This window comes from Lynx rufus, unplaced genomic scaffold (genome assembly GCF_022079265.1).
Source record: "Lynx rufus isolate CCGP_SWC_20201006 ecotype Redwood Valley unplaced genomic scaffold, mLynRuf1.p SCAF_3, whole genome shotgun sequence".
Lineage (NCBI taxonomy): Eukaryota > Metazoa > Chordata > Mammalia > Carnivora > Felidae > Lynx > Lynx rufus.
In genome coordinates, this window is record NW_025814845.1 from 132,985,027 (window position 1) to 133,057,115 (window position 72,089).

At 38.5% G+C, this 72,089-nt stretch overlaps 1 protein-coding gene across 1 annotated transcript; it reads right to left on the reverse strand.

Moving 5' to 3' along the window:
• Positions 1–8,495: 8,495 nt before the first annotated feature.
• On the reverse strand, positions 8,496–53,062 carry GASK1B (golgi associated kinase 1B). The gene is made up of 4 exons (XM_047090716.1): positions 52,165–53,062; positions 35,532–35,746; positions 11,563–11,789; positions 8,496–8,703 (listed from the first exon to the last, which is right to left on the reverse strand). Exons 1-4 carry the CDS (start codon positions 53,060–53,062, stop codon positions 8,496–8,498), a joined length of 1,548 nt encoding a protein of 515 aa, XP_046946672.1.
• Positions 53,063–72,089: the final 19,027 nt, after the last annotated feature.

The window sequence follows — 72,089 nt, forward strand, 5'->3', positions numbered from 1 at the left end:
TGGACTTACTTGGGACCTGTCACCCCTTTCTTCTTTTCTATTTGTCTCTTCTGTAATGGGAATGTTTCTCCCATGCCTGTCCCACCTCTGTATTATGGAAGCACATAACTTGTCTGGTTTCACACGTTCACAACTGGAGAAGAATTTTGCTTTAGGACAAACCATAGCTCAAGTCTCCCCTCTATGTGATTTAGATGATATTGAGATGAGACTTTGGATTTTAGATTTTAGAGTTGATGCTGGAAAAAGTTAAGACACTTTGTCCTCTTTGGTATAGAATTAATGTATTTTGTGTATGAGAAGGACATGAATTTGGAAGGGCTAGTCCTATGGACTGAAATGTGTCACCCTGAAATTCATACATTGAAGCCCTCGGTGTGATGGTATTTGGAAATGGGGCCTTTTGAAGGTTCAGATGAGGTCATGAAGGTGGAACACTCATTGTGGGTTTAGTACTCATATAAGCAGAGACACCCAAGAATTTGCATTCTCTCTACCACCATACACCAAGGAAAGGCCATGTGAAGACACTATAAAAAGGTGGCCATCTACAATGTAAGCAGAGAGCCCTTTCCAGACACTGGCCCTGCTGGCATCTGGATCTTGAACTTCCACCATCCAGTATTGTGAAAAATATATTCCTGTTATTAAAGCCACCTAGTCTGTGGTGTTTTGTTAAGGCAACCCAAGATAACTAAGACAGAGACCAAAACCCTAACCTAGATATGCTGCCTGGCAGATAAGGTAAGGGAGAAGATGGGGGGACCAAGCAACTCCTGCTGAAGACAGAAAATACAAACCCCACCACACAAGAAAACATACAGAGACCTGTGTTCTACAGCAACACCAGCCAACACACTTTTCTACAAAGTTGGAAATGTTCTACATCTGTGCTATCTGATAATATGGTAACCACAAAGCACACATGGTTCCTGAACATCTGACATGTTGCTAGGATGACTGAGGGAATGAACTTTTTAGTTTAATTTAATTTTAATTTTAATAGTTTCAAAATCTATTCCCTACAGTCTCAAAGAATATTTTTAAAAGTTCTTTGAAAAACGAGTTCAAATAAAAAACATGAAAAATGAAAAGTCAATAAAGAGTTAATAAAGCAGCAAAAGATCAAAGCTGAGCTCTCCAAAAAGAAATTTGAAGATAATAAAATCATTAGGAGAAATTAAGACTAATGGGAAGCAGGAAGAAGTAGAACAGATGGGGCTGAAATAAAGTCAGAGATAGAAAGGAAACACTTGAGAAAATAGTACATTTTGTTCAAAAAAATACAGAGACAAGCAAAAAAGGAAAATACAGTTGATTCAGAGGCAGAGTCCATACACACATAATAAATCTCTTTACCTGAACACAGAACAAATAGAATAGAACCAAAAAATATTCAAATATATGTTGTAAAAATCATCCTAAAAGAATATATAAATATGTTGATTCTGTGTTATGTTCCAGAAAAATGTGATGAAGAACCACCAACTTTAAGACACATTCTGAGAATTTATTAAAATTAAAGTTTAAAAAAAAAAGAATTCAACATACATCAAAACCAGAAAAGCAAATCACCTACTAGTTAGAGGAAAACACACACACGCACACACACACACACACACAGTCTGGACTCTGAAATCTTATCTGCAATGTTTAATGCCAAGTGACAGTATTATAATGTCTATAGACTTCCAAGGGTATTTTGTTTTGAAAAAAATAAAAAAAAATAAGTGTGGAATCCAAAATTTAAATCACCAGGCTGTTGTTTACCTACATAAACAAAACAGAATGCTATACACAAAAATAAGCAAGGCTCACTGAATATGGAACTCAGGGGTAAGTCTGTAAAAATCATTTGATGACAAAGCCAGTCAGCAAAGAGATGAATGAAGAAACCAAACAAAAACCTCAAGAATGAAGAAGCTGTAATTGATGGTGGGCAGGAAATCCATTCAAAAATAGAATTAATTCAGCTGTGACAAAGTGAAAACCAGAAAGTAAATATTAAGAAAATTAACATGTAAGCATGATAAATATTTTAGAAGTTTTTTTGCAAAGGAAAGAAGTTGGTGGGGGAGAGTCAGCGAAATTAAGAGCATGAACATCTTTATCTGTCATAGGAAGAACTCATGATATAATTTCTGAAATTGATAAGTTAGAAAAAGACCTAATTACGTTAGAAACTAATTACAGATTTGCCATGCATTGCAATGATCACAAAAGCTATCCACCTAGATTAAGTTGAAACAAAAAGGTGAATTAAGAAAGAACTTCAAGGAAACCAAAAATTGGAAGGGACCTCCAGAGCAACTAACACAAAGGATTAAAAAGGCACCAGACCTTCCCATCTCATCTACCAGCCCCTCTGAGGGTTTCACTTGATCTGTCCTTTTCCTCTACAATTAATTTTCTCCACTCACATAGAGGAAAGTCTAAGATCTCCAGAACATGACCCATAATTGCTTTAGTCCTGGGTCTTGGTTTCTTTTTATCTTTTTCCATTCTAAAATTCTGAGGCAAGTTTTCTGATTGACCTACTTAGGTCAGGTGTTCAATTTTGAACCAATCGTGACAGAAAACAGAGTTGAACAGAGGGAGTGTGACTGGCCCAGCATTAAGTCACATGTACATCATTGAACTTATCAACTATGGCCTAAAAGCCCAAGCAGAGGTGAAGTTGGAGGGGGAAGGAAACAGGAGTATCCCCAAAGAAGAGGGTTATTTGATAGACAATAATAGATTTAGGATATGTTTGCCTCAAATATAATCAGAACCACCACTGGAAGTTTTCACCATCCTCTGTAGTTACCAATGTTACTTATCAGACAGTTCAAATTTCCCTGCTCTCCAGACTGTTTTTGTCCAGTTAGCTGTGGCAATGTGTAAAGCCCTTCAGAACTTTCTTTCACTCTGGTACAGAAGTGGAAACATCCAGCCTGCCTCATCAGGTTGGGTCTCTAGGTGTTTATGCAAAGCAAAGTTTCCTGCCAAGTTGTGGTGGACATAGGCTGTGAGAAATCCACACTTACTGCTTTAAGCCACTGAGATTTGATGGCATTTTGTTACTACAGCATTACTTAGTCTACCCTGTTGATATTCCATTCTCCTACTTCCCACTGTGATTCTTCACCATCCATTGTCTACTGACTGTATCACAGTGGAACAATTCCACTCCAATGCACTTTGCTACTCCTTTTCCCATCCTGCTAATAAGGAAACACCCTCCATTTCCTTTGACACTGTCAGAGGAGGCTCCCACACAGCTGTCTGGGTCCTGATGAGAGTATGGCTTCTTTATATTCCAGGCAACTTCTCCAAGACTATAGATATGGGCCTCTGGAACAGAGGAAGGTAGAGCAGATTTTCAAGCACTTCTGCCTCAACTACCATCCATTCCAAAAATTAAACCCCGATACTTAATTATATTCTCCTAGATTTATTCTTCACCTAAAAATTTTATTTCAGAGCCCAATATGTCCCTTCCTCCTATTATACGGCTTCTTTTATTGATCTCTTTCTCCAAACCATAGGACCTCTTAGGTCTCTGAGTGATGCCATGCAATGTGGCAATACAGTCTAATACAAGGAATTCGACAGAGAAAACCTTCATTAGCTGAATGCAAAAGGACAAAAAAATTAAAAGGTTTACCATTTGTGGAAGACTTTCTGTCAACGAATGTGCTAAAGCACGAAGAACAAATGGTTCTCAACCGCGGAATGGCGTTGCCTCCTAAGGGGACATTTTGCCATATCAGGAGATATTTTTGGTTGTCACCACTTGGAGGGCGTTACTGCCCAGGCTAATGTGAAGATTTAATTAGCAATTTATGTCTTTAATTAGGAATTTGCTACACCAGCCACTGCCATGTCACTCGTCTTTAAACACAACATGCTATCTCCACTTGCAACCAATAATAAATAAGACAAAGGAAATGATACAATATGAGCAGCAAATAGTATTGTCACAATAGTCACCAAAACTCACGTCCTATATTGTAACTGGCACTTATTACCTGATTAAGAGTGGAAAACTGACACTTACGAGAGGCTATACATTATTTCATCATTCTCTTAAGAAAGGCCCAAATCTTGCAAGCTTAATGATAATGTATTTCACAAAGTTGGAGAGGATATCTAAATCAAAGTTTTTGTTTTATACAAAGTTACTACGAGGAAAAAAAATAAATGTTGACCTCAATTTTAACACCCCTGAGGGCCTGAAACAAGGATACAGAACAAGATCTCTTGTTCTAAACAGAAGTTGAGCCAATAAAATAGGGTACTTTATGAGCCAAATAATGTCTGGTGTCCTGGAGCTAAAGAAAATGTTGGCACATCTTGCAAAATCACAGCTGTTTCGGTCTCATTTAGTGACTGGTCCCACTCTTTGCAGCCCAGTTTGCCTTTTGAAATATAGCCCAGCTAGCTATTCTGCAGCATGTGATTAAAGCCACTGACAAGGGAGGTTTTATTTTTTAGCTCTTTGTCTCAAAAGCTTTAGAAATCTTGACAAGTACTGCTAAGAAATACAGATTACTTTTTTTAGAAAGGAGATGCATAGAGATTTCTTAATGTGCACATAATTGTGCATTTTTTTATCAGTAAACTAAATGCACGTTGGAATCACAACGGTAAAAAGGTAACTTTCTAAGATGGAAAAAAAATGGTTGAACTAAGTTAACCATACGCAATGTTGTTGTAAGAAAAGACTTCTGTGACTTCATTCACTTGCCATGTGCATTTTTAGGTTGCAAAACAGTCTGCCAGCAACCCCTCTGAGTCAGACCTTGAACTAGATTATCAGCTGATAATCTTTAAAAAATTAAAAGATTAAAGGAAAATAAGCTCAAAACGCTAATCACGTGGTACCCTTCAGTTCTTAAAGTATATAACAACGTTTTGAAAGATTATTAAAATAACATTTTCAAAAATTTAGAATCATGACTATCAAGCAAACAGAATAGGACTCTGTAGTCAAAAGTTTATAGAAGGCAAAATTTTCAAAAGAATGAAACTCCAATCCTTATGCAAATATAAAATGAACATATGTCAAGGATTTTATTTAAACAATTAAATTAATGAGAAAACCAGTAAGATGGTAAAACCATTTCAAAGAGTATTTCAAAAGCCAAGTATCTACAGGCAATGTTAGGATAAGATTGTTGGACTAGATATAAAACTGGTCAATGTCCAACAGGGTAATAAACTGCAAAACCGTTAGGGTTGTCTTTTCCACCAGGCAGAAATTATTTGCATCTCTATGGGATAAAAATCTACAAGTTGACCTCTGCCCTGCAACATTGTTAAATAGACAATTCAATACAAAAGCAAACCCAGCATTGCACTGAAAGAACACTCAAAAATCTCTTCTGGCTATTTCAAAGTGTCAGATAACTTTTCTAAGAAGTCAAATTGTCTTTCATGAATAAAAGTTCTTAATTCTTGATGATACTAGTTTTTAGAGGAGGGTCTTTATCGTCTTTATTTGACCCATGTGCAATTTCCATATCTTATTTTCAGACTAGTGCTCTAAATGTGCCCTACCTTGTTCTGCGCTGAGATAAACATTAGAATGTCATAACACACTGTAGATAAATCTATATCCAGGTTATTTTAGTCATTAGATATAATGTAATGTATACATTGTTAAAAAGCAAAGGTGACTAAAATAAACATGTGTTCCTGGACCTTTAATATTAAGCATGTCAGAATAAACAGGCTATTATACAGGCTCAGAGATCATAAATGTTTTGAACATAAGTCTAAGACATTTTATATTTCAATAAATTCCCTGGGTACCTAATAAACTTAATAAATAAGAATGCTCTATGGAAAACCTTAACTCTAATTCTAAGACTCACCCCCAGCAAACAGAAACAAAAACTAACCTCTCACAGTTTGTGACATCTGGTAACTAATTTGCATACCACCTAAAACAATGTTGTATATGCGCCAAGAGAAAGCATGATATCACTAGTAACAATACCAAATATGCATACATAAACACAATCCAATAAAACTCTTAATGGTTCAATTGTTTCTTTCACCATGGGCAACGGTAGCAGTCTTCTATACAGTCTTCTATATTTAACTTCTGAAGAAGAGTAATCTATCAAAAGAAAACCCATTTACAAAATAAAAGGCACACATCTTTAATTTCTAATATTTTTATTATAGATTTTTCAGATATGCATTTATTTGCATATTATCAGCTTAAAGAAAATAAATCACACAACAATCAGCTTTTGTATGTCTGCCAAGGTAAATTGTTTCATTTTAAATTTATCAAGTTATAAATAAACCACATAATATGCTTACGTGAACCAAACCGGGGCATAATCTGAGTGCATTTGAAAGGCTCCGAGTACTCTCATTGTTTCAGTAAGAGAAAAGAGCATTACTTAAAATTAAAAGCCTGGCGCTGCAGCTATCCATTATTCAAAAATAATGCAGCATGAATTATTCACTGATTATAACACAAAATACATTGTTAAAAAGCAAAGGTGACTAAAATAAACATGTGTTCCCGGACCTTTCATTTAAAATTAAGCATGTCAGAATAACTGGAGGGAAATAAGGAAGGCTAGATCCACGTAAGAGTGAACCCGGCTGCCCAAAAGCAGTGTAGCTTGAGACACAAAATTAAAGCTCCTTTCTGAGGAGATGGGAATTCCCGCCATTAATTTCCCAAATTTAGATAAAGATGATATATTCCATAAAAAGCATATTAAAATGCAAACATGCCAGCTTGATAAGGCAAGGTATAAGGCAACCTCACAAAGAGTTATTTCAAGTCAATGGCTCAATATAAAACCTGGGTCGCCAAACTTTTGTTAGGCCAATTTTTTTAGTAATATACTGATTAATGAGGGAAAGGGGGACTTAAAAAGCCCAAATACATCAGGTAAAAGAGGAGACTCAGGAGAGTCAGAGTTTGCTGGGTGTGTAGAATCAGAGGGAGGAACTCAGAGCTGTAGAGGGATAATGGAAGAAAAGAATGGTCTGAAGACCACTTCTCCAAAGGTCAGCCCAGCAAATAAGGATGCTAGAAAACAGTACATGAATGTGAGCCTAGAAAAGTTATAATTAGATAATCAAATGACCCCTCTCTCCTTGGCCTTACCAAGGTAACTACCTCTTGTAGTTACCATGTTGTTTTGACATTTTGCCTCGACACATTTGTATAAATTGGAATACATAGTTATTTAAAAAAAAAGTCTTCATTTTAATGCCTTTAATAGTTCTAATTTATGGTGATATTAATTTGCCCTTGATTAGGACACAGAAAATGCAATGGTATCTTGCCAAAACACAAAGACCCAACACATGAAAACTATATGTCCACGTCCCTATGCCAAATTAAAATGAAGGCAGAGGGAGTTTGGGGAGAATTATTTGAGCCTGTATCCAAATTCACTGTTAGTTCTAGTCATTGAGGAGAATTGAAAAGAGTCAGGTTTTAATTTATTTTGTTCATATTTCTCATATTAGAATAAGCCAAACAATATATTTAAATACATTCGCTATCTGGTTCTATTGTCAATATCTGAGCAAGATCAATTAAATCAGTCTAAGTGTAATTAGAACAAATCTGAAGAAATCCACTATTATTAATAAAATATACAAAAACTACAGTGTATCCACTGTAAAAATGACAAAATTTTTCAAAAGAGCATCCATTAAAAAAGGCATTCTAAAATTATATTTTCAAATAGGTAACTTGTGCCTTAAAATTATTTAATTTCTAAGCCACTAGACATAAACTGGACTCAAACTGAGAAAGCAAAACTACCTACTATATAAACCGTCAGATTTGGATGATTTCTATAGTGAAAACAAAATAAATTTATTTAAAAAATGGAAAATGTGATTCTTGCTGCTCAGAATCAGAGATGGCTGATCATTTATAGATAAAATAAAATAAAATATATACTGGTGCTTTTGCAAATAACCCACCATTTCTATGTAGAATTATCGCATACCCTGATGTTTTTTGCAGATCGCAGCCTCAGGTTTCCAATGTAGAATCGCCTCTGGGTCATATTGAGGCTGCCCAGTTTTAACAATCAGCAACCAAATAATATCAAGAGCCATTCCTATCAGTACTCAGTCAGACCAGTCAATATGGCATAAAATATGCCTTGTTAAAGGAGTCCGCACCTCTGGTTTACGCTGTTCCGTTAAATGGCATGACAAAGCTAACTGGAATAATAATTGCAGCCACCTGTAACCAGATGTTGAGACTCCTATGATGTGATGTTAGAGAAAAATATAAACAAATATTTTTTGAATAGTATGTTTTTTAAAAGGTTTTAAGCCTGCTTATAGACCTCAGATCCATCATATACACTTGGTCAAATTCATTTCTTTTATGTATTCCTCCACGCTGCCTCATTCCTAAAAGGACTTGAGGTTTGTGTACCTGATTTCAAAACAAAACAAAACAAAACCAAATGCATAAATATATCTAGTATTCTAGCCAGAAGATCCTTTCATTATTCATTCATAGGTAATACTTTGGCCCCATGTGCGTTGATGTAGGTGAGAAGGATTTTGGCTCTCTGTTCTATTACATCAATAAGCTTTTCAATTCCTTGTCTACCTCCTTGACTTTCCCAATAAACTTTATCAAGAAACAGGGACTGAAGGAGTTTCTGCCGCAAGTGCTGGCTCTTCAAAACAGAAACTGCAGATTCGGGAAACCTGAGAAGATAAAATGATATTTCATTCTTAGTAATTGCTTAGAAATATTATGCCTTACCCAATTGCTTTGCCCTTCATTAATCTGGCATAAATCACACTATCAAATGGTACCTGGAGAATGAAAACATTTTTGTCACTGTCAAACTGACATACTTCTCTTAATAATAATATACTAGAAGAATATGTTTCAAGGGAACTGAATTTTCTATGCTGAATTTTCCATTGAGAACTTGACATACTAATGTCTTACTTAAGGTCATTATCTGTAGGCAAAGAGAGGCACAGAATTAAAGAGTTCTGTTAGCTGGGCAAAAATACTTTCCTCCGTCTTAAGCTCCATTTCACCCATGGAAGCCTCTCCAATCTGTCAAGTAGAATAGTATCCTCATAAGTGTCAATGTGGGGTTTTATGCAAGAAAATGTGAGAAGCAAAATGCTGACAAATGCATGCCTGAATTTAATGTGAAATAATCCAAAATGTAGGTAGTAAAAAAAGAAAGAAATCATTACATAATGCCCAATTAAATGAAGAATTGCTTCTGATTCAGATTATACTTCAGGAATTCTGAGAATCTGGGAGCATGTCACTAAACTGGAATATTAAATTGTTTTCAAATAAATTTAGCAAAACTCAAGTTTTAGAGCCAAGGCATACTACAATGAACCATCCCTGGAAAACCTGAGGCCAATCCAGAAGGGTCCTTGCTGAACTATGTTAAGAGGGGCAATATGTCCTGCTCTTCTTTTAGAAAGTAAAAACAGAGGGTCTAGCACATACATTATCGCAAGAACTTTGTCAAGTTTCTGGTTCAAAATCTTAAGGAATGTTTGAATCTCCCATTGGCCCCATCCAGCTTTCATTCAAATACTGATGAACGCACAATAAAATCATGGGGGTTTAATAGTAATTTTCAAGTAAACTTAGTTGCTCCTTAAAAACGAAAACAAGAATATACGCTTGTTTGAGATGTACAAATAGCCCAAAGTTTCAGGCCTCTGAAACACCTTTTCCAAATTTCAGTGGAGTGAGTTAGGGGTGGCATTCAAGGGGCATGAGTGCTGCAGAAAGACCAAAGGCCACAATGCTGGACGTGCTTAATGAATCTGAGTAAGAATGGAATTAAATAATGCTGATAAGATGCTCTTAGCTCCCTAGAGACATGTACAATATAATTTAGTGGCCACAGTATTAATTAAGTAAGCATTTTCCTCTATGAAATATTAATAATCCATGATATATAAGTTCTATGACCCTTCAACTAATTTAGCTGTGTCAGAGTGTATGAGATGAAACTGTTAAACTCATGGATCTCGTTAGTGACTAATCCTTTTCATAAAGGAAAATCAAAAAAATTACCTGTCTGTGCGTTATATTGATTAATAGGAATAGTCTATGCATAAATCTGGGCTAGCAAAGTCCTCATTTTTGCTTTGCAAAGTGTGATTTACCTATTCAAAGAAAATTTAACTTTAAACTCATTGCTCCTCATATTGCATTTAATGTTAAATCTTCTTTGAAAGCATAAATAAAACAGTATTCACATTAATATGAATGTATAGAATGGATGGACCATATTCTCCAGCACTCCTAATTCCTAAAGAAAATTTAGAGATTTAAGAAGATTCCATGACATCAACTCAGTAAGTGATGCATTTTGTAAATTTTTCTACATATAAAATTTCCTTAGTTTAACACTTTAAAGAAAGAATCTGCTATATATTCACCTAAAATCTACAAAGAGATGTGATAACGAGTATTAACAGGGCAAGACATGGCAAAAACTCATGAAATTGGGGCTCGTGAAACTCTCATAGGAACAGTATTACCTTTAGTCTTGAAAGTACATAAAATACACGTTAGCTGATTCGGAGTGCTAGGAAGAACTAAAGAAATAGGCCTCAGTGTTATTAACAAGAATAAAAATAACAGCATGAACCACACAAGTTACTGCATGAAAATTATTGGACTTGGATTTGGAAAACTGGAGTTCTACCCTCAGTTTTAGACTCATCCATGTGCTCTCTAGAAGTCACTTAGCTTCACACAGCTGGCTCAGTCTTTCACCAATGCACCCCCTTATTTTCAAGTCTCAAACATACCCCAGTGTTCCGGACACTGATTTCTGACTAAGGTAGGAAGACCAAGAAGAGTGGCTATGAGCTGGGGCCTGAAATTCAGCCTCAGTGGCTGCCGCCAAGGTTGAATAGCCCAGACTCTATAGGAGGGTTCCCATTAGTTTCTTTTATTTCCAAATAGGTAAGCTTAAGATACTTTTCCCCATAGTCTATGTCTACTGGAAAGATTTCTAAATGTTCCAAAACCTTTCTACCTGAATTAAATGGCCGCTGTCCTTTAATACTGTGTCCTAGTCAGCAGATTAGCTCTAATTTCCTACTGCATCCAGAAGTCTCTTGAGTTTATTGTGCCTTTGGACATCCCGCCGTGTCAATATCTGCATGCCTGTTAGTTTCCCTGCCCCATGGCCTGATAATGGAGCTTCTGCCACATGCTCATCCATGCTCTGTCAATTCCTATTACAGAGGTCCCTGCATGCTTCCACCCTTACCCACATGGATTTCCACTGAGGGACAAGCAACACGATAGATGTGAAATGTAGCAAGAGTTTTCTAGGTTGCATGGGTTGGTGATAGTGACGCCATGACTGTGATCTTGTTCGTTTTGGCTTAGGTCTGTTTCCCATTACGGGACCTCCATTCCCAGATTCCAGATCCACAATGCCATTCAAGGGTTAAATCAGGATGAAATAGGTTAAATAGGATTTAAGTTTTCTCAAAACCGTACTACTTATGTAACAGAAATGTGATGTCCTTCAGATGTTACTATAGCGTAAAACTTACTCTTTGATGCCTTCTAACAATTTGAAGTTTAAGTTATCTTCGCTTCTGTCAAAGAAACCCTTGTTGTCTATAAAGACCAAATGCCTTGGGTCATGCTTTCGCTGGATAACGTGTGCTAGAGCCACAGAATCTTGGTTGTCACACTTTGGCCTCAGTCCATTCTGTACACAGGCATCTTCCTTTCGAGGTCTGAATCCACAGCAATTTATATCTAAGCGATTATAAATCTGAAAATGGAAAACGAAAACAATATCCAAGATGCTGAGCAAAAACAAAACTTGGAAAAGCTAGATTTCCAAAGAATTAGTGTTTTCTAAATAGCTGCCTTGCCAGAATCTAATAAGGTCAGGCTCACTTAATTAAAGGCAACTGTCAGAATAAGTCCAGGGTTCATATCCTTCTGACTCAGCCATGGTTAAAAGCATTTCCAGCTTCTAACAGTTCCAAAGTCAGATCATCCAAGTTAGACATCTCCACCCTTAGTATTAAAAATTCCCACTGACATCATATGTAGACACATGGCCAGAAGAATCTCTGACTGTATTCATGACAAAAGATGGAAACCACTGCACTTTCACATAGCTAAAGGCTGTATCTTGTTTTCTTCCTTGGGTTGGGTTATAGAAAACCTGAGTTATCTCAGTGGCTCTAAAAGTTTACTGCATCCCCTAGTTTCTCTGGGCTTTAGTATTACACTATCTAACCTGAAATAACCTAGAACAAATCTTTGGAAAAGATGTGACATTCAATAATGATAACAAAAAAACACTACCTGCGTGGACCCCACAGTTAGATTCTAAATAAGTGAGCAGAATGAACAAAGCTATTGGGCCCAGTGGGGTTTATTACAGGGATAGGGATTCTACCCTACAGAAGAGGTAAATAGATTAATTAGAAAGGGAAAATTGTGTTATTTGCATTTCTTTGGGGCAGGAAAGAAATAATATTTATTAATCAGGGTAAATTAAAGCCTCAGCTTAGGGGCACCTGGGTGGCTCAATCAGTTAAGCGTCTGACTCTTGATCTTGACTCAGGTCTTGATCTCACAGGTCATGAGTTCGAGCCCCACACTGGGCTCTGCACTGGGAGTGAAGTCTACTTAAAAAAAAAAAAAAGCCTCAGCTTAGGAATTAGATAAATTTCAAGTCAAATCTCTGTTCTCACACTTAGCTATGCAATCTTGTGTAGATTCCTTTACGTCACTGACTCTCAACTTAATTACCTGTATAATGGGAATGATACTATTGTACTATACCTTTTACAGTCAGTAAGAAGATTAATTAAAATATGTATACACCCTCCAGCCCTGACGCAGGCACCCAGAAGATATTCAAAAAAAACCTGAAAACAGTTATAATTGTTGAGACACACACACACACTATATGATGTGATTTACCTCAAAACAAGCTTCGAAGACAAAAGGCAATTTCTCCACGCTAATGAAGAAAAACTGAGCCTCAGAGAGGTTAAATAATCTGCTCTTGGTAGAATATATGTAAGTAGCAAAGATTGACACACAACTATATTTGTCTCCAAAATTCCATGATTTCCCCCCTAACACATCATGGTGAACAGTTTAAGGCTAGCCAAAGAAAGTACATATGCTCATGACTCAAAAAACAGCTGGACTGAACGCTGTCACTTTTATTCCTTTGGCAGTCATTCCCATCCTTTCTCTTCCCTTGTGTTTTTGCAGATCCTGTGGGGCTAGCCACTCGAGGAGGCCAATTGCTCAGGAAGGAATGCAGAGAGAGTAGTGCCAAAATTTAGCCTACTTTGAAATGGTCCCCACTCATTCACTCATTCATCCAACAAATGTTTATTGAACATCTTCTACCACCTATCAGTGGGCTGGGCACCAAGGAAAAGAGTCGCCCATGGTCAGTACCTCCCCACCACCACTACTCCCAGATGGAAATGAAGTGGTCATTTAATTGTGTCTCACTACCACAGCAAACTTTAAGAACTGGACGAATGACCTTCCTCTGTTTTCCCCACATAAGTGGACTTTGTATCAAATAGCAATATTTTGAGAAACAAGGATTATAAAGGAGGTCAGCCTAAGCCAATTTTCTATGACATTTGCATAAAACCAGTCACATGGGACAGGGGTGGTCAGTGAGCCAAGAGGCATGTGGATAGCTCAGGGGGTATACTGCTGATCCACAAGCAACCTACAGATAAAGGGAGGCCTCTGTCAGGATTGGCTCCAGGCAGCTGATCCATGGGGCTATAAGTCTCAGCAATGATTTCTCCAAAAGGTCACAGAGGCCGACTGCAGAGAACAGTAAGTTCCCACTTCTGGTTAAAGTGTATTTGCCTGACATGAGGACAGGGGTTCCCCAAAGGTGAGCAAGAGTGCCCCAAGGAAATCACTATAGGTTAGATGAAAAAAGCATAGATCAGAAACTATTAGAAAAATTTATTGTGCCCTTTTTCTTCAAACAGTCTGATTAATTTTGTGTAGTCACTTGACTGCCTTTGAATATAAGAGAAACCAAGTGACATAAAGAGATTGTATCTGATTGGCAATTATTTAAGATCAGGGAATCAGGGGGAACATGAAAAATAGGCTTTCTAGAAGCTGCTTCTCATCTAATCTCCCCTTTTTTTGCTACATTAACTATTAATTCTCCAAAACTCTCTATACCATTGTCCCCTCATCATCATATGTTTATAATGCAGTTATAATGGCATACACGGGGAAAAATATAATACATGGGAAAAAAAAATAAATCCTATTTACTTTTGACTACAACATCAAGGTCTGTTATGTTGGATAAATGGTTTAGAACTTAAGTTATAAGGACCAATCTATCAAACTCTTCACAAATGGTGTCTTGAACCCTGAGCTCTCTTCGTTTTTGATTTCACACCAGTGAAGAAAGGACTAAGACCTATAGCTACATTTCTGTCATTTCTACAACAAAGCCATGAGTATCAAATATATTAGTGTTAAACGATAAGCACTTTAGAGTTTAGACCCCAACTTTCGGTACTTCTATAAATATTATACTTTTCTATTTTTAAACTACAAGGAAGCATTAAAAGTTAGAGGTGGAAAAGACCAAGTTAGGTCATTTTTTTATTGCCTTCCCAGCATGAGATTGTTTCCTACAGTGTATTTTTAAAGTGCTTTATCTGATCTAATTTTGAATCACTCAACAGTCTGTGATGATTTCACCGCTTCCCCGACAGACTGTTGTGCCATTCAAGTCTAACAGACCTTATTATTAAAAACGGGTGTGTGTGTTCAACTCAACTCCTCTTCCATGAGATGTTTACCCCTCCTTTTATTCAGATTTACACTTGAAGTCGGTGGGTACAGTAACACGTGTCGAGTGTGTGTATGTGTGTATGTGTTTGTGTGTACACCTACAGATACAGAACCAGTCTGTAAGGCCTAAATAATCTGGGTTTTACTTTGTCTTTCTTATCCTCTAACTATAGTAAATTATGTCTTTGTATTATTGCCCTTGTCTAGCAAGGGCTTACGTAGCTCTTAAATCTTGTTCCCTAGCTCTTCTCAGAATTTTGTTTATAGTCTTCCTTTTGAATTCACATTCAATATACCCAAAATAATTTGACCACAAAACCGTCATCCACTCCCTTAAATTCAGTGCCATGTGCCTGGCATTTAATTTAGTTATATATTGAATATATATCTGCTTACTGCCGAGAGAGTGTACCTATTTTTAAAGTCTGATAAAGCATATCCTAGATAGCTACGAATCCATAATATGGTGCTAATATACTTTTTAGTGCACACATTAAAACAATCATTTCATTTAACTATCGCATAATTAAGCACTGTAGTTCACATGAACATGTCTGCATCCTTAGATAATTATCCTACAAAGAAGGCTCACTGGGGGTAAATTGTATCAGGTAAGTGACTATGAGTATTGATCATCATCTCTGCAACTTGTTCAAATTCACAACCTCTCACCCTTTAAACAAGGAAAATCTTTTACAAAATTGAACTTCTGAATCAGAAGATTACTGCCAACCATCATTTTCCATAAAATTACTCTGTCCTCTTTTAGGAAAATATATCTTTTCAATGTTTACCTAACTAAAATTATACTCAGAAAAATCCAGGTGTTCCAGCCAAATTTTTTTTGGTTGGTCGTGGCAATATTTTTAGATATACTGCCTTCTCCTACAGTTTCTTTTTTTAATTCCATTTTCCTTTTGGTGGTGTTACTTTTGCCTGCATGAAAACATCTCCTGAGTGACTCAGTTATGTTTACAGAGCCTAAAGAAGGATGCCTGCACTGCACTGACTAGCTCTCCAGAGCCCCTTAGGAATCTACAGAAATCCAATGACTTTCCACCCTTTTGCACACCACCCATTCTAGCTGTGCCTTCAAAATGTGGGTCTACCAAAGCACTTGAGGTACTTTCTTCACATATTCTTTTTCCTCAAAATAATGGGATTAAGTGACTAATTTCAGGCAATGCCTGAACAAAAGCAAGAAAAAATATTCTAAAAGTGCTCCTAATATTAATGAAAAACATAACAGCAGTCATTTACTGAGTATTTACTCTGTGCCAGGAACTGTGCGCTGAATGCTTTACACATGTTGCTTCATTTAATCCTCAGAGCAACCTGAAGATATGGGTGCTACCCACAGTCTCATCTGATAAGCAAAGACAGAGAGGCACAAGGAGGCTGGTTGACTGACCCAAGGTCCCTGTGTTCATAAATGACAGAACTCAGGATTCTAACCCAGATGTCTATGATCTCAAAGTCCATGCTCCTTCCCATCCTGGTTGTATCTCTCAGGTGTAGCCAAGGTGGCAGGCACTGCAAAAAAGCCAAGTGCCTTTGTATAGAATAGTAAATGTTACTGCATTCAGCAAACGCTGGTTATAAGCTTTCAGCAGAAGTACGAAGAACTGCAGTGTAGGAGTTTAGGTAAAAACAGCATGAAGGAGAAGATATTACAGTTGTGTTTTGAGAGACAGGAAGTCTTAGCTAAAAAAATAAGCGAAGGCGTGAAAGTAGGAAATCAAAAGACACCTTTAGAAAAACTGAGAGTACATTAGACCAGCGCTTCTCGGACTGTCTGTAGTGAAAGACGAAGCGGTTTTTATTTTTCTTTCCCTCAGCCCCACAATTCATGTGGGTTGTCGTTTGTTAAATAATAATAATAGGGGCACCTGGGTGGCTCAGTTGGTTAAGCACATCTGATTCTGGGTTTGGGCTCAGGTCGTGATCTCATGGTTGGTGGGATTGAGCTCCGAGCCCCACATCAGGACCTCGCTGACAGCATAAAGCCTGCCTGGGATTCTCTCTCTTTCCTTCTCTCTCTGCCCCTCCCCTGCTTGTGCTTGTGCTCTCCCTCTCTCTCAAAATAAATAAATAAACTTAAAAATAATAATTTATTACTAGAGAAAATTTTAGTTTATTTATTTTGAGGGAGAGTGAGCGTGAGTGGGGTAGGGGCAGAGAGAGACGGAGAAACAGAGAGAGAGAGAGAGAGAGAGAGAGAGAGAGAGTGAGAGAGAATCCCAAGCAGGCTCCATGCTCATGGCACAGGGCTGGATGGGCCTCAATCCCACACAAGATCATGTCCTGAGCTCAAGCCAAGAGTCAGATGCTTAACCGACTGTGCCACCCAGGCACCCTCAGAGAAATAAAATTTTTAAAAGTACAAAATACCAGCCAAATAGTTTGTTAGAATCAACAGATGAAATTACTTTACCAAACTGCTACCAAAGTTTCTCAGTGTTCACTTGCAATTTTTGTACTTGTCACAGACTAGTCAATCAGCAGGGTCCTTGAATCACACTTTGAGCGGCACAGTGCAAGACCACACTGTCGCTAAGGTGAAGGTGAAGGCAGGTAGCAGAGGAAAAGCTGAGGGAGAGGACTGTACCTATAAGGGAAGCCAAAAAATCTGATGTGTCTTCACGTTTCACTATCATTTTCTCATGTAGAGCTGGAAGAAAGGTAAAAGGCAAGGGAACAGGGCATCGAGGGAAATGTTAAAAGAACAAAAACTAAAGGGAACCCAGGCAAGCTGAAGAGAATAAAATGAAGATGTTCTTCCTAATCTAGATGAGAAATTCCTCTGATCCAGATATTTTCCTCACTCAACTTTTTTAGTTAAATTACATAACCCTGTAAAATTTTTCCACCTCAGTTTTCGCATACCTCTTAAAGGGTCTCAGTGAGCATACGTGTGTATGTATGTGTGTTTCTGATTGGGAAGTCAATACCACCATCTCTTTTCAAGCTGTTTGCTTTTTTAACCACTTAAAAACAGAACCTTTATAAAGAAAACTGCATTTTTAGAGAAAGAGTTTAAGAAATACAATAAGACATGGAATAGATGGAATTTCACAATTTACCATAGTAACTCATCCAAGGCCTGGCACCTAGTAGGCACTGGATAAATGCCTATTATGAAAAGAACTATTGAAAGTTGGCATTCACTTTGTTTTTGTTTTTGTTTTTGATGTTTATTTATCTGTTTTGAGAGAGAGAGAGAAAGAGAGTGTGTGCATATATGGGCGGGGAAGGGCAGAGAGAGGAGAGATAGACTCACAAGCAGTCTCCACACTGTCAGTATGGAGCCCAATGTGGGGACAAGAACCATGAGTCATGACCTGAGCTGAGATCAAGAGTCAAACACTTAACCGACTGAGCCACCCAGGTGCTCCTGAAATGCAAAAAGACAGTGAGAATTGCTACCATTAACAGCCCCACCCTAGGTACAGAGAAACACAAAAACATATAGACTTACTTATAAGCTATTAACTCACATTGGAAAATCCTTATATATGAATTTGTCTTGATGTGAACCAGGGTATGATTGCCATGCTATCAGTGAAAAACTAGATGGATCCCCATAGTGTAATGAATGTGTGAAGGTAGACCAGATCATAAAGAGGAACTTCAAACAAATCCTACAGTCCCCGTGGTAGGATAATACAGTCTTGTTAATACAGACTTAGTGTCTTACCTTGGGAACTACACACAAGCAAAATCAAAAGTGGTCTCACCAACCTACACCGGTATCACTTGGGAACTCTCACCTCATAAAATAATAGATTTCATTTTTGTTCTGTGTTGCCATGGCAACAGGTGCCTGTTAAATTACTACGCATGTAAACGTGACTAGCAGAACATCTGATGAACAATGAGAAAAGTAAAATGAGTTTGCAATACATACATCTAACAGTGGCCACAGGCTCTCTTTTGCCTCTGCCTCTGTAAATAGCAGCCATTGCTCTATACTACCTAATCTTAGAATTCCATAAAGATATCTATCAATATGAACCAAGTGAATGCAGAATCTCTAGTTTCGTCCATGTTACTGAATCATAAGTAAAGAAATAACAGTATTTACACACAAAAGCATTTTTTAAGGCTGCAATATATTTGGATCTATTTCTATGGATGCAATGTTTAGAATCCATATACTGTACCTCAGAAAAAGTACCTGAAGTCAAACATCATTCTGCCACATTAAGACTCTGGAGAGAGTCACCAAACAAGTGATAATCTCTTTTTAGACAAAGAAAATTCCCTTTCTGTAATCTGCACAAGCAGGGCTGCAAGGAAGCAGCCTCTGCCAAAGACACACCCACTTTCCTGTAAAGATTTATAAAGAACATTCAGACTAAGGAAAACAATAATTTTTATGTTTCATGAAGTTCTGATTTATGGAATGAGTTTATATTAAACAAAGAAATGTAAACCAAAAACAAAGTAACCTTGGTATAAGTAAAATGTTTAAAAAGTGCTTTCTTTTGAGGAAATGAAACACCATTTTTAACAATTTCATGTTAAATAGAGTTGTAAACAAGCTTAAGATTACGAACATTTACATCTGAGGAAACACTGTTACTGAAAACTTTTTGCTTGACTTGACTGTACTAGCTTTTAGTATTTTTATGGAAATTATATCAATTTTAGTTTCCCCAATAATGTGGTATTTTATTATAAGGAGATTGGCAAAAACAAGATCATCTAAATGACTACGCGAAAACACAATTCTGATTACAGTGACAAAGATTCTTTGCTTGATGTAACTTTAGTCAGGCTCCTGAAACTTTCTCCCTGGCCTTCCATATCAAATCTAGTTTTAGCAAAACCCTGTAAATCAGTTTAACCAGAACCCCCCCACCACTGATACCTGATAACTCTCAATATCTCATCTTCCTCATCTTCCACTGACCCCAGGGCGATGTCTGATCACCCTGGTCTGTCTTCAGCAAGAATATGGTTAGGCCATTTAAACTAGAACTCCTCTTACCCCTGGTGTTTCCTCTTCATAATTTGCCATCCACTGACCCCTATCCTGCTCCTTGGCTACACATTCACACTTGACTATGCTGTATTCAGATTGGAGCCTTATCTGTCTCCCCCACTAGAAAATCCCATTGCAATGATTCCTATCCCTACAAGGATCATCTTGAATAGTCTTCCTTACTACCTTTAACAAGTGTCACTGACTCTTTCTTTAACCATGATTAACACAAGCTAATATAGCATATCCCAAAGCTATTTAAACTCATATCTTTCAATGGAAATTGGTTCTTTTTATAAAAAGCTAATTAATTCTGACAGATGGATTATTCTCTGGTTATTGAAAACTAAGTACTGCTTGAATGTAGAGTGGTGGTTGCCAAGGGCTGGAAAGTGGGAAGATGAAAGGATGTTGGTCAAAGGGTACAAACTTTTAGCTGCAAGAGGGATAAGTTCTGAGGCTCAGACTATAGATAATAATACTATATTACATACTTGAAATTTGCTAAGTAGATTTTGAGCATTCTCTCTCATACACACACACAAAAGGTAACTATGTGAAGTGATAAATGTTTAAGTTACCTTGATTGTGGTAAATATTTCACGATATAGGCAAACATCAAATCATTACCCTGTACACTTTACAATTGTACAAACACAATTGTGTTTGTCAAGTATACTTCAATAGAGTTGGGAAAAAAGTAAATAAATAAATTCTGCTTTCCTAAATTAAACTTTTTTCAAGACTATTGCTACATGTACACACAGAAGTTCCTATTTGAAGATAGATTTGCTTTTATGCTCCTTGAGTTAGCAAATAGCTATAAAATAAAGCCCTTTATGCAACTTGGATACAAAATCCAAGTTTATATCATAAAATCTTTATCAAAATAACCTAAAAGGATACATATCAGTTTTTCCCCACATTACAAGTAAGAAAAAAGCTGAGATCCTAAGTAACTTGTCCAAGGAGATACAATTAGTGTATGATGTGAATTTCTACCAACTTCTGCCTGACTCATCATACTGCCACCTGAGGTAGAAAAGACAAGTTTCTTGTTTTCATGGAGATTACAATCTGGATGCTTCTAAGTATGATTCACTGTGTATCCTCCACATCGATCAATATCACATCTTGCACCGTGCACATACTCAATAACTGTTGAAAAAATGAGGGAATGATTGCCGGCTTCACTCAGCTCACCTATTGAAACCTATCTAATGCAGATAGCTAACTACCAAAAGACCTCTCCTTAGACAAGACCTTCATGTTTTCCTCTATCCATTTTCTTGTAAAAAGCTCAGAATCTTAAAATCAAAATCACAGAATCTTAGAATCACAGAGCTGTAACACTTGTGAAGTTATAAGCTACTATACAAAGGGAAGTTTATGTCAGAAAAATGACCCTAGGCCATGCTTCTCAAAGTTTCTTTAAGAACCTTTGACACATACAGTCACTGAAGACACCAAAAGGGATTAATTTATGTGGGCTACTTACTATATAGAATTTAAACCTAAAAAACATTAACTACCTATGTATTAATTCATTTAAAAATAACACTGGGGAGCACTTGTGATGAGCACTGGGTATTATATGTAAGTGATGAATCACTAAATTCTGCTCTTAAAACCAACATTACACTATATGTTAACTAGAATTTAAATAAAAGCTTTAAAAATAACAAATAAATAATTTTTGAAAAAAATTAAAATTAAAAATAACACTGATACATCCACCAAATGTTAAACTGTTTGAAAGAAATTGCTACACTTTCCAACAAAATTAATAAGAGAAATGGAATTGTTTTATCAAGTTATAATGGTGTTTAATGAAAAAAGCAGCTAGTTCAGCTCACAATTCAAACAATTGCATAAGCAGTTTTCCTCAAGACAAACATTGCACTGTGGGAGGCATTACAAGTGCCTTAGGCATTCTTCCCATGTTACCACACAGAATTTTTAAAAGATGTATATTTACAGTAGAGATTTAAGAAAATCAATAGTTTCGTTGCTTCATCAAGGAAATTCTTAAGTGAATCAGGCATTTTTTTCCTGTATTTTTTCATGTGAGCACAGTGGCAATGAAGAGTAGGACAGCTGTTGGTACAATTTGGTGCCAGCTTTGATTCATGCTGAGGCACCAACAGATTCACCCACTACTGAGAATATCCACATAATGAAAAAAGCAAAAAACAGTCTCAACATTATTATGGAAATAGTGTTGACCTCACGGACCCCCTGAAATAGCCACAAGAAAGCCATTGCCCTAAACAATCCCATCTGGTAATAATTTTTTCAAGTTCCATTTATCTCTTAGTTATTTATGTCCATAAACAAACACTTGAATATGGTTGCCAAGGGCATGGAACTAACAGCATCTTTATGCACCAGCTCTCACTTAACCCTCTCTGAATCTACTTCATTGGGCAAAATTATTTTTTTTTCATGTTTACTTATTTATTTTGACAGACAAGAGAGAGAGACAGAGACAGAGAGGGAGAGAGAATCTCAAGCAGGCTCTGCACTGACAGTGCAGAGCCCAATGTGGGGCTCGAACTCATGGACCGTGAGATCATGACCTGAGCTGAAATCACTTAACCGACTAAACCACCCAGGCACCCGTGGGCAAAATTGTTTTCAAAATAAATCTTTTAAAAATAATTACATCAAAAAACATTGAGCCAGATGAACATCTGCCTGTCCTCTCAAGTGTTCCTATGAAAATACAATTTATATTGAGTTTTCCATGCTTTTCTTATTTGCTTCCTGGTGGCTTTATGCAGGTCCGATGCTTAGACCTCCTATTTTCCTGGAACACAGCAGTTAAGGTTGGTTTCAAATTGTCTGTGGTTCAATGGCATAGGATTAGTGGGGAAGCCAATCCCAAAGCTAGCTCAAATGATGCATTAAACAATCTTTGAATATTGAAAGGTTGTTATGGAATCACACAGGCTGCCTCAAATCATTGATCTCTCCAGCCCAGCTATGTATACAAGATTTAGGATTGAGACATAGTAATTATGCACTAATCAATTTCAGCCCAGTCTATAAATTCCATGGCAAGGGTTGAAATAAGTAAAAATGGCATATCATTAAATAACATATACTGTGCTTTTGATTAATAATTAAATTAGAATTGACCCCGGAATGCTCAGTTGGTTGTCACTTAGCAATATGAAGCTTATGAATATAACTTACCTGACCAGACATTTTCCCCTTTGATTCAGACTGATAAAAGAGCAGACTCTGTGAGTCAATTTCCTAGTCCACGTTTTATGCAAATTAGGCTTTAAGTATAATCAATGCCAGAAATCTCTGAGAATAAATGCTAGACAGTAGGCGGAAAGAATATATAAAATTCTAAAAGCTTTTAAGTTGGAAGCAGACATCTGAGGAACCCGTATGATCCTTAACAGGAGGGATATGCTTTGAAACACAGAGCAGTCTTAACGCAGGAAGTGGACCAGGATCCAAAGAAATGCATTCTTGTTGTAAAGGCCAGGTAGCTAATAAGCCATGCTTCTGTGATAAACCAGGGTCAGTATGGCTAGACAACTGTTTCTCTTCAAAGTCGTCTCCATGAAAAATCAAAAAAATAGCTTAAATGCTGTGAAGTAAGAGAACGCAGTTTCTAAAAGTCAGGCCTTCACTAGAACAATGATGTCAAAGCCCAAAACAGAGATTCACAGGCCAGTGCCTTTGTGTTTACTTTCTCAATCCTGTCATATTGCTGTAGAAAGTTTTTAGCAGCAGACGTACATTCCACTTGAAGGTCAGAAAAAGTGAAACTATTTGCCTTTTGAAGTACAGGCCAATACAATTCTACTTTCTGTTTCATAATCTCTCCAAGGTTTTGAGGCCTAACTGCTAAGGGGACAGGTACAAGCTGGCAGGTCAGTTTCTTCAGTGAGGGGGACAGATTTCACAGACTTCCAAAGACTTTTATCAGACTGTCTTTGGAAGACAGGATTCTGAAGGAGCGAGCATGTGTAAATGGGATGTATTCCATGAATAGTCAAAGGGGAATTGACTGTGTGGATTAACCAAGAGGACATCTGGAGAGGAATTACACTGAGAAACAAGAGTACAATAGTTCCCAGGCATAGAAATGACATTGTGTCAGATTCAAAGCCAAGTCTCAAAATCTCAAATGATGACTGAGCCTCACAGATTGATTAGGAATTGTCTAGACAGAACACAGAAATTCCTCAATTCAAGTGTGTTGAATTGAATTGAACCTCAAAAGCAGTACCCTGTATGCTTATAATTCCTGGGTTTTGTTTATAAAGTAAAATAAAAAGTACTATGCTATGCAAACAGGAAACAGAACAAATGGTTATAAAGCAAACTATTTAAATAAAACACCTCCGAAGCCAAGAAAGCCTTTCACATGATGTTGAAGTGGCCAAAAGCAACAAATAAATGCCTTAAGGTATTTGTTACATTAAGAGGCTGTTTCAACCTAGGGAATATTTCTTGGCTTCTGACCTTTAGATCGATGTTCTCAGGAATAGAATCTTTCTAATATCCACCTCCCACACCACCCCTTTTATTGGCATCATAAAACCACAGAGAACCCTGCTTCTCTCGAATTTTTAAAAGTATAGGAGTAATATGTGGTCAACTGCATTTAAAGTATCTAAGTTTTTAAAAACACACAAATATCCACTTACTATGCATATAAAATTATTTTTCAATTGGCTGAAAACATGCACACTCATCTCATGACTGTGATCATCTGTTTGGAGAAAGTGTAGGAAGAGGACTTGAAGACATGGCCAAAGGGGACTTGAAGTATTTTTAATGTGTTTATATTTTTAAAGTAAATTATAAAAGCAAATATGCAAAAAAAAAAAGTTGACAGGATAATCCTAGAAGGTGGAAACATTGTGTTTGTTATGTTAGTCTTTGTTCTTTGAGGTGTTTTTGTTTTGTTTTGTTTTGTTTTCATTGTCTCAACAAAGGGAATGGAGACATTGAGGAACAGAATCTCAGAATATAATCCCAACTAGTTTCCCAGGTTCTGTAGGCTGAGAACCTTTCAGTTAACAGACATGTAAGGAGGTTTTCCTGAAGTTCCCTCATCTGTGCAAAAAATGACAAGCCTTTTACCCCAACTTGACCTGAGCAGCAGGTCCATAGAAACAACCTCATAGAATCACATGGTTTCCTACAGCATCAAATGCTATATAGTGAGCAGCTCTTTATTGCAGAAAATTCACAGAAAAACCTACATGAGCCCTACTACTAAAGACTTGCAGTATTTGGAGATTCAAGAAATCATAGCTATGTGTACATATATACATTCAAATTCTTATAAACAGGGTGATTCTAGATGATATCTGAGCTGATCTATTGAGTACTTGCTATCTGCCAGTGCCTTAGTCCATGTACACTGCCTTAACAAAATACCACAGTCTGGGTAGTTCATAAACACTCATTTCTCACAGTTCTGGAGGCTGAAAGTGTGACAACAGGGTGCCAACATCATCTCTTTTGGGTAAAGGTCCTCTTCCCAATTGCAAACTGCCAACATCTCACCCTGTCCTCACCTGGTAGAAGAGACTTGGGAGTTCTGTCAGGCCTCTTTTACAACAGTACTAATCCCACTCATAGGGCTCTGCCCTCATGACCTTGTCACCCCCCAGAGGCCCTACCTCCTAATATCATCACCATGGGGGCTGAGATTCAACATATGAACTTTGGTGAGACACAAACATTCAGACCATAGGGAGGCAGGTACCATGATAAGCATTTCATGTGAAAGGATTTCATTTCACATCAGTCTCCAACTAAAGTCGCCTTTCTCCATTTAAGTAATAAAGAAAGCAAAGCTCAGAGATTAAGAACTTGCCCAAGATTACAGAGCTAACTATTGAAGAAGCTGGGATTTGAAGCCAACATTATATCAGTACTATTGTTTTACATCATTACTATTCTGTGTTGTTGCCCTGTGGATTTAATGTACTCAAAACTTGTGGAAATTTTTTAGAATGATATTGGACATTCAGAGGAATGAGGAAGCTTAATACGATTGAATTAGTTCCAGAAGACTTTGCAAAGAAGGGATTTGATTGGAGTGTGACGAACAGGCTGCATATTAGCTGAGAGAGCAGAAGCAGTGGCACAGTGGTGAGTAAAGCATGGAGGGGGGTTGGGGAGGGGTCCAATAGACAGTAAATTAACCAAACTATAACACAGACACACGCACACATAACCCTGCAGTTAACCCTTCAGCCTACAGTGCAGAAGTACATATAAGAGATGGAAGATAAGAATGGAAAGGAAGTTAGGAGGTCAAAGCATGGTGCTTCTTTTTTTATTATTATTATTCTTTTTAAGTTTATTTATCAATTTTGAGAGAGAAAGAGAAAGAGAGAGGCAGAAAGAGAGAGAGGGAGAGAGAGAATCTCAATCAAGCTCTGCACTGTCAGCACAGACCACAATGTGAGGCTCGAAACCACAAATCGTGAATCATGACCTGAGCCGAAACTAAGAGCCAGACGCTCAACCAAGAGAGACACCCAGGTGCCCCAGGTCATAGTGTTTCTTAAAAGCGGTGTTAATATTTTTCTAGATAAATGGTACCACTAGACAACCAGGTATTATGTCAGCCATACCAACGATAACTAGATAAGAGATAAAGGGAAATTACTCCTTAGAGAAGTACTCCAACTAATAAAGGAAGAAGAGATGAGGAATTAAAATATCTCTGTCTCTCAATGCCTACTGAATTGATGGATCAACATTGAGCATCAGTAGCTGCTACCATTGCAAAAAAGAAAGACCAAAAGACATTATCTCTCCCAGCAGAAGAATACATCACTATCTATGAAGAAGTCTTGAGAAAATAAGTGAAATCTAAATGTGATCAAGTCTATAAACTCCATACCAGTGTATATGGGATACACATGACAGGAGGACAAATAAGGACACCAGAGAAGTGTAATTAGCAAACTCCAGAATCTAGAACTTGTAGAAAACAAGACATATGCTTTCTTCAATAAGTAGGCTAATAGGGGGGAAAAAATAAGAGGTGGGGGGTGGAATCCATAGATTAAAAGACATATCAACTGATCATAAAGTCTAGGCTTTCTTTGAATCCTGATTCAAAGAAACAACCTGAAATAATAAATACATAAGCAAGCAAGCAAACAAATAAATAAATAAATAATTTATAAGACAAAAACTTGAACATTGACTGGATATGTGACTGGCATTATTGTTAATTTTTCTTTTGGGTGTGTTTTATTTTCTAGTGATACAGACTGAAATATTTACAGATGAAAGAATATGATGTCTGGGATTTGCTCCAAATTAATGTGGGTTTGGGAAGTAGCGTGGGATACAGATAAAACAAGCCTGGTTATGAGTTGATTAATTGTTGAATTTGGATGACAGGTACCTGAGGGTTCATTTATTTTTGTATATGTTTAAATTTCTCCAGTAAGGCACGAAGGCATTTAAAATTTATTTTCCAATCCAATGGAAGTCTTCTGAGTTTTATTTATTTATTTATTTATTTATTTATTTATTTACATATTTATTTATTTATTCATTCATTCATTCATTCATTCATTCTTGTGAGAAGCAATTAGTACAATTAAAAGGAAAGTAGGAAAAAATAAACTCAGCAATAATTTGCACAGCAAATCACAGTTGGGGGAGAGAGAGACAAGGAGATCAGCTAGAAGTCCCTTACAACATCTGGACCTATATTGATAAGAATCTGATTAGAAAGTATTAATAGAGATAAAAAGAAAACCATAATTGGAGTGATTTTGAGGAAGGGACACTTGAATTTCATTTTAACGGGCATACTTAGCTTTATACAATTAAAATTCTCTAGAAACCATAATGTTTCAGTTCTTAGCACGCCTACACCTTCAAAGTTTAGAGTTGGTCATTTTTAATGCCTAGAATAAGACACTCCCATGTCTTTTACCTTAGCAAGATATTCTCTGTAATCAAGTGAACAACTGTGATTCTCATCATAAAAAGAAATAGTGAAGATTTTTCAACAAAGAATAAAAAGCAGTAACATATATTTTCCAAACCTTTGGGCCTTGGCCATCTTTGCTCCTTAGGTCCCTGCCAATTCAGCATGTCAACCAGTATTGCCAAAGCTAATCCCAGACTTTCTTCACTACTTGAAGACAAGACAGTATCTGACTTACATCATCTCTTTGTTTGCTAGCAAATGAACAAAAAAACTATATTAATTGCTTGCTTGGACTTACCAATAAATACAAGGCTACCAGTCACCAATGTCCTAGTTCATCAAGAAACACGATCAGCAATGTCACTGATCAATGTTTTTCTAACAGTTGATAGATCTGAGCACTCCCATGTGTCTCCAATATCACCAATCACACTGTTTTCATCACCAGTGTCTCCTTAACAATGACTTTGGTCACTTGTCTCCAGTCACCAACATCTCTAACCAATAATGTGCCTGATAACCAAAGTCACTGATCATGGGATCCTCTTCTATCAAATTTTCTTGACTGTCCGTGTCATTGGCAGTATGCTACTTCTGCAAAACAATAGAACTGATCCAAACTCTTAGAAATCCCAGTGTCCAAGACCCTGGATTGGTATGTCTCTTGTTGTCAGAGCACCTGTCTATGAGTGATCTCTGAAAGTCAGAGGTGAGATCTTTGATCACTGAGTAGTAGGGATAAAAGGTGGGGGATGCTTGGAAGACTCTCATAATCTATCATGGAGGCTACAATGGGAATCTTTCTTTGCCTAGCATTTGGATACTCCTACAGAACAAAATATTCTTTTAGTGAGAACTTATATTTCTCTTGTTTAGGTGATAGTTGGTTGGAAGTTTTACTTTTACTATTATCACATCATTAAGTGAAAAAAAAGTGATGCATAGAAAAAAGAGTGGAAGGCAACATGTCAAAGATTAACACCTACTAATCTAATGTGTTATATTCAGGAACTAAATCATTAGAAGCCAGGTAAAAGGTAGGAGAGTTGACTAACAAAAGACAACTCTAGGGGGAAAAGACCTACCAGGTCATATTGTTGTTGTTTGCTGAATTTGTGAACATAAGTTTACTACTCACAGCCACCTGGGAGAAAATTACCTACTGGCACAGGAGGTTTCCATAAGCATAATTTTTCCCACTCAACTTTTTCATACTTTTAGCCCTTTGTTAGAATCCCTCTCTCTGAAACTCTCTTCCTATCTCTATACTCACCTGATACTGCAAGATTTTGTTTCTAGATTAAATGTCACGTTTTTCATCCACATTCTCTACCAATCTATAAGAACCAATAGCATCTTACTTATTTCTAAAGAATTTAACATTCAATTATGATGCCTGATACATTTTATTATGGTTTTCTATTAATGCTATTAGACTTATAACTCTTGAGGTCGGGGACACTGTCTCAACCATCTTATCACCGGCACTAAACCTGCCAAGTGTCTAGAACAGAATAGGGACCAAAAAAAGTCTGCAAGTGCAAGTGCAAAGAAATATGTATAACTTATTTGGTTGAAGGTAGAAGCAAACATCTCCCCAAACGCATCTCTGTTAGTCCTCCTCTGTCTAAACACTCCTTAATTTCTCATCAAATAAATAGCTATTCTTAGAAAATACAAGTACAGAAAGAACTTCATTAAATAGTAAAAATACTTAATATTTTCTATTCATTTGATTTTTTATTTTCTAAACTTCTAATTCTCTTAACAAACCTTATTTCTCTATTGCAATTACACTTTTATTTCTTTCACTTCTGACATCTTTAATTTGACACTTTTGATTTAATATTTTAATATAACTAGGTAGTTTTCTTTGACCAAAAATATAACGCCCTGAGTGTGACATTTTCAGATACTCTGCTATTAACTGGAAGGTTGCAGAGTTGGATAAGACAGGGACTTGCCCTTGAGAAATTCACAGCTTATTAAAAAAGACAGACTAGTCAAAAATAATTAAAACTTAATAGCATAAGATCTATAATATAAGTATGGAAGTCCATAAGAGTAGAAAAAATTAATGATTTGGGAATTACTTAAAATTTAATGAATAAAAATAATGATAAAATATTTTAATTCTTATATTGGTATTGACCTCTACTATTATTTCTGGATGATCACTTTCTTAATATGTAATACTCACTGAACCTATCATGTATAGGCATTATTCTAAATCCTTCATGTGTGTAAAAGTATTGAATTCTCTCAATGGCCCTCTATATAAACAATATAATTATTCCTGAGGAAACCGACGCAGAGAGAGATTAACTAACTTTTCAATGTTAAAAAATTAGTATTGGTAATCAGGGTGGAAATGTAGAAGGCTGGCTCCAGAATCTCAGTTCCTAACCATTATACAGACTATCTCTGAGCTCAAAAAGCAAGTTTTCTATCTCCTAAATCTTTTCCTGTTATTTTATATGAACTTTTGATAGAAATTTTCCAATCTTAGAAATTCAAATGCTCTTTAGAATACTGCCCTTTGTCATCCTCACAGAGGTAAATTTTTGTCTATGTAGTTCATACCCCCACGCTTCAAGAATAAAAGGTTACTTGTGCCTCCGTCACATTTTACAGACCCAGTAAAATGGCATGGCCTTTATGAATGTAGATTTGTTAATTGGGTAAAACAATAAGAATGTTGTGCACAGAAAATTAACAACTGGGTTCTGTACTCTCTTGCCTTGCTGTAGCATCCTAGAACAAGTGATTTTCATTTGCTTCAGGCAGAACTCTCCTAAGATTGTTAACAAAATCCATCCAATGCACTCCCAACACATTCCCAGCCACCATTTAAATGAGGCATATATTTGACTTTAAGGTAAACACTGCAGTGTAATTGATGAGAAGGATTGTTGTAGTAAAGATAATTATTATAGTACCCATGGAAAATGGCCTATGTATGTCCATTTATTCATTTATTTGTTCAGCAAACATTTTCCTTTTTTTTATTTTTAGCAAACATTTTCAACAAACAACTCTCTGTAAACACTGTATGATGCTAAATACAGGAAGTAAAAAGATAAATTAAGATATAATATTATCAGGAGTACCTAGGTGGCTCAGTCGGTTAAGTGTCGGACTTTGGCTTAGGTCATGATCTCGCAGTTCATGGATTCAAGCCCTGTGTTTGGCTCTATGCTGACAGCTCAGAGTTCAGAGCCTGGAGCCTGCTTCGGATTCTATGTCTTCCTCCCTATCTGCTCTTCCCCTGCTTACACTCTGTCTCTCTCTTTCTCTCTCTCTCAAAAATAAACATAAAAAGATATTTTTAAAGATATAATATTATATGAAAATGTAAAATTTCTCTGGAGTAATATCTACTATGAGAAAAGTCAAATGAAAAACAACAAAATAAAAAAATTATCTGAGACATACAAGCTTGATAAAGGTTAATTTTCATGATATACAAAACATCCTTACAAATCAATAAGGAAAAGCTATGGAATGCAATGAAAAGGGCAATAATTTAAACAGACAACTCACAAAAAAATGAACTGTAAATAATTAATATTTAAAAATATGATATTCTTAATCTCACTTATAATGAAAGAAATAAAAATGTAAACAAGATCTTGTTACCCTCCATTAAATCACTAAAAATATTAATCAGTTTTCCACTTCCCAAGGTTGGCAACAGAGAGGGAAATAGACACTCTCACACCTTACTGGTAAAATAATAAAATGCTACAGCACCTATAGGAGATTAGCCTTTTGTCTGTTGCACTTTGGGAAGTAACTAAATATTGGATGAATAAAAAAAAAAGTAAGTCTATTCTCACAGATGACATCCTCATATGCATAATTTGATATACTCTTTTAGATACTAACCAAATTAACTCTGAACAATCGAATTAACTTCTGACTTTCAGATTCAGTACTTTAGCCAAGCCAAAATTGGAAAGTCCAATCTTGGTGTCATGACTTGAACAGGTTCCAGTAAAGTTTTGCAGAGATCACAGCCTCACAGATTATCAAGAATGTGAAAGACACCCTTACCACCTCCCCCAGGCAGAAGGAGAGAGAAGACAGACTACAAATAGAACTGACCTGCCAATAGAATCAGTTTCTGCAGAGGTAGCAGCAGCCTGACGCCCAATATCTCAAGCCAAATGTGATCTTGCCTCACGCAGTTTGAGTGTACTGGAGGGAATCATCCAGGTAATAACTGGCAAAGCCTGAACTAAGATAGGAGCATGAGCCATACCTACAAGAAGATGGATTGGGTAGATACCAAGGATTTGGTCACTGTATGCACGTGAGGATAAGTATCACGAGGCATATAAATGACTCCCAAATTCTTGGCTTGGGAAATTGGAAGATGATGGTGCCATTGTCCTATAAAATGAATGGAAGAAAGCATTGCTTAGAAGTTTGTCTCTTAAGCCAGAACTCATGAGTTGGACTCCAAATTCTATTGGATCCCAGAGATGTGACTCTAGCCAAATTACTTACTTTCTCTTTGTCTTAATTTTCTCAGTTCTAAAATATGAATAATAATAATATCTACTTCATAGAATTGTTATGAGGATTAAATAAGTTAATATCTCAGTGCTTAGTATAGAATGCTTAGAACAGTACCAAGCACATAGAAAGTGTTATATAATAGATTATTAATAGTTTAAGAACTTAAAATACTTATCTTTGTTGAAAACTTATACTAGTGATGTGCCTAGATTCATCCTAAAGACCACAGACAATGGACATGATGATAGAAGCTGCTGACATACTCAGGAGACCACGGCTCAGTTGGAATTTATTCTCACTCAGTCAAGGTAATGAAGAGAGTGTGACAATGTGAACACATCTTTTGTGAAAAAAAAGCTCTCTTCCTCCGTGATCTATGATATCCCTTATAGGCAGGGAGTATCACTACTTCCCTAAATGACTCTGTTTCAGACAAATGGTACATTCAGGATGCCCTAAATATCCTATGAACATGACCAACCCCATATTCTTCCTCACATTTGTGTCTATCCTTTTTATCATTTACAGCCTGCATTCTTAGTGAGACTCTTCCCTCTTTACTATTTTATGGCAAAATGCTCTCCCTTGCTAACCTTATACCAGTGAGAAATTTTATATTATTTCATCCAGCCATTCTTATAGGTATCTATCTTTATTTCATACACTATTCTTTCCTAAGTGATTTAAAAAAAAAAAAAAACAGGGATAGGGATGGAGGAATAAACCATCTTTACTAGTTTGCTACCCTGTGTCAATTTCTACAGGATAATGCACGGTAGGAATTGCATAAATACATTATTATTGGTTGAACCATAGTTGTTGTTTCCGTCAGGAGAAAGGAGAATGACAAAAACAGAAGGTAGGTTGAGATTTAGTTGAAGATTCCAGAATTAAAACAAATGTCACTAGAGACAACTTCTAAAGGGTTTGCCCTTTATTCAGTGTAAGTTAGCTCTTAATGTGACTCAGTTACAAACCTCAAAGTCATTTCTTTCTCATAGACTTCACTGCCAAGCTCATGAATTTCCTCTCCATCCTGCCCCTAGTCATCACCCTCAGGAGCTTCAACATCTATATTGACCACTCCCCAAACACTTGGCCTCATGGTAAATATCTTTACCTACTTAGCCCTAGAAATCTTCACTCATTCTTCATTTTATTGCTAATACATTTTATCACATCAACTCCCTTCATTAACCTAAGGATAACCTGGTAGTTGTCACACAGTAATGGTTAAAAAATATGGAATGTAGCCGAACCTGCTGACCTCAATCTTTGGGAACTTACTAGCTATGTAATACCAAACAAGTTTTAGGTAACTGTTGAGAAACAATTCTCCATTGCAACCTTATGCAATCTGACATCAGATTTTGCTCTGCACTGTCTCTTCAAAGATGTTAGTATAGCAGATAGCCTTGGAAGATATAAAGAGTATCTCCCTCTGATGTGGAAAGTAGATTTGATTTGTCTGCTGACCAAGATAATGTCTCCTTCCAGGGAAAGGTTGGGCAGGTTTGCTAGCAGCCTCTATAAGATTGGGGTTTCCTAAGCTTAGGGTTTCTCTGTAGTGACCCAAACCCACTTTATGCAGCATTCACCAGGGCCACCCTGAATCAACCCAACGGGACTTGAGGGGCAAAGGAACATGAAGCTCATGCCACTTTCTCTACTATGAGTAATGAAGTCATTTGTCTGTCTCTGACCCAGGAATCTTTTGTCACCTGCTAGCATCTATGAACAGGTGGCTGACTAATTTGTTAGCTTTCAAGAAAGGTAAGATCTCAGATTTTCCACAGTTCTTGATAATAACCTCTTTATGCTTCAGTTTCCTTTTACTCAGCTATAAAATGGAGAAAAGATGCCTATCTCACAGAGTCAGTATGTTAATTAAATGGAATAATGATATAATATATATACAATGCTTAAAACCAGTCTGAGCCTCATAGCTGGACCCAATAACAGTTTTTTGGTGACTCTTGATTGCCTCCTTGCCAAATGGCCTGCTCTCTAGGTCAGTTCTCACTGATGGCTCTGCAGAACTGACAACATATATCATCCTCCTCTTGAAACTTCCTACGCCTTAGACTGTGACTCTGCACTAAACTGGTTTCCTTCTTACAATTTTAACCCTTTCTAGTTCCTTCACACACACACACATACACACACACACACACACACACACACACACAGAATTAACAAAAGGAGAGGGGCACCTGCTTTGCTCAGTCCGTTAAGCATCTGACTTTGACTCAGGTCACGATCTCACGGTTCATAGGTTAGAGCCCTACAGTGGGCTCTGTGCTGACAGCTTGGAGCCCAGCACCTGCTTTGGATTCTGTGTCTCCCTCTCTCTCTGGCCCTCCCCCACTTGCATTCTGTTTCTCTCTCAAAAATAAAGAAAAATTAAAAAATAATTTTTAAGTAAAAAAATTAAAAACAAAAGGAGAATGTTTTGAAAATGTCCTAAGACAGACCTAAATTTCCACAAAATACTACTTAACAATGCAACAACAGCAGCCAATCAGTTTTTCTAAAATGGAGAAAGGGAAAAGCAGTAATCAGAATGAAGGGATCAAGAGTATTGAGATCCTTATCAAAAGGAGATAAGTTATAAGAAACCTGTAGGATTCTGAGTCATTCAGTTATGTAGATGGCCAATATTTATTATTCTACAATATCCAATCTTAATTAAATATTTGCAAAAAACTACTGGAAAGAACACAAGAGAAATGGTGGCCATAAGCTACATGGCCAAGGGACCAGTGAAACACAATGTGGAATGATGGAACTTCAGGTGTAGAAAGAAGACAAATTTTTACCATCAACAGATCCCAGGGAAACCCAGCTCCAGCCTCTAGGTTTTAATAGTTGTAAGAACTTGGATGAGTTCCTTAGCCTCATCAAACATCAGTTTATCCACCTCACAAATACGAGAAGACCATTCACCTTGAAGAGCTTTTCATGGGTTTCCTCAACAAATCGGTTCTATGATTATTGCAGAACTGAAGAACTGAAAAATTACTCCTTCGTAAACTAATGAAAGAGCTGAGGGACATTTCTGAATATTTCCCAAAAGAACACAAAATTTTGTAATGTGGTATTATACTTGCCAAATACAGCATTGTAGAACTTAAACTCTGGCTTCACAAAAACTCAAGGTACAGAAAATTCCTTCGTGTCAGACTTCTACAACTCAGTGTCAGTTTTAGATAACCACTAATGTGATTTGATAAACTTACCTGTAACAAAAAATCAAAGAGTGCCAGCTTAGACCACTCATGATGATGTATTTCAGTACAACCCCATTCAGGTTTGGGTACTCGGCCATTCTGCCAGCACTTCTGTTTCAATGACTGTTGGTAAGTTCCCCAGGTGAGCTTAACAGAAGAGTGAGTCTCATTACTTGTTGGAGATAAAGATGAGTCCCAGAGGATGACAGGACATGGGCGGCCATCTACAGAATCCAAAAAACAAACATACTTTAGCATGATTCTAACTCAGTATGTGCCTTCAGGCAGTCACTCATAGCTTCAATCTCTCACCTACCAAACGCAGGAGTTTGAGCAGATGATATTTCATGGTCCTTGCTGGACAATGAAAGGAAAGCTTTTTGAAACAAGACGCTTTATAGATGTGGCCCAGCAATAAGCCACTAATCACCAATAACAACGTCCTCTGGTTAATGTGGTTTTACTCCACATCTAAAAGTCAGCTACCACGAAAAAGGAAAGAAGCCAGGCATTTATAATTGTCTATTCAATGTCTGAGTGGAGCTGCTATTTGTAATAACAACTGTCTGATTTTCTGAGGCCACAGAAAAAGAATTTTTAGAAGTCGCAAATTTAAAAGTGAAATTGTTTGGTTCACATCAGTCACTATATTCTCCAAAGACACAAAAAAGGAGCAAGATGGAAATTTTTTTCTTTTCTGATGGAAACAGCACTCTTCATAATGGACGTTTATTCACACATAACCTCACAAAGTGCTTTTAAGCAAATGTCATTTCTTCAACTGCATCTGTATAGATGATGTTTTCAAAAAAATCTGTCACCCTAATTGCTTTTGTCTCACTCTTGATAGTTTAGAAATTCCACTGCTAAACTATATAAAGAATGATGAGCCTGAGTGAAGTCATCATAAATGGAAAAGACCATGAAGGGTCCATTAAATGACACTTCAAGCTTAAAACCAATAACATCGCTTTCAAGCCCCCATTTCTGCCAAGTAAAGTCACTGAGAGATGATGTTAAGTGATTTTGCTTATCACTTAAAAATCAGAATGATGCTCTTGGGAAAAAAAAAATAAATAAGTCACAAAGTGCTAGAAAAGCCCACTTAACTCATTCTTAACAGGCCTGGACAAGAGAGGCCTCTGAAATTATGACTGGAATGTCTAAGACACATCACAGGAATTTTTAAAAGCCCTTTCACATAACCTGAGAGATACTCAATCTATAACTGTATTCCTTTTTGTTAAAGGCATTTGTTTTACCATCTAGCTTGTTTGCCTTCTTGTAGAGTTCCTATGTCTGTGTGGTCTTTACTACAGGAAACCATCATCTTCTACAACCTGTCTTGAATTTGCTATTACAGTGACCTCAGTAATGTTAGTGGCATTCACTTAATCATTCTGATAACCTGCATTCCAGTTTAGCTCAAAAAAAAGTCTTCCTCCATTTAGCCTGGCAATTTAGTTTAGACCTGGGTATGTAAGAAGTCCTTTAGATTTTGGAAATTATGTAACAGTCATTGACACACAATTTAAAAAATAAATAAATAAACAACATAGATCCAAACTAAGGAACTTCATCTGTAACATCAATCTCTCCTTTTTATTTCCTTTGACTTTCCTAAATGATTTGGGGGCTGCTGGGACCCAACTGTCTTCTTAGATAGAAGATAAATATAATTTTAAATGAGTGTACCCCAAATACTGCACCAATGTAAAAAATCATAGTAATAAAATTCACATAAAAGCAGTCCATCGTGCAGTGGGAGACATGTAGAGACCAGTGTAATCAAATATGAGTGGAAGACACAACATAGCTTTCAAAGACACACGTACTTTAGATTTCTAAAGATAAACACCAAGAAGTTCTAGCCATCAGTGTCTTTAGATAAAAGTTTTACACAGATAGCACTTTAGATTCTGAGGGCTAGGAAGTACTCAAAGGGAGTTGAAACCTAATACTGAAGCTCAACAACACAAATCAATACAGGAGACAGGCCAGCAGGTTCCTCAGCAAGTCACAGGAGGCCCTCAGAGAAACACGGAAATGATCTACATAAACAATTGGAACAGTTAACCTTCTGGGCTGTTTTCCTTTCCCTTAGAAACATTTGTTTCTTATTTTTGAAGCAATTAAAAGCAAATCTACTCATTTCAGGAAATGTGGGAAAATATCAAAATGTAAGGCTAAGAAAACAAAAATCATCTATAATCTTCTGTCCCAGTAATTGGTTATATTATTTATATACTGACCTCTGCAAAGTATTTTCCCCATCCCTTTCTTTTCACCTAAAAAAATGGAAATTGTTTTTAGAAATTTAAGAAGTATAGCTTATGATCAGAGCCTAGACTCTGGAATCCAACAGATCTTTTGAATTCTGGTCACATTACTTCTTAGCTTTGTAACATTAGACAAGTTAAGCAACCTCTCTAAGCCTTGCTTTTATCCTCTGAAAAAAAGGGGGGTTGGAGGGTGGCGATAACACACCTTCTAAAACTGGCTTTTAGGATGCATTTAAAGTCCTCAACCTGATGCCTAACATATATGCACATCCCAGAAAGCTTTTGCTGTAACTATTATTATTATTACACATGTTATTACACATATACATTATGCAATTGCACAGTTCATCAGTCTTCTGCTGCCTTTATTTGTTTTTTGAGTATCTACTGTATGCCAAGCATTGTTCCAGAAACTCCAAATAAGAAAATTAATAAATAAATGCCCATTTCTATTTATTTTCTTAGGGTTTACATTTCCACCAGGAGAAAGAGGCAAACAGGCAAAGAAAATAAACATTTGGGACTGTCTTGTATATACAGTGTGTCACAATTGTTTTACTAAATATTTTACCACAAGAGTTTCTCTTATAATTAAATATTTTTAAGTAGCATCACTTTAACTGCCATACAATAATCTAGCCCAGTGGTCAACAAACTGTCAAAGGTAGATAGTAAAGTATTTTAGGCTTTGACAGCCATCCAGTCTCCATTACAACTATTCCCCCAGCAAGTGTTCAACTCTGCTACAGCACAAAAGCAGTCAAAAACAATATATCAGCAGATGGATGTGACTGTGTTCCAATAAAACTTTATTACTGACATTGAAATTTGCGTTTCATAGAATTTTCAAGTGTCATAGAAATGTTATTATTCTTTTGATTTTTTTCAACCATTTAAAACTGGAGAAAGCATTTGTAGCTCACAGGGCATTCAAAACAGGCGAGGGGCCAGCTTTGGCCCACAGACTGTAGTGAATCGGCCCCTGATCTAGTCTATGAGCATACTGTATTTCATTTACCATTTCTCTACTTTAGCACATCGAATTGTTTGAATGATACATTTTCTAAACTATTATTTTAAAAGCTGTTCTCAATCTTCCAAAGGGAGCTTTAAGCTGATAGGAATAATTCATTTTCAATTAGTATTCCGGGTTTTTCTCCACCTCCATTCACGTCCCCTCAACAAAATATTTTTTTTTTAAACGTTTATTTATTTTTGAGACAGAGAGAGACAGAGCATGAACGGGGGAGGGTCAGAGAGAGGGAGACACAGAATCTGAAACAGGCTCCAGGCTCTGAGCTGTCAGCACAGAGCCCGACGCGGGGCTTGAACTCACGGACCGCGAGATCATGACCTGAGCCGAAGTCGGCGGCTTAACCGACTGAGCCACCCAGGCGCCCCTCAACAAAATATTTTGAGTACTGACTATAACATAAAAACATTCCATCCTGCTCTGCTGGAAATCCATGCACCTCAGGCAAGGGGGATTTCTAGAAAGCAAGAAGAAAGTAGGATGAGTAGTACCTCTCAGGCTGAGCGTGGGTGGGGTGGGTCCCATCCACACACTGGTCTTCTTGCTGAGTCTCTGTGCATATGGCCCTTGAGATAACAGTAGTCAGTATGGCTCCAGATCTCAGGGCTATGAGTACTACTGTGAAAATAATTCCACTTTTTATAAAATATGGCTGTTAAAAGAATTAAATGAACTTTGATAGATCTGAAGGGATGACAGAAAAATAGCCTCTGAAAACAGGAAACTGGTTAAAGCAACTTACCCTGAAGTGTTTCAGAGATGAGGGACATTCATCTCTTCACATTCAGGTTTGTCAAAATGATGCAGTACTGTACTCTCTAGAGAAATCTTAACAGTGAAGAGATAAAATTTTAACTGTCAGAGTGGTGAGAAAGCAGGTTTTCAAAGATATGTGGGTGTTCATGTGAATTAAAGGTTATACAGCTGCCTTAAAAATGAGACTTGCCAGAAAACTTATTTTTTCCCCCCAAATCTGAATATCTCCTCTACTGCTGGTGTTCTCCCAAGTCATTCTTTATTCGAAAGACAAAGAAGACATTCTTCTGAAAAGATGAACATGAAAATTCACCAAGAATGTGCTATATACAATCTCCTTTGCCTGGATTTATGAAATGCCCTCCACTTGGAACACTGACTGCCTAGTTTTGTTGAACTAAAGGTGAATGCTAAGCACGCTGGGTCAAGTTGTGAGTGTCTGTCTGCATTTCTCCCTGGGCAAAAATTAGTAAAGATGTCCTGAGTTCTGACATCAAAAACCCTTTCTACCATATGGGCCAAGTTCCAAGACTGCTCCAAGGCTCCCCGCGAACAAGACAAAAAGGGAAGTAGCAATTCAGGTTCAGAGTCCATCATTAAAAATGACTACAAAATCTATCAAAGAAAACAAAGGCCAATCAAAACTTGAGACTCATCTTTGTTATAGGAAATGAATTCTGCCAGATTCCACCACAACTATCCACAACGCATTGAAGACAAACCTCAATGTCTTGGATCTCTAATTGCTAAAAGCAACTGTTGGTGCTGGTGTCATGCCAATGATGATGTAGCAGGTGTCTAGTTGTTAATGATCCCTTAAGTACTGGTTGCTCTAATTTTTTTATCCCAGTAGGGTTTTGGCAATTAAAAATATTAGGCTGAAGGGAAAAAGCAGGTGAGATCTCTTGGCTTAGAGTTGGTCAATGTGAACAAGTCAGTGAATGTGAGGGAGGATAAAACAGGCACACAAGATTCTGGGACAGCCTTGAGGAAGGAGGAAATTTGGAGGATTCGATGAGTCCTTCTGCCCAGGGTTTCAAATGTTGTTAATTTACTTATTCAAAACACAAATTTTTACAATGGTCCCTCAATTGTCCTCAAATAGACCTATTAGTTCATGGGTTTCAGACAGAAAGGATTCAGCGAGGCATAGCAAACACGGAAGACTTGCAAGGTCCCCAGGTCAGGCAAGGCCCAGGCCTCAGACAGTTTAGAGTTTAGTGGAGAAAGACAAGTGTGCACACAAATGACAACCAAACAAAAATATCTGCCAGTTGAATGAGTGTTTGAAGGGAACGAGTGAAGGACTAACATAAAGACTGAGCTTTCAGTGCAAAGTTAAGAAATGAAGAAAGGCTGTACACAATAGCTGTGTGCTGAAATGTCACAATTAATAGGGGAAGAGATTTAGCTGAAAAGGAGCTGAGAATATGAGGTGTGGTAGAAAAGGAAATCACAAATGTTGATTCTATCCCTGACTTATCACTGGTCTCCACAGGACGTGAGCCAGGTCCTTCAGTCAGCTTGACTGAGGCACCGAGTTCCCCAAGGTCTGAGAAGAGTACCTTCCAAATCTATCTCAGGGGTGGGTGAGAGTCTAATGATATACTGAAAAATACAGCACTGTCAAATATTTAAAAGAACCAAACTTAGGTTAGGTTTTTATGATTTAAAAAAAAAGAGAGGCAGAAGAAAGGCAGAATTCTTCTGTCTCTCTCTTTTTTTTTTTAAATCATAAAACCTATGCATAGGTACATACATAGGTATAAAACCTATGTATACGTTCTCTATAGCCAACCAAATCCTGATTACAGGGACTTGTACCAGAAACAGATTTCTGGGTGATTTGTAACACTTTTATTCAAACAACCAAAAAAGTATTTATTTACTTATATAACTGTTTTTCATTTTATAAGTTGTTTTCTCTAGGTTGGACTGAGTTAAAATAATCTCCATATTTCCTCAAGAGTTAGCTAAGTGTGAAGCTGAGGAAGCAGGAAAGGAAAATGTCTTGTGACTTCCTCCATCACAAACTACTTAAATAATCTAAATCATCAGTTCTCCTTTAAAAACAAAGTGTCCTTCTCTGTTCTGAACAGACTAATGGACAGGAACTTCTGCTTTCTAGGTCTGCTCTGGACTGCCACTGTATAAATTAAAACTCCCAGAAAATTCCTATCTCGATATTCCATTTAGAAAACAGAAATCAAATGTGACTTCCGGGGGGGGGGGTATGATGGAGCCAGGCTCCACCAACAATCATATTGTGTGAACAAAGTCCTGGTCACATTAGGGTGACCCAGTCCTGGGCAATTTATTAATGTAGATAATAAGGTAGTGTTTATTAATGTAGATAAAAGAGCCATGAATTCCTGCCCAGGGTGACCTTCCTACAATGCAAAACTCATCATATCACTCCTCTTCTTCAAACCCTTCAATGATTCCCCATTATCTGCAAGATAAAGTCCATGTCCTTACATGACATAAAACCCAGCCACTTTCCACAGACCACAGCTTTATCTTACTTCATCCCCACCCACAACCCTCCCAAACCCTAGTCTCCTTCTGAACTCTGCAGTTTCCTAAGCACCTCTGCCTTCACAAGTTTTCCACACCTCTATTCTCTCTACCCTTCCAACACCCACCCCATCTCTCACTCCACCCACAGCGACTTAAGATCCAGTTCTGACATTAGCTCTCTGGAAAGTTTTTACAATGCTCCACCCACCACCCTATGCACACATTCTGGGCTAAATTTTCCCTCTCTATGCCTGCAAGTTCTCCTAAAAATATCTCCACTGCAGTCTTATTATACCCATTTTATATGATACATCTGCTTAGCTGTTGCTACCCTCCAAGCTGAGAGAGCTCTGTGAGAACAGGGAATATTTCTTAATCACTTTTGGACCTCCATCTCTTGACATGATGTCTGCATGAAAACAAGCATTCAAAAAATGTTAGTGAATGAATGAATGAATTTTTCAGAATCCCTCAAGTTTTATCTATAGCTCTGAAGATCCAAGGAATAGTCAATTGTCTCAGAATCGAAGTTTGGTTGGTGTGATACCCTTGCAGTAAACAGTGTCCTCACTCTAAATGAGTTAAGAAAGATTAGAGAGAAACTTGAGAAACGGAGGTGAGGATATGCAGAGATTTCCATGACCAGGTTCTATCCAGCTTGTGCTCAATAGTCACTCCATGTTTCCATAATCCTGTGAGTCACTGGAATAATGAAAATGGGGGTGGTGGAAAGACCCACCGGCCTCTCTCCTCCTGACCCCAGATCACTGTCATGAGAAGGGGAATAGTTAAGGCATCATGGCTACATTCAGGAATCAGACTGCGGGACAGTGGGAAAAAGCAGGTTACAATCCCAATATGTGATTAACTGGGAAAGCCCCAGGCTACAACCTTGGAGACTAACACATGATATGAAGGGCTTATGGGAGATAGTATAGTACAGTGATGAAGAACAAGGTTACGGGGTTCTTCCAACCCTACTACACATGACCTCTCGACCTTTGGAGGACATAGGTTATATTCAGAGCCTCATTTTTTTCCACAGAAAATCTGTCTAATAATATCTGATGCATGGGGCCACTGCGAAATTCAGTGACATAATAAATGTAAACTGTTCAGTGTTCCCCAGATGGTAGATATTGTTACAATCCACTATCAACTCCAAGCACTTTCTTTAAATGACCATGTTAGGTGCCTGTTTACTTAGTTCAAGTAAACATTAGTCCAGATAAACAAATTAAGAAAATCTAAGCAAACGCATCACAAAGGGCTAAATCAGCTTTAAACCTGGATGAAAATAAAAGGTAACATGTACTGAGCCTTACGATGTGTTAGGCACTTTTAGAAATATTTTTTTACACATCAACTCACTTCATTTGCACAACTTCATGAGCTAAGCACTGTCCTCATCATTATTTTCACTCTCATCATCCTTATTATACTAATGAAGAAACAAGGCTCACAGCGATTAAGTTAATTTATCCCAGGTCACACAGCCACTTGATTCACAACTGGTATAGAATCAGGATTCAAACTAGAAGTCTAGATTGCTAGTTATTATGAACTGAATTGTGTTCCTCCAAATTTATATGTTGAAGCTCTCAGTACCTCAAAATGTGATTGTATCTGGAGATAAGGCCCTTACAGAGGTATTTAAACAGTGCCTGGGTGGCTCAGTCAGTTAAGCATCCAACTTTAGCTCAGGTCATGATCTTGTGGTTCATGAGTTTGAGCCCCCATTGGGCTCTCTGCTGTCAGCGCAGAGCCTGCTTCAGATTCTGTCTCCCTCTTTCTCTGCCCCTTGCCCTCACCCTCTCTCTCTCAAAAGTAAATAAAACATTTTTAAAATATTTTTAAAAAGAGGTAGTTAAGTTAAAGTGAGGCCATATGGTAGACCCTCATCCAAAATCACTGGTATTGTTATAAGAAAATATTAGAATTCAAAGAGACACCAGCGATGGGCACACACAAAGGAAAAGCCATGTGAGAGGAACAAGATAAGGTGGCCATCTGCAAGCCAAGGAGAGAAGTCTCAGAAGAAAGCAAACCTATGGACACCTTGATCTTAGATTACCAGCCTCCAGAACTGTGAGAAAATAAATGTATGTTGTTTAAGCCACCCCGCCTGTGGTATTTTGTGACGGCAGCCCTAGAAAACTAATATGACAATCCATACCCTTAACTACAAAGCTATTTGAATTAGAGAGCTCACAGCTTCTTCCCCATGTTTAGAACAGTGCTTCTAGAAAGTAAATGCTATCAATTACGACTGAATATGACTGCAATATTTGTCCATTCACTGAAATCAGAATGAGGTTGTCTAGTCCTTCTGCACCCGTGTGGTCCATAGACCAATCTAAAGATGGAAACAGATTTAGTACTAATGGAAAGATCATAACCTTGAGCTCAGGAAGGTTCTGAGCGGATCCCGAAGGTTCTGAGTGGATCCTGAAATCAGTGGCAAAAGATTCGGACCACCGAATTCTCACACAGGCCACTGGTGTCAGCCCCACAAAGATTCTTGACTTTTGTGTTCACCGATGTAGCCCCCAATGACTAGAAGAGCAGCTGGCACAGAGTAGGTGCTCAATAATGTATTTCTTAAAAGGAGAAAAGACGAATGTGAGTTGCATGGAACTGAGGCACGTGCATGTTTTATGCTGTGGTAACTAGTCATGTCCTTTCTATCGCAGCCATGTGTGGGATCAAGGGACAAGGTGCAGAGGCCTGGCAGACAAGGTTACCAGGTCCCCTCGCTTGTCTATGAAGGTATGTAGTGAGCAAACAAGAGGACATTGGAACAGAGTGCTGCTTGGAGGGGATGCCAGCAAACTTGTGTTCGCCAGTGAATTAAAGTACTAAGCTGACCAGCTCAATTTGATTGCTAAAGATAAAACCTTAGGGCTTTTCTGATAAAGAACACAATCTTTTCCATCCAGATTTTTAACAATAAAACGTGATTCCTACACTCCCAAATAAATATTTTAAGAAAGTTGGTACATACGTCCAAGATTTTTAGGATTTAGAGTCCATGTGTTTCCAGGTTGTAGGGACAGCTATATTATGCTCATTACTCCCTACACAATGCTTCTGTCCTCACCTGAGACCCTAAAACCACATGAAATGTGCAGGTGCTGTCCCCCCGCTCTGGCAACTGCCCCATCACTCAGCACATACAGTGCTGTGCACATGGACTCAAAAAGAGAGTGGAAAATACATACTGGATTTCTCCTACTTTATAATAAAATGAGGCAATGCAAGTTGGGAAACAGTGAGCAACTAGGGATCTACAATGAATTCATATGGAAGTTGGTGGGGTGCCTACAGTTTGTCATCTAAGCAGCCTTGACATACAGAATTCCTGGAACCAGGCTACCTTAATTCGGTATGACAGCTTTGTGGCAATAAGACAGCATTCTAAAAATAAAGCATACATAATGCATCTTCCATGCTGGGCATGAAAAATAGTATAATGCTTAAATGCTACCAAAATGGTGTCCCTTGGGATTCATTCACATTACTGTGCAGACCGCTAGGGAAGTTTGGGCAAAGCTGCTAAATCGAAGATCACAGAGGGGTGCTGGATCTTCTTATGCTCTTGACTTTTATATGAATGTAGTCTGCTTTTCTAATCTTAGATAAACATTTTAGAATATTTTGTTAAAAAAAATTAAATGTATCAGCACCGTATAGTATCTGGTGACCTTTGAAATGATTTAAGACTTTTGCAATAGTTTGGCAGAAAATACACTACTATGTTCAGTCACGTTTGCATCTATATGATCATTTATGGTAAAACAAGAAAATCTGGTAAGCATTGGTTTGCATTAAAAAAAAAACAAAAAACAAAAAGCTTGCAGCAATGTTCAGAGTGATATGTCCTACTTTTCTTGCATAAAAATATCATCAATGTTAAATTGTTGAATTGAAGAAAGAAATTAAGTAGACATGTTGGTGTAGTGGCAAATTAGAAATCACCATGCTAAAATTTGCCCATTTTTGCCACTATCCCATAATTATACCAAGTTATATCTGAGAGGCAATATGGGTTAAGAGAATCAACTTGAGGAGGCTTTAGTATCAGACAGAATGGTTACAAATTCTAGTTCCATTGCTCATTAGCTGTGTGTCCTTGGACAAGTTTCAGAAATCTTGCCGAATTTCAGGATTCCCGTATTTAAAGTATCAGTAGTATCTGCTTTATATAATGGTTAAGTGATACAATAGACATAAGACGCCAAATGCAGTACAGGAATGGTGTGATGCATAACAATAGATTCATTATAAACTCACAATTGAAGAAGGTGTTATTATTTCAGAAAATGATTTTTTAAAAACAGCCCTTTGATGGTATATTCCGATTCAACTGTGCATTTCCCACATAGATAGGCCCAGGATAGGCATCTGCTCCAGTGATAATTGCTAGATTTTGTAGTATGGTACACCACTGGCACGCCCTACCTAATTACAACCTTGCCTTTCCTCAAGTACACCCGTCCTCTTTTCTGGGTTATCTTTGGAGTAGTATCTGTCAAAAACTGGTTGGTATACAGTACAAGGTCAGCGAGTCCACTAATTTCACATACATATTTTTTGTATTCAAGGAGAATCACATAGAAGTCATCAAATTATACAATCAAGGACCTGTCCCAAGCTAGCCTGAGCTAATGGCTCTGTGCTGAAAGGATCACCCACAACAGTTTTAGTAATTAAGAAACAAACAAAACCTGAAGACAAGCTTTGTAACGGAGACCTTTCGTCTTTGGACTGAATCAACGGAAAGATCAATCTGAGAGGCTGGGGGCAGGTAGATCATTTAATCATAGCATTTGATTCTCTTTTACATCTCTTCTTGCATCTCACGTATCCTTTTTACATACAGGCAATTTACATGACTTCGAGCAAAGTTTGTAATTACTCTGGGCCTCCACCGCCGTGTCTACAAAACGTTTTTCATGGAGTACTCGCCTTGTAAAATTTTTATGAGGATTTAATGAGATAACTCATGAACAGTACCTAAAACGGTGCCTAGTATATCCTAACCTCAACATTACTTTTGCTGTGGTTAGGGTAGTTGACTCCTTGAGAGAAAAAGAGGCTCTCGTAGCCTGTACTGGTGCATCACTGTGTAAGCCATCTATTTCACTATATTAAATAACCAGATACACTAATATGTTGTGGTGATGGAGGGAGAAGACCTCCTTAAGGGCCCTTAATGGATTTGTTGAAGGAAGCAGATTGATGAAAGTAGGAAAGACAAGGAAGTTCTTTCTGGATATCCAACTCATTGCATGACCGAGAGCAATCTTCTTCTATCTTTTTTTTTTTAATTTTTTTTTAATGTTTATTTTTGAGAGAGAGAGAGAGAGAGACAGAGAGACAGAGTGTGAACAGGGGAGGGGCAGAGAGAGAGGGAGACCAGAATCTGAAGCAGGCTCCAGGCTTCGAGTTGTCAGCACAGAGCCTGACATGGGGCTCGAACTCACACACCGTGAGATCATGACCTGAGCCGAAGTCGGAGGCTCAACTGACTGAGCCACCCAGGCGTCCCTATCTTTTATCGACTTAAAGTGAAGGTTAAAAAACTTCTACTGCACAGGTTTTTTGGAAAGATTTACTTAGATAAGCCAAATATCTATATTTGATTCACAATACATACTAGCTGTGTTCTTGGTACTGTGGTATGTTCTTGGTTTTTGTTCCCATAAGGTTAGGAATTCCCTGGGCCTGCACTGATGGGTTATTAAAAAGGCATAAAGAATCAGAAAGCTATAGTATGCTCACACCCAAGTGTGGGTAAATAAGATTAGGTAAATAGGTATAGAGAGGGCAGGGCAAAGGCCCCAATATGAAGGTGTATGCGGTAAACAAGATTAGGTATTCAGGGCGGAAACGCCCCCCAGCTTAGTACAATGGCAGAAAGCTGCTTTCACAGGAAGGAAGAACCAAATTAGGTAAACAGGTAAATAGGGCTATAGACCGGCTGTGGGGCAAGGTTGCCCAGAGCAGAGATAATTAGCAAAAGAAAGGTGCCTTGTTGACCTTGAGGTTGCATGCTCTGTCTTTCTTGTCCCCTAGACCAGTTTAGGTTAACAGACATAGTGCCTAAGTCTGCTGTAAACAACCTTCTCCTGGAACCAGGATCTTGTTTCATATTAACGCAAACCCCTAACCCCGCATATCTTCAAAACCCCCCTTCCTTCACGTCCATGAGTTACTGTTCACAGTTTCATTGTCTCTTTGTGCACGTGCATCACCATGTTTGTAAGCCTTCCGATCCTAATAAAAATGGAACAAGGACCCTCAATCGGGGCTCTTGTCTTTTCCCGGACATTAGCCATCTCTCGCATTTTAATCCTGTGTCCCGCTTTCTTGCTAGACAAGAAAGAACTCTAGACCCAGAGTTTACAACGGTACTGAGCATGAATTTATTTTCACAAACATTAATCAAAAGTCAGAACAGAAACAACGCTTAGGACAGGATGACTTACAGGACTTTCTGACTACTCACTCGCCCAGATATTAAAATATCTACTTTAAAAAAAATTTTTTTTCAACGTTTATTTATTTTTGGGACAGAGAGAGACAGAGCATGAACGGGGGAGGGGCAGAGAGAGAGGGAAGACACAGAATCAGAAACAGGCTCCAGGCTCTGAGCCATCAGCCCAGAGCCCGACGCGGGGCTCGAACTCACGGACCCCGCGAGATCGTGACCTGGCTGAAGTCGGACGCTTAACCGACTGCGCCACCCAGGCGCCCCTAAAATATCTACTTTTAGACCAAGCCAGATCATCAGAGAAATACATACCTAAACTAAATCCAACACTTCCTCCTACAGAAAACACATTATCGAATAACTATAGTGTGAGGCCAGCAGACTATATTGATGGTCCTCATAAGGATAAGCTCTATCAACGTTATTATTTGCATAATACAGAGACTGCCAAGGACATTTCCCACTACCTCTAGGATGAGCTCTTTGTAAGATCCTCCAGGAGAAATCTAGGCCTAAAATTGTTAGTACTAAAACAAATGTTTAGGGCTAAAAATGTTAGTCCTTGTCCTCAGTATGGGAAGACGGAAGCAAATACAGATTTACTGTTAGGAGTCAGTGGAACAGGCTCAGACTATATTCCTGCATTCATTCAAAAATATTTAGTGAACACCTACTATGGGCCAGACTCCCCACTAGAATCTAGAAATGATAAAACAAGACAGGAAATATCTCTGCCTTCACACATCTACAGACCTAGTGGGAAAAAAAGATGATTGAATGAACAACCAAAATACAAAGAGATGATACAGAATGAAGCAGAAATAGGTCGTGGGTAACTAGATAAAATCTATCACCTCCTTATGTAGACAGGGAGGCTGAAACAAATCTAAGCTTGGACCAAAAGAAGAATAAGAGGCTCCCAGAGGAAAGTACAAGAAAAAATACAAGAAAAAGTACAAGAAAAATCAAGAAAGGGAAGACATGTCAGGAAAAGCCTAGAAATTGGTGGATGGAGAGAGAGATACCAAGAAGCTAAGACTGTCCACATACATCTCCTACCATGAGCAGAACTGAACTATTTATGTACTTTATATCAATGTAATAGCCTACATAAGTAGAATTATATTGTGTAGAGTGTTCATAACTATATTTAAATCATCTCATAGACTCCTGAGGAAATTGGCTTGATTTTACGTCTTTAAATAACTACAGAGGAGAAGTGAAAAAACAAAGAAAGATATAGTATTGTTTGAGATATAATCTTAGGTATTTAACTCATCACATGGAGAGTCATATCAATACAACCTCATTGGTTTCTTTCCATCACTACTTACTTCTGAAACAAGAGAAGAATGCTAGGATATATTGGGATTATAAACCTCTCCTTCAAATCGAATGCAACTGCACTCTTTATTCCCAAAAATGCTGGATATTCAGAGAACAGAATGAAATATATTCAAGGAATCCTGGTTTTGAAAAAGTTTAACTGAGCAATCAAGAAACCAGGGTTTTAGACCTGTTCATGTCACATAAAGAAATGATATCTATGTGAGGACTGGAGGCTATGTGAGTGACTCAGTGAGCTTGGTACCTCATGTGTATAGCGTCGTAACAAAAGTAGACAATATTTATTGAAGGTTTACTGTGTGACAAGCACTCATTCCACGTATTTTTCATGGATTCACTAACAATAACCTCATGAGGCAGGTATTATTGTCACTTTACAGTTGAGGAAACTGAGCCATACAGAGATACTGTAACATTTCTGGGTCCCATGGTTGGTAACAGCTCCAAGTTCCTACCCACTATCTTATTCTTTGGACTTTCATCCAAGAGCATCCCAGGGGAGTGCCATATTGGGGTACTATGCCTCAGGATCTATTCAAGAATTCACCTTCTCTACACAGGGGCTTTTATGACAGGATAGGGAATGACAGTATAGGATAATGAGTCACTCTATGCTATGTGTTGCTTTGCCCAAGACAGACTTGGTATATACCCATTATCTCAATGCCCACTAATATCTTCTTTTACTCCAGGGTGTTCCACTTTGGATAATAAGTAACACAGTCACCTAAGCCCAGTGGTTTAGAGCTTATGTTCTGCAGTTTGCCGGGTCTATGTTTGAAACTCAGCTTAGCCATTTACTAGCTGTGGAAGTTGAGGCCGATTATTTTGGCTAAATAAGTCTCAATTTTCATATCCACTAAATGTAAATAATAGTGGTATCTACCTTACAGCACTGTTGTGAGAAACATACAGTCAAGGCATGTACGAATTGTATGAATCAATTATTATCGTGCATGGCCAACAGCGAGCACCCAATAAAAATTAGCTTTTACCAACCTTTTGTTAAATGTTTGAGTTGTATCAGCACAATCATGATGGACTATTTTGTGAACTGGAGACATCGAAACATACCTGTGAATCTGAAGCACTTAGACATGAACCAGGATAAGTAAGGAATACCAAGTACTTCCAAGTATATCACTGGTACTTCAAGAAGTACTGGTTTTAAGACTAAATTACAATGCTAAAGTCATTGGAAATGCAGTTTAGTTCTTGGCCACTCCCAAGAATCTTAATCCACTCCAGTCCAGGCTCCATAAAATGCTAAATTTTATGACACAAAGCAAGAAAATACTCTTTGAGTCTATGGTCCCTTTGTGGTCCTTTTTAGCCTGTTGGGCCAACCTAGATTCATACTGGCAATTTCTGGCATTATTCTGCTTGCAAACACGAGCCACTGACCCACGCTACTTGGTATTCAAAGCCTGGAACAGCCTCAGGATTCAGAGAATATCCTTTATATGGCATAAGCATGGCCGCAGATCAGCCCCTTTGCCTGCAACTAAAGTGACTGGCTACATATCCCCAGAACCTGCCAAATCATCCGTCACCTGAGAGAGTCTTAGAAATCGGGCTCAATAAATTGCAGTCACGGGCTTGAAGAAACCGTAGGGCTAGTTAGCATATATACTGAACAAATTACCTATTTTTTGCTTCATTTTCTCTTCAAAATAAGGAGGTTAAATCCACTGTAAAAGAATCAAAGGGTCGAAGCTAACATGGTCTGGCTCCGGGCCTTTTAAGAAGATTCCATCTGCTGAAGAAAGATAACCCATTTCCCCTTTCCTTTCAAAAACTCCTAACGAATGAAATTCTACTTACTTCCATAGTAACCTCTCTAATAATATGCCTGACTGTCAGCAAGTTCTTTGCCTCCACCCCGCTTCCTCTTCTCATCATGCAAATTGCCACTGGCTTTAATTAGATTTAATAAGCCACTGGGAAGTGCAGGGAGGGAAATGGAGAGCAAAGATTACACAGTGTGGGCTTACTCTTGCATGTTGAGTACAGCATTTCCCTGGAACTCTCATATCCTCCCAAAGCTGGGAAAGTAAAGAATGCCAAACGTATGGAAAGACATGCTGCTGCTGTCCAAATGTGAAACGTGGGTGGAGAAAATCATTTCGAAAAGGAGAGTGAGGGAAAAGAGAAAAATCAACCCGAATCCCCAACAGCTGCAAATAACGAAGCATGTGAAGCTGTTACCTTGGATGAACTCTGATTTCCTGCTCACAGACGGCAGGGTCCTGTTGAGCCCAAGGATCCTGTCCAGGTGGAAGGCGAACACCTCACTCATGTCCAAGGGCTGCTTGAGCAGTCCACAGGGGCTGGGGCCGCAGCCGGGCACAGAGCCAGCGGCGCTCCCCTCCAGCACCAGCAAGCGGGCTCCGCTCTTAGAGGAAACTGGGTGAAGACCGGCCACGGCACCATCCGCCAACAGGCGCATTCTGAGGATGTCTTCTTTGCTCAGCCACGAGGGGGCGCTCTCGCTGTAGATCCTGATGTTGCTCTCCCTGGTCTCGGGCCGCTGAAAATCTGAGCCACCAACCTGCACCCCTGAACCCCGTATCAACCTCCAGGGTCGTTCCCCAACCTTGCCCGGGTTTCCTCCCTGCACTTCAGCATCAGCTGCCCTTGCAGCTTCCTGTGGCTGAAGGGATGGCCCAACCAAAGCCTCCTGCCCCAGGGCCGGAGATGCCACTGCATACTTCTTTCTGCGCTTGGGTTTCACTGTGCCACGGATATTGGCAGGCTTGCTGCGCTTGGAGCGTAGGGTAATGTACACCACGTTGAGCGGCAGCGTGGTCCCATTGCCCTGGGACTCTGGAGGGGCCAGGGTACCATCCAAGGGTATCTCAGGGAAGGGCGCCTCGACGGTGTCACGACCCCGGTGCGGCCCCTTTTCTGCTGCCCTTCCTTGCTGGAGAGAGGCACGTCCCACCTGGCTCACCAGAAAGCCCAAGTAGATGGCGCAGGCAGTGCCCAGCAGGAGGTTCCTCCGGGTCCTTGGGCGCCGGCTGCTCCAGAGTTTACGCACCCGCGGGACGCACAGGGAGCAGATGAACCAGTTTATGAGTTGCCCTGGCTTGTCTGGACAGGTCATTTCTCTGCTGCATCCACATGTTGAGCAGACTTTAGAGTCTGCCGTTGGTTCCTGCTGACATGATGCATGGTTTCCTGAATTCAGCTGTCGCCTCTGCTTAGGTATATAAGTGGTCTCCAGTGGGTAGAGTAAAGGTGGAAGTGTAAAGCGTTGGTGATGAAGTTGGGAATGTTTCCGACGCTCGCCACGACAAACCTTTTAAACTCCTATCAGCTTCCCCGAGGAGAAGTGTGGCTTGCGTCTGAGAATGAATGGAAACAGAGTTAACTGAGTCACAATCTCAGAGGAGTTCAGTTCCTCTTCAAGAGTAAAGGAAAAAAAAAAAGTAACCCTTTCCTTTCATAAATATCACCACCATGAAATGTTTTTTTTTTAAAGAGAGTTTAACAAATAGACACAAGATAGATGTATAGATTTGATACTCAGTTTAGAGTAATGAAAACAAAGCCCTAAAATCCAAGAATATTTTATAACTTGTAGCTGGAGTCATTTAATTTGATTCTGAAAGAAATGTATTGACATTTGACCAACCCAGGCTTTTCCTTTTTGACATTTAGAAATAATTTAAGACAAGTGATAGGTAGTTTTTAAAAACAATCTATTGCCATCCCGTGTTTACTTTTTAAAGTCCTGCATTACAAATTGGGCAGAAGCATCAAGTATTAACATTCAGTTTCAGAAACATATTATCTTAATCTGATGGTACAGTTTTTTCTTCAGAGTATGTTTCAACATCCTGCATTAGGAATTATTGTAATATGAAACCATAAACATCCATATATCTTAACAGAAGTTACATTGATTCAGTCACACACACACACACACACACACACACACACACACACACAAAACACAAATCCGACTGCTTTTCATTCCCTTTCTTCCCACAAAAGTCAGCTGAAAGAAAATAAAGGGATCTTAAGCTCTATTTTTTCACATTATGAAAAAGAAGAACTCACAAGCAACCTTACTTACACAGCTGGCCCCATGCTTGGCTCCAGGAAGAATGTAATCCCTGACTGTAATGCAAAGAACTTTTAAAGGCTGAAGCATGTAAGTAGAACATATTTCATGGTCAAGAGTGTTCCACATTTCAAATATTTCAGCTCAGCTTTAAAAGCTCCCTTGAAAACTACTGATTGCAAAGCAAAACAGTTACTTGTGAACTGGCTGCTGCTATCCAAGTTTTCAGATGCCTAAGTTTTTTTTTTTTTTTAAATAGTTTAAAAAATAAACTTTGATTTTAAATTCTGGAACAACAAAAGCCGTACAGAAGCAGTTTTCATTCAAATAATTTTCCACTTATTCTTAACCTCTGGGAGCCCTCTAGTGTCCTGTTTGGAAACAGACTCAGAAATGTCAGTCTCCTAAGTTAAAAAGGGATTGGGAGTGTTTGCTTGGCAGCAGCCGGATAAATACTTTATAAAATGAGGAATCCCGTTGCCCTGCTGTCCCTCCCACGTAGCTGGGGATTTAGAGCACCCAGGTTCCCAGAACTACGACTCACCTTACCATCTTGACTGTTTACAGAGTAACATGTGTCTGCCAACTCTTCTGAGAAGAAGGGGCCTACAGGTTTATAAAAAGGTAAGAAAGGGTTAATTTCCACGAGGAAAAAAATAGAACAGTGAGATAAGAGTACGTACAGATAGGCGAAGACATTTATAGCGTGGTCTTGCACAGTGCAACAGCTCACAAAAAGAAGTCAAGGATTCTCTCTGATTGGAGGTTGTTTTAAAAACAGGTTAGTAATTGGCTTGGGGAGATTGCATGTCCTGGCACAAAGGTAGGGTTGATGACCTCTGGGTGTCATTTAAGCTCCTTTTTTTTTTTTTTTTTGCTTCTATGGCAAATAGAGTCAGAAGGCAGGAAGGCTACAGGAAACATTTTCCCCACTGGAAAAGAAGTTTGGGATCCTGGGGTGGGGAGGGGGTAAGAGATTAGCGTATGATATATAATCCTAAAACTACTACATTTTACAATGCAATAAGAAATAAAAGATCAGGGAATTAAAATATAGAGAAAAGGAAAGAACAATCTTCTAAGTGATAAAATGCCAAAAAATTCTAATACAACTGTTACTTTAGCACTCGAACTCAGACCTCTCTGTTTTTTTAAAAGTTCTGCCACATAGAGAAAGGAGAGGAACAATTCCACTATTGACAATGGCCTAGAAGTACCTGTGGATTTTGGCTAACCTTCATGAGAATTCAAGCATTTTTCCAAAAGCATTTTTCTTTGTGTTCCAAAACTCTTAAAGCTCACTTCCATGAGCACAAGATTATTTTCTCGGTGCTAAATGTTAAGTTCTTGAAAGGAAGCCATGACAGCGTTGCTTTATTATAACCATATTATTATTTTCACACATCGAGAAGAACAACTGACCTCTCAAAATTAAAAGTGCACCTCAAATTAAAAGCAGACGCCAGGTTGTAACAAACAGAAGCCTCTGCTGGCTGTTTCTAAAGCAATTTAATTTTTAGTGAAGAAACATTTCAGAGTTAGATGAGAGGTGCATGAGTTAGTAAATTTGCTTGGCTGCCACTCTCCCCAAAAAAGGTCTTTTTACTAGAAGAAGACCAGTGCATTGCTTCCCCTTACAGCCACAAGAGAGATTAGTAGAGGCTAAAGTGTAGGATATTTAGAGAATGGGCTCCAGAGAGTGAAAGCCTGGCTTCTAGCCCTTCTTCTCTTCCTAGCTGTGGTCCCTTGTGACAGGTAGCCTTACCTCTCTAGCCTCATTTTCCGTCTTTAAGAGAAGACTAATGACAGCACGTACCCCATTGGTTTCTTGTAATGGTTAAAGGAGATAGCGGTGATGGAATGACAATTTGAAATGCTAGTTAATGTTCTTTATTCCTCTAGCACTTTTTTGAACTTCTCAGAGGCCCTTCTCCTAGCCCAGGCATCTTAACAAGAATCACCATTGCACCAAGGAGGCAGGGGGTCAGGGGAGGTATCATGGTAGATTTAGGAACACACTCATTGAATTATTGGTATAGTCAATATGTGGATATAACCAACACAGTGGACACGACTGTCTGTCAGATGTAATCAGAAAACAGTTTTCATCATTCTCCCCATTGCCTATTCAAACTTGCTCTGTGGCTTAGTAGTGCTTTTCCACTCCCTTGGGTAAAAAACCCAAATATGACTTTTCTCGTCATACTTGGATTTTTTAAAATGTCTCCACTCATTTTAGTCACACACACACACACACACACACACACATAATCTGCACCTAACCTGATCAAAATGTTTGATCCAAACAGGGTCAAAATTTTCAAATTTTGTTTAACTTTTCCTTTTCCAGAAATCATCTGTCCCTCAAAAAGCATAGCCAAAACCTACTGAAAAGGGGGAGGGAAAATTCATCCTGGATTGCTTTTTTTTTTCCTGTTAAGACCTTCAATTCCTCACCCACATGCCCACTCACCCCACTCGAGTCTCTCTGGATATTCCCGAGTTGAAGGGTAGTGGGAACAGAAAAGTAGTAACAGTAGAAATGTGTTGCTACTCCATTACATTGTCGTGAATTGATTTATAAGGTCTCTGGACTTTAGTGCAGGTATATAAAGCTGATCATCTGGTGGGCATCTGCAGTTGCTTCAAAAACACCCCTATTGGGCGCCTGGGTGGCGCAGTCGGTGGTTAAGCGTCCGACTTCAGCCAGGTCACGATCTCGCGGTCCTTGAGTTCGAGCCCCGCGTCGGGCTCTGGGCTGATGGCTCAGAGCCTGGAGCCTGTTTCCGATTCTGTGTCTCCCTCTCTCTCTGCCCCTCCCCCGTTCATGCTCTGTCTCTCTCTGTCCCAAAAATAAATAAACGTTGAAAAAAAGAAAATTTTTTAAAAAAACACCCCTATTACTGTCTCTCCCGCTGGCTGTTGATGTCTCTTCAGTCCCTTGGGATCTGGTAGCCCTCTGTTCTGTTGAGGTCATCTCTTTTCAGGCTGTTTCTCAGCATTTAAAATGGCCAACACGGTGGCTTTCTCATTTGGGCCTGTATATATCGCCCACAAGTGGCCCGATACACACAACCACGATCTTTGGCCTCAGCAACCCCTGGCTTCCCAAGGCAGCAACCTATTTCCCTTGGCGTGGTGGAGCCTCATTCTAGAAGGGGGAAGCAGTGGCAATCTATTCCTCATGGTCACTGTTGACACTGAATAGAAAGGTATATTCTACCATCGGGTGTCATGTGGCTCAAGAGAGAAGTTTAATTTTGTTTTGGAAAAATAAACCTCAATTCCTTGAATGAGTACTGGCATGAAAATTTGTTACCACGATATAAGAGTCACACATACCTATAACATGTGCGTGTACATATAACACTCAAAATACTTATTACTGGTATTAATATTATGTGATCAGAGAGACTGATCAAATCCTCATATGTAAAGTACTTTCTCTCCATTAAAAAAAAAAATCCATGAGGAAAACAAAGTGAAAAGACAATTCTTTTTTTATTTTTTTATTTTATTTCATTATTTCTTAATGTTTATTTTTGAGAGAGAGAGACAGAGTGCAAGCAGGGGAGGGGCAGAGAGAGAGGGAGACACAGAATCGGAAGCAGGCTCCAGGCTCTGAGCTGTCAGTGTAGAGCCTGACGCGGGGCTCAAATTCACAAACCGTGAGATCGTGACCTGAGCCGAAATCGGTCGCTTAACCAACTGAGCCACCCAGGCACCCCAAAAGACAATTATAAGGCTCACTAAAATTACCTGGGAAACTCTGGGGTGCCTGGGTACCTCAGTCGGTTAAGCGTGCAACTTCGACTCAGGTTATGATCTCACAGTTCATGAGTTCAAGCCCCGCAGTTGTCAGCGCAGAGCCTGCTTCAGATCCTCCGTCTCCTTCTCTCTCTGCCCCTCCCCACCCTCTCAAAAATAAGCATTAAAAAAATTTTTTTTAATTCCCTGGGAAACTTTTTATACCTTTCTGGAGGCAAGAGAAGGTAGTGAGGAAAAGCAACATGAGCAGGAACTGGAGCCTGTCGTAGCATTTGATTTCTTGACCTGTATGATATTTGTGAAAGGATGTTTCTCTTGGGACAATCTATTGGCTATCCATTTATGATTTATGAAAGAGGTGGTAGGTAGACAAATAGTCTTTTTATATTCTTTATATCTTGCATATGCTCTGCCTCTGTCTAGAAAAGGAGGAGAAGTAATAATTTTTACATATTTTTATTTACAACGAAGAGTCTATGATACTTTCAGCATTTAAAATTAAATTTAAAAAGTTAAAGAAAAATATCATTGAGAACTTTTAGAATATATAGACACCTAGGCCCCATCCACCTCCCCAGAGATTCTAATTTAATTGGTCTGAGGTAGAGCCCAGCAATCCATAGTTTGAAAAACTTCCAATGTGCGGATTTATAATTCACTCTTCTAAAAGTGAAATGGCTGGGTTCAGAAGCAAATTAACACCTTTATGCAGTTAAGTGATAAGTCTTAGGTTTCATCAGCAGTAAAATAATCTTTAAATCCTTCAAGGCTTCCAGTTGTAAGAACCAAACGCAATAAAGGCTGGTTCTCCTTGAAGCTGGGAAAATTCCAGGACCAGATTGGGCAGTGCATAGGGCTCCAGATTTCTCACTCACATTTCTCATTTCCCCACTCCTGTCACATGTACCTTTTGCTGCTACTGTGGGCTCAGGCTCATGTACCTCCTCAGAGCCATTCAGAAAGTGAAAAGGAATATATGAGGACTCCAGTCACTGAAAACCTAAGTATTAAAGCTTTTCCTTGTTGGCCCGTGCTTGTTACAGAGATTATACACCTACTACAAATGGACACTTCGTTCCTGGATCTGTGCTGACCAGATCCTTCCACTGGGTTCCTAACCCTTGCTCACAACTTTCCTGACTCTCTAGGACCTATAGCCCTCTAGAACTATAATCCTGGCTTTAGCCTAGGTTCTTGGGCACCCACTCTGTCTTGCTTGTCATACAGAATTTGCTAATACTTTTGCTATCCATTCTAACACCAGGCCTGGGCATCCCCGAGCTGGCCTGTCCTGACCCTGAAAAACCCTTAGGCTTATAGTCTTTGAAATGTTGTCATAAAGGTGTTTGATTGCTACCAAGAAGTTTGTAGTTCCTTAAATTGTGCTCTATATTATATCTGTCTTTAAAACTATATGCAAAAGAAGTTACAGTTATTGTGTTATATTTGATTTAAAAACATGTGCACTTTCATCTGATGTTAGATTATTTAGTCACTCCTAAGGACATCTTTCCTGTCGACCCATATCCACTTGCTGTAGGTAGAAGAAACACTCGAAAAGAAAACTGCCTGTCTTCTCAGAGCCCGCCTTACAAATCTGTGAAGTGACGCTGAGTGTCATAACTTGACCTCTCACGTGTGACCAGGAGGGCACCACATAGGCACATTTCCAAGGGATGAAGGGCCTGACGTTTCATTGCATTGGGTATTCTCCCCTCTATCTACTGTTATACCTGGCAAAGAGGAACATGAGCCTCCTTGCCTTTTCCTGCTGTGGAAATCTACCATAATCATCCCTTTAGCCTCATTTCCCTGGGAGGATTTGTTCTATTTACATAAACTTGTGTCTGCGTCAGGATGCCCCTGCCACATGACCAGAAACCAAGCAATGTTTGTATGGAGAGAGCATAATACAAGGAACAAATAAAATGTATGACAGCCAACCTGACATAAATTTGAAAGAGCATATTTATATGGTTCTTATTTCCCTTCTGGATAATTAGATGATTTACACATGTTATAATAGCCAGCATTTTTTTTTCTATAGTTCTAAACCCCAAGAATGCAGAGTCATCATGGAGTCAGAGAAGAATTAGGTAAATCAGAAACTCCCTGAGGTCCCTCTAAAAGCCCCTGGACAGTCTAGACAATTAAGCTCCTCTTTTTCAGCCATGGGTGCTGAAGGCCTCAATTCCCTACCTCCCACCTCCACTCCCAGGCCACAGACAGAAATGAGGACAGACACGCCAGCCCTAGGTAATTTGTGGCTTGGGATAGGAAAACCAAAACCATTTGAGCCTATGTCAATGAGTGAAGATTGGATAAAGCCATCTGAATCCTTGGGCTCCTTGCAGAAAATTATGCAGAGCTACAAATTATCTCTTTTCTCCTCACCTAAGGCAGAGTTTGTATAAAAGAAAGAAGCTGCAAGGTACATTCAGTGGAAGGAAGTCCCCTTGGCTAGACTAGATTAAATTTGGCATTCTAGAAATGCAACGGGATTATAAACAAACACCTTAAAAGTACAGAGGAAGAAGCTAGACAGAAATTTGGGGTCCTTTTTTCATTTGCATCTAGCCGTTCTGAGACTCAGCTGTGTCCCCCCACTGCGATTCAGACATGTGTTGCATATCTGAGAAGTCGTTGGGGTGTGAAAACTGCACATGCACGTTTCATGAACTGATAGAGAAGCCGGGTTAGAAAAGACAGAAAGTGTTAATATCACATTGTCTGCCCAACCACCCATTCCCACCTTCCCAGTCCTGTAGATTCAAGCCCCAGGAAATAACCACAGACAAACACAGATGGATATATTTTCACATCTTGTTCTGTGATATGTTGAGGCATCAGCAGCCCGCTGTGATTTCCAGGCAAGGAAATGTGAAGCAGGATCAGGGATGACCCCATTTTCCTGACCGCTTCAAGGTGTTGGCAATTTTGGGGAGCCCTGGTAGGCGGCACCCGTGGCACGGACCCTCATGCTTCACGTGGAAGGCAGCAGCAGCAACAGCAGGCTCAGCAGTGAGTCAGTCACCCTTACTAGCTGCACAGACAGAAAACATCCATGAGAAGCTGGAATGTGGTAACTGGAAACGACTGGGCGATAAGCATTTGAGTGACAAACCCTGGCATCTGTGACACAGTTGCATGCCTGTTTGAGAGGTGCTGGAGGTCTTGTTTTATGCAGGAGAGGTTAAGAGTCTGTGCAGTTTAAGTCCTCCCACTAAAGAGTGCTTGGTACCCGTAGGCTGCTGAGACTCAGGGAAATGCACAACAACTTACCATTTATTAAAGACCCACTAAAGGGTAGTGATATCCCAATAAATGTTGACTGAATGAGTGAGTGAATGAAATAATGAATAAATGAATGAAAATGTTAAGATGATAAAACACAATCTCCAGACTATCGTCTCTCAAAATGTGGCCCTGGACCATCAGCATCAACTGCACCTGGGAATTTATTAGACATGTGAATCCTTGAACCACCCAAAACCTACTGGACTAGAAACTCTGGAGGAGAGGGTCTGCAATCTGTATTGTAACAAGCCCTCCAGATAATCTGATGTATGCTAAAGTTTGAGAACCATGGCTCTAGTTGAGGAACCCCAAAAAGAACAGGGCAGGCCAGCAAGACGATAGGAAAATGCCAAAAAAGGAAGAATAGAAAAGAGCAAAAAGTTGTCGTAAGTGTCAAAACAGCATTTGTAATTTATGTAAAGTTATTCTGTACTTTTTTCCTCTTTATGAGAGTTCATTTCCTCTTTGACACTTCATTCCTTGGTTTGGAAAAGACAGACTGTGCTAATATCATATGTTCTGCCCAGTCAGGCACCCGCACCTACCCAGCCGTACTGATTCTAGCCCTTTCTCAAAGCAAGGTCATAGCATGTAGATACCGGGAAAAGAAGAAATTTGAGAGTGACAAAAATTCACAAACCATAGAATGAAAACCAGGAACACTCCTGGGTGTGGAGGGACTGTCTAAGGAAAATTACAGGAAGAAATCAAATCCTCTGCAGGCCGTCGCCAGATCTGTACCCATAAAGACACTTTTTATAGGAAAATCACACTGTTTTCCAAAGGCGGTTCTAGGGTTCCCATGGCCACATAATGTGTAGCATAGACAAAAATTATAAGCCAAAAAGCTTTGGTGAGAAGCCTGGAATGGGTTTCTGAAACATAAAAAATGAGCAGATACAAAGTAGTGTGACACACAGAAGAAAACTAAATATTTGTATGAGAATGAACATGTCATTTCCCTAAATATAACACACCCCAATTCTTTTTCCATAGGAAATTACCAATGCTTTGGTTTAAGAAGGCACATTATTTTGCAGTTTTTTGGGCAATAAAGCAAACTTGATTGAAGTAATCATCAGCTCAAAGGCAACACTCCTTTTTTTTTTTTATCTCTGTACTAATGGCTCATAATATAGAAACAGCCAGAAATACAGTTTATGACAATAGATCTACATTTAATTCCACTGAGTTGAGGAATTTGTAAACAAAATATTCTTAGCTAGGTGCTTTTGGTAAGGGCTATTAACTGAATGTTTGTGCCCCTTCAAAATTCATATGTTGAGACTCTAATTACCAGTATGATATAAATGGAGATGGGAACTCCAGGAAGTAATTAGGTCACGAAAGTAGAGCCCTCATGATGGAATTTTTGCCCTTGTAAGAAGAGACAAAGGAGAGCTTGCCTCCTTTTTCTGGTCTCTGCCATGTGACAACCCAGAAAGAAGGTAGCCATCTGTAAACCATGTACTTGCTCTTTTTTTCTTGGAAGGATGATGCTAATGACTAAGCACTCTCTAAAGAGACCAGGGAAAGAAAACATTGATGGAATAAAACACTGATGAATACATAATTGCAGGTTCAAGAAATAGTGGTCAGTCTTACCAAGTTACCAATGAAGCATGGTATCCAGGATTTGCTCACTATCTCCCTCTGTACTTAACAAAAGACTTCAAAATTAAGCAGGAGTATATTCTGCTAAAATTAGTCATGCTACTTTGGGTTCCAAAAAGATACTCGGTGGTCTAGCAAATCGGGCAGCATGTAGGACCCGACCTTCCAGACTGGATTGCTTTTAAAAACTTTTAGTTCTGTCAGTTCTCCACCTTCTTGCCCATGTACCACCCTTAGAATCTGCCCACATCTAATAGACACATCTTCTACGTTCAGATTTCAAGTCTTCCCATTGTTTTCTAGATCATGCCTATACCCAGCATCAAATATGGCAATTCTAATCTGGCCAAATTTGTCATCTGCCAAGTAATGGTACTAGACTGGCTTGATTAGTTTCATAGATTATTCATTTTCATTTAATGAATAATTTACCTACCAATCCATCATAAATTTCAAACTGAACCAAAGCTTATTTTCACCTATTCTCTTATTGGATCCTGGAAAAGGCATTTTTCTTTTCCTTAAGAAAGAAAAAAAAATCCTTTAAAATTGGTTGAATTTCTGCTAGCAAGTAGGTAACTTTCCCTCTCAAATACATAATTTTTTTAAATAAATGTTTAATAGATGGGTTTGGAATTTCTGTAGCTAAGGCTTTCAAATGTCTAAGAAGCTTGGTGAATCTAACTATATCACTAAACATTTGTATTACTTTTCTAAATTTTCCATGGGAAGCATAATTTGAGATTAAAATATATAACTTCTGCCTCAGCAGTATGTAAAGCTAGATACTCAAAGGCCTTCTTACTTTAAGCCTAGACCCGTAATAAATAAGGAAAAACATATATAATCCACTGTTTACAAGTTTTCTAAAAAGGAAGGATTCTCAAATTTAAAACTTCCACAAATTATTGTCAGTTTATATGAGGTGAATATAAAAAATCACTAAGCATGCAAAGAAGGAAAAAAAAAACAGAAATTTTAGAATTGTCAGAATCCACATATAAATTTATTATATATATATATATTATATATATATATAATATATATATATAAAATGTTTAAAGGAAGACAAAGTGAACATGCAATAAAAAGGGATTAAAAATAATGAGGACATATTTTTAAAAAGTTTTTTTAATATTATTCATGGGTGGGGTGCCTGGGTGACTCAGTCAGTTAAGGATCTGACTCTTGATTTTGGCTCAGGTCATGCTCTCAGTCGTGAGACTGAGACCAAAGTCAGGCTCCATGATGGGCATAGAGCCTGCTTAAGATTCTTCCTCTCTCTCTCTCTCTCTTTCTGTCTGTCTGTCTCTCTCTGTCTCTCTGTCTCTCCCCTACTCACATGCATGCTCTCTCTCTCAAAAAATAAAAATAAAAATAAAATACCATTCAGAGGTGATAAAACAAATTGTTGAAATTAAAATTTAATGGATAAAATTTTTGGCGCTCGACCCAATAATGTAGCTTATGTTGAACTAAATCTTATACCAAAAATAACTTTAGGGGCGCCTGGGTGGTGCAGTCAGTTAAGCGTCCGACTTCAGCCAGGTCACGATCTCGCGGTCCGTGAGTTCGAGCCCCGCGTCGGGCTCTGGGCTGATGGCTCAGAGCCTGGAGCCTGTTTCCGATTCTGTGTCTCCCTCTCTCTCTGCCCCTCCCCCGTTCATGCTCTGTCTCTCTCTGTCCCAAAAATAAATAAATGTTGAAAAAAAAATTAAAAAAAAATAACTTTAAAAGTTGGGAAAACATAAAAAATTCTTTGAAAGCATTGGAGAGCTAGCTCAAGTAACATTGAGCAGCAAGAATCCTTGAGAAAAGAAAGCACACAAGGTGCACTACTCAGAATTTTTCTGAGGGCACTTTCCCAGTGTTGGCAAGAGTGAGAAGAGCTCAATAAGAAAGCAGCAGGCTGCTAGGTCTGAGGAGTCAGAGAGTGAGTTTGGGGATGCCCAAGGAGATGGGATTTGAGAAGCAAAATATTGGAGAGAAAGGAACTTCAGAGGGAGTGCCCAAAAATCTGCATTCAAATTTCCCTCAAATGGCTGGTCAGCTTCTGAACTGTGAATGTGCAAGGCAATCCTGAATAAATTAGTAAACAGCAGACAGAAAGCTCAAGAACTGAGGTAGATTTCAGCAACCAGACAGCACCAGGGTGTTAAAAGATTGTTATTCAAGATGGAAGAGACTTGAAGCGCTGAGACCTAGGCATTCCCTAGGGCTAATGACCACCCCTATGAATAAAAGCAAAATGGAAATAGGCATAACAAAGGTGAAAAACAAGTCTTGACTGGATCAAGGTCATTCACTGTAACTCTTTGACCAAAAATCTTAATACTTTTTGGAAGAATATTCTATAAAGCCTCTACAGTTTATCATTCATAATCTGAAAAGCAACTGAAAATTATACGCATGCTAAAAACAAAAGAAAATGACCAATATGAAGAGAAAAGACAAGAAATAAAGAGATATAGGTGCCATCCACAAGGCCACCACAGAGTCACCACTGCTGGCCTTGATCACCTGGAGAAGCCCAGTCCAATGCTATTTGGCCACTTTTTGCACCTGGGAGCACATCTCACTTCACACTGGACTTCCTCTAGCCCAGGCTACTGCTTGACCATTCTTCTTCCCATACACCTGTGCAAGTCAATGGCTTCCTGCACCAAATGTCTCCAATAGTAGGCTGCCAGTGGTCATCTCCCCCAAAGGCAACTGAAAATTTCTTGTCAGAAGAAATTTGGCTGGAATCCCCATAGTTCCATAAAATAAGACTTGAAAACTTTATCCTTCTCTCTGACTTGCGTAAACTTTGTTTGGATCATACGTTAGAAGGCCAGGAAAAATGGCTGCCCATCACATTTTTAGCTGCTGAGAAGTACTCCAGCTTTAACCAGGAGGTGACCTGTACTTACAAGATTCAGACTTTTTAGAAAGTCATTTATCACTGTAAAAAGAGATTAAAGAAATCATGACAGAAGGCAATAAATTGCATCAAGTATAGTAATCTTTATAGTATCCACATGACTATAGCATGCTATAGTCTTTATAGTATCCACATGACATGACTGTTCAAAGTATAAACACATTTATTCTAAGAACTAGGTAGTAGATAAGAGCCTTTTGTAAAGTGTTGCTTATTTGTAAGATGGCATATATGAAATAGTCCTAATGGACAATGAGGGTTAGCTAGATTTGCTTAAAACAGGGAACTTTGTGCCTGTGAAAGTTATACACTTGGGCCCGTGAAATAAATACACTTCTTTCAAGTGTATTATGGTGCTCGCTTGCATTTTTTTATTCTTTAAACATTAAAGTATGCCATACTATAAAGTACTATAATCTTGTTACTGAAACAAGAAAAAAAAATTCATAACGATTCCCACTTCTGTATAAAATAAGATGTTCTACTACCACTGTTCTTCTAACCGCCCAATGTATTAACGATCCCCTGATGTGCTTTGGGGCAAGTCCATGAATTGGCAGACTTTCTGCTGAAATTAATTTAAGAGAGTCTGATTACATGGTGAACAAATAGGCTGAGGAAAACCTCAAGTGATAATGTCATTTTTTTTTGGCTATGGTTTTAGCTTGATAATTAAGGTATATTTTTGTTTAGAACCAAATGACATTAGTTTTTATGTTTCTGAAACTGGAAATCTTTTTCAGTCAATATTTTAAAGAAATAGAAAACCATAATTATTTTCACTCTGGAGAGCTAGTTAATGAATGCAAAGAGGTTAGAGAAATTTAGAGCTACTCATCATTTAATGGTATTTAATGTTTATTTTCAGTGTGTTTAATATGGGTAATTTCTGCAGGTCCTCTAAAAGAGGAACAATGCTTATTGATTAAACGTGGGAAATGATAGTCATTACACCAAATTCTACTTAAGACCTGTGACTGTATTACACGTTATACGGTGGAGTTCATTTTTCATGCAATGTCTTATTTTTCTGAGCTATAAAATAGAGACAATGATTTTAAAAAGAGTGACAGGGGGATGCCTGGGTGGCTCAGTTGGTTAAGCATCCTACTCTTTGATTTTGGTCACGTGACAATTGCACGGTTTGTGAGTTACAGCCCAAGCCCACATTGAGCTCTGCGCTGATAGTGGGATCCTCTCTCTTCCTCTGTCTCTGCCCCTCCGTTGCTTGTGCATGTGTGTGTGCATGTGCTCTCTCTCTCTCTCTCTCTTTCTCAAAAATAAACTTTTAGGGGTGCCTGGGTGGCTCAGTCTGTTAAGCGTCCGACTTTGGCTCAGGTCATGATCTCACCGTTTGTGGGTTCGAGCCCTGCAACGGGCTCTGTGCTGACAGCTCAGAGCCTGGAGCCTGTTTCAGATTCTGTGTGTCTCTCTCTCTGCCCCTCTGTTCACGCTCTGTCTCTGTCTCAAAAATAAATAAACATTAAAAAAAAATTTTTTAAATAAATAAACTTTTAAAAAAAGAGAGAAAGAGATAAAGAATCCACTGGTGATTCAGACTTTAAAATACTAAGATTAGAAAGTTAAAAAAGCAAAAAATGAACAAAAAAGATGAAGAATGAGAAAATTTCAACAGAAAATTGGGACCATTAAAAAGAATCAAATGAACATTCTTAATCTGAAAAAAAAATATCTACAATGAAAAGTATTTATTTGGGTTTAAAAGGCAGATTGGACAAGGTAAAAATGCAAGGTTTGTAAAATCAGAAACAGGTCCCTAAGAAATATAAAAACTGTCAGAGAAGAAGTTGGAAAAAAATAAGAACTGAGGGTTTAAGAGATACATTGGACACAATTAAAAGATCTAATACATAACTGGAGGCCCAGAAGAAAAGAGAAAGACAATGTGGCAGAAACAATATTGAAAGAGATAATGAAATGATAATGACAGAGAATTTTCAAACTGGCAAAAGACATCAGTTCAAAGTTCCAAAAAACTCACTGAACTCAAGGAAAGATATGTCAAAGAAAACCAATAACCACCTCTTGGTCAGTTTACTAAAAAACAAAATAGAGGGGTGCCTGGGTGGCTCAGTCGTTTGAGCGTCTAACTTCGGCTCAGGTCATGATGTCACAGTCTGTGAGTTTGAGCCCCGCATCGGGCTCTGTGCTGACAGCTCGGAGCCTGGAGCCTGCTTCGGATTCTGTGTCTCCCTCTTTCTCTGCTCTGTCTCTCTCTGTCTCTCTCTCTCTCTCTCTCTCTCTCTGTCAAAAATAAATAAACATTAAAAAAATTTTAAAAACAAAATAGAGTTGAGAATTTGTAAACTGAAAGGTGGGTCAGAAAACGATATATAAACTGAAACACAGACAGTTACTAGGTTAGAAAATACATAAAGGAGTATAAGAGACTTCTTAGACATGGTTATGAGAAAGATTTAAGACAAGAATAATTTGAGGTATAGAAAGAAAGGAGAGAATCTGACAAAAGCAGTATTTGAAGAAAAAAAAATGGCCATGAGAGTTCAGATTCAAGAAATGCTACAAACTCCAGCAAGGATTGTTTCAAACAAACATTTTTATATAAAGGAAACAATACCAAGTTTGGATAACTGAAACATACTTGTATTTTACAGTGGACTCTTAGAACCAGAAGAGGCCTGAGAGATAAGCTGATATGACACACTGATCTTAGAGAGGAAGCAGATCGAGACCTGCATAAGCAAATGACCTAAGGAAAGGCACAGATAAGGCACAGCCAGAATCGGAATTCTTGAATTCAAATTAGGCAATATTTTCACTATACAAGACCTTCTCTCTCATTTAACTTTATATGTTCAGCAGCACTATCCAAAGATATAGATTATTCTATCATTTTTAAATTATGTTTTCTTAATTAAACTCTTTTTAAATCTTTCTTGCTGACTTCCATATTACCAAACAGATTGATAGTGTAAAAAAGTAATTCTAGGTCAATCACTTACTCAGGTTGCTTAATGTTAGAAGTAGAGCAGGAACAGAAATTCAGATTATTGAACTTTCTATTGCAGAGTACTTTTCATCTCCAGCTTGGTGGTGGTGGTGTTTGGTTTTTGGTTTTTTGTTTTGTTTTCTTTTTTTTTTTTTAACATTTATTTACAATTGAGAGACAGACAGACACCGAGCATGAGCAGGGACGGGGCAGAGAGAGGGGGAGACACAGAATCCGAAGCAGGCTCCAGGCTCTGAGCTGTCAGCACAGAGCCCGACGCAGGGCTCAAACTCACAAACTGCGAGATCATGACCTGAGCTGAAGTCAGATGCTTCACCGAAGGAGCCACCCAGGCGCCCCAAGTGGTGGTGTCTTTTAATAGCACTTACGCACTGCATGTAAGACCATGAAACTCCTGTTCTTTTACCTTCACCTTAGCAATGATTATCTTGTGACTCAATCAATTTCTGTTTCTTTAGTGCTTTTTTTTCCCAGATATATTGGGGTATAATTGACAAATAAAATTATATGCGCTTAAAGTGTACAATGTGATCATTAGATATATGTATACATTGTGAAATAATTTACACATGCAGGCACTTGCACATGTGTGCACATGCACACACACACACACACACACACACACACACACAGCTTCTGTCCATAGGAGCTGGTCTAACTCAGCCGGATTTCACCTTTTTTCTGCACTCTTCCAGTCTGGGGATGTGCCGTGCTAAACAGCCAGGAAGCCTAGTTCTTAGTGTTCAAGGAAGAGATGAGAGCAGGGAGTAGTTCATTGGGGTCAAATATAAGGTCCAGGTACTTGATGAGGCTTACCAGGGCTTAATAGAAGCCAGAAAAATATAGAAATAGTTCAATGGTGCCATCAGCCCACCTCCACCCTGCCCACAGCCCAGAAACACTACCAGATTTTAGAGAGTGACCTTTAAGTTAGGACAATCTGCCAATGTGTAGCTGGGCCTGCTACTTTGACCCCAAACCCAGAGGGGCAGTGTAAGTGAAGGGCACTGGAGCTGAAGCCTCTTTAGTTTCATGCTACATCTATGTCATGAAGCTTGGGTTAAGAGAGACCCATTTTGCCAGTAGCCAGAAATCCTGGAGAGTTAGACAATCAGGCACTATGCTGACAGAAAAGTTGGATTCTGTACCTCACAATACAGGAAATAGGATTTTCCTGCCCTCCTTTCTCCAAGATTAAGTTAGTTTTTACCTACTCTTTCTCCCTTTATTTATTCTTTCTCTGTACATCCAATAATTCCCTCTGCTTATTTCCATTATTTCACCCATCCCCTGGTATTGTCATTTGACATTAGTGGATACGCTTTTCGGTTTCAGGCAACAGAAAACCCAGAGACCCTAGTCAAGCTTCCACAAAAAGAATTTTATTGGCTAGTTTCCCTCAAATATCCAGAGGTAGAGTAGGCTTTAGCTCAGTTCAGCCATGTCTGGCTAAGTTTCTTTGTGGTCTTTTTGGCTGTATCCTTGGCTGACTTTCCTCCTGATCACAAGGTGGCTTCTTGAAGAAACAGCAGACTGCATGATCCCTCTTTTGCATCTAGGTAAAAAAGATTAGAAGCATCTCACAACCATCAAACAAGATTTCTGAGCTTTGTGCAAAAGACAATCACTATAGATAAGAGTGTCATAGAGGTTTATACCTTGGTTACATGCTTATTGCTGAAACAATAGCTGCTGTAAATGATTTTGAATTGCTCCTGGAGCTGGATGTGATATCCATCCAACACAAATCCTTAATCTCCTGGCTGCAACACAGTGGGAAACAGAATGGCGTTAGATAGACAAACGAAACATCCGTTACAACTATGGTGGACTTTTATTCTATCGTCTCTAGAAAGCCATGGCAACCTGGAAGCTAGAGACATCTCTGTGTCTTCAGGCCCTACCTCATAGCTGCCATAGAATCAGTATTCAATAGTCACCTGAATGAACAAATAAAATAACTGATTCTCCTCAGAAATCTATTTGTCATCAGCCATCCTGTAATTCTTAAAGCATATTGTATTTGTAATAATATTTGCACAACACCTTATTGTTCAATCCCACCCTTCGTGGTTATAATTTTTACCTATTGCTTCCTAGGTGTTTCACTTTGTTTCAACACATTACTGATTATTTTTAGAGCTGCTATTAACACAGACTTCAATTGCTGTCCTGTTTTCCCCTTGAGCAGTGAAGCAGTTGCCATGGAAACAGAATCCAATATCTCTCTCTAGAGCCTCACATCAATGCAATTTGATGTGGGGGACTAACATACTACCTCCTACCTGTATTTTATAAGTCTGAAGATATATTACCTCAAAAGAAGCAAGTCATTACTGGGTTAAGGCATACTCGATGAAGTATGGGTTTGACAGCTTGTCCAATAGATGTATCAGAGCCCTCATCTGGAAATAAAACCCTAATCAGAGTTGGAGAAAGGTTTTCATGCTTGAATCACCTAAAAATTCTAAGTCTCCAGGTAAATTTTATTTAAAGACGGGAGGAAGGATCATTTTAATTGGCACCACTCAGTCAGCACAAAGTCACAGACACATAACCTTTCTCAAAGAGCCATGTATAGTGATTACATGGGCTCTCCCCCAACCCCCAACTTCAACCTGATCCTACATAAAAAATGAGGTTTGAAATTGAATCCAGGTTGACTGGTAGGAGAAGAGAGGAGTAATTTCCCAAGTATCTCAGCTGAGCCAGCTCCCATCAGCCAAGGGCAATCTCTCAAAAAGTTGTAGATCTAAGCCTTAGCTTCGGTGCTCTCAGCAGCTGGGGGAAGGATACACTAGCTGTGTGGAAGACTACATAGGGAACCAACAGCTTGACTGCATTTGAGTAGAAATGGTTCATCACCATGTCCTAAACTCCCAGATAAAGCAAATTTTTGTAGTGTAAAACCAAGCTTTGACTTTGTCGGCACTCCATAATCTTTTATTTTGTGACCGGATATGTTATGATGGAATTTTCTATCCTGCAGTGAGATATTTACATAGTCTATCTCTGTAGGTATATATCTGAGGGTAATCTGAGTTACCATCCCAAGGACATGGAATGGAAGAAACCAGGATGAGGTAGATGCAGGTGAGAACAATGCAAGCAAGAGAAACATTAAAATATTAGGTTCAACTGTATCAACAGGAAACTAAAGCATAGAGACCTAAGCAAAGTGAGTAGTGAGTACACAAGGCACAGCCATTTAATCGTAAGGGATATTGAATCTTAGCAACAAAGAGATAACAGTGAGCACATGGATGAGAAACACAGCAAAAAAGGTACATGTGCAGACTGGAACAGCATTAAAGACTGAAATCAGCACCAGAAAAGAGAGGAGCCAAGGGATGAGGCTAGGCTAGAAGACAATAGTCAGGATCCCACCCTGATTTTGTTGTAGGATTCCAAAAGATTCTGTTACAGGATCTTTTTCTTAGTGCAATATTTTTCAGTTGGAGAAGCAAAAG

What these genes read in the sequence shown, in the direction of transcription:
- GASK1B (XM_047090716.1), bottom strand. Translation starts at nt 53,062, where the DNA reads ATGACCTGTCCAGACAAGCCAGGGCAACTCATAAACTGGTTCATCTGC. An exon ending in GAAATCAGAGTTCATCCAAG is followed by an intron (nt 35,747 to 52,164) that starts GTAACAGCTTCA and finishes TGGATTCTGTAG; the next exon opens with ATGGCCGCCCATGTCCTGTC. An exon ending in TTGTTAGAAGGCATCAAAGA is followed by an intron (nt 8,704 to 11,562) that starts GTAAGTTTTACG and finishes TTATCTTCTCAG; the next exon opens with GTTTCCCGAATCTGCAGTTT.